Source organism: Bubalus kerabau, chromosome 13 (assembly GCF_029407905.1).
Source record: "Bubalus kerabau isolate K-KA32 ecotype Philippines breed swamp buffalo chromosome 13, PCC_UOA_SB_1v2, whole genome shotgun sequence".
NCBI lineage: Eukaryota > Metazoa > Chordata > Mammalia > Artiodactyla > Bovidae > Bubalus > Bubalus kerabau.
In genome coordinates this window covers 5,827,671-5,899,759 of record NC_073636.1, presented here as the reverse complement: position 1 = coordinate 5,899,759, position 72,089 = coordinate 5,827,671, and the positions used below count along the sequence as shown (strand labels likewise).

Below are 72,089 nucleotides of genomic sequence, written 5' to 3'. Positions count from 1 at the left end.
AAGACAGCACAGCTCCTTGTAAATGGCAGGCACATGGCAAAGCCTGAGAACTAGCTCCTTTTATTTTTTTAGGCTGCAAGAAGCCACATGTGCTGCCTCTCCTTGTCCACTGGCTGGTTGGAGATCAGGGGTCTGGCCGCAGTCGCCCAGGTTCCCACTTGCCCTCGTCATGGGACAGGGGGCCTGTGGCCTCTTCAGGGGGGTCTCTGCCCCTCCCTCTTCCCCAACTGTTGTGAAGTGCTCTTGTGTTGTGAGAGGCTAGGGTGGTTCTCACCCCACCACCTTTCCTGATGAATGTGGGCATGGGGTGGGGCAGGAATGGGATGGATTGCCTGAGCTCAAGGGTGAAAGCTGGAAGGCAGGGAGCAAGGGGGTGCTGCCATTGAGGAAAGACACAGAAAAGAGAGGGACATGCGCAAGCCAGAAGGGTCTCAGACTTCCCAGATGAGGCTGACTTCAGGAAACTCGACACCATCAGAGGCTCCAGGTATTCTGAGGCTACCCCGAGCCAGACTGGGTTCTTTCTTTCTTTTTAAATTTATTCTTATTGGAGTGTAGCTGCTTGACAGTGTTGTCTCCGTGTCCTCTGCACAACAAAGTGAATCCGCTCTACGTCTACGTATGTCTCCTCTTTTCTGGATCTCCTTTCCATTTAGGTCACTACAGAGCACCGAGCAGAGTTCCCTGTGCCTTACAGTAGGTTCTCATTAGCTATCTATTTTATGCATACTTTGTACAGACTCGGTTCTTTCTGGTGCAGGACACATCCTTTCAGCGCCTCCAGGGCCCGAGGGCAATGCTTGACAAAGATGAGTCAAGACAGGCCAGTTTCTTGTCTCCCCTCTCATCCTCAAATGGCTGCTGGGTCCGCCCTGCACTCTGGGCTCTGTTTGGAGGCCCCGAAGCTGAAGAGCCTCTGAGCAAAAGCCCTGGGGAGGCCATTCACGGAACTCTAATGGATGGCTTGGCAAGCCTCAAAGGCTCCTTGGGGAGCATGGGAGGCGGGCCAGGGAAGGTCCCAGAGCTTCCTGGCTTGTCATGATTCAGTAGCACTGCTTCCTTTCCTCCTCCTTCCAAAGACTTGGCCTCTAGAGGAAGCTCTACATCAGTCTCTCCCTCCCTCCCATTCCTTTCCTGACTAATCTTGCTGCACCTTCCTGTTTCTAGTCACTTTCCTGCTCATTTCTGAAGCCGTCAGGAGTTGGAGGCCAAGGTGACGTGTAGATGGAAGATCTGGTTTTCTCCATCTGATAACTGTCTGCCTGGAAAGGAGGGAGTTTCTCTGCCATTACAGGGAAGAGCTCCATTCATTTCCTTCCTGACTTCGGAACTTGGTCTGAATAAACACTGAAGAATGGCAATAAAACCCACCACAGACACCCGAAATCCACCCCAAGTTAAGAGTTCTCTGCACATTTGGTCAGTCTGGACACGGGAATCTTACCAGAAATGGCTGCAGTCCATTCATTGCTTTCTCGGGAGCTGTCTGTAGAGGGAAGCACATTGCTCCTGAGTGTGAGGAGGGGAGGAAAGGGGGATGGGAACCTTCCACCTTGCGTTGCTGGGCAGAAATTTGCCCAGGAGTGGCTCATGTTCAGCCAAGGCTTCTGATTGGTGGATGGCAGCCAATCTCTGGGAAGCCCCCAGGGCCTGAGGCACCCATTCACATTGGATGCTCCCTCCAAACCAAACTGGACTTACAGTCATGGGGCTTTTCCTAAGAGGAAGACTGATTTTTCTAGGGCATGAATTGCTTCTTTCTGAATTTTTGATAAACTCATGTGGCAAATAAATCTGACATTCGGGGAAGGCATGCAATTCTCCCCCAGATTTATAGCAACTCTTTTAGCAACTGAGGCTCTGGCTGGTAACTAACAGTAATCAAGCATAATTCCTCAGTGGGGAACACAGGATCTAGGATACTCCACCAGTGAAAACTTTCTGTACTGCAGGAGAGGAACAGAGAGAAAGCAGGAATGCTGGTGAGGGACGGCTTCCTCAGAGAGGAAAGGAATGGAAGCAGAATCAAGGGCATTGCCTTATTTCCCAAAAGACCAGAGAGGAAAGAGCAGACTGACAAATACACGTGTGAGGTGACAAAGCAGTGTTACAAAGGCCACACAGAACACTTGTTCACTAAGGCCACAAAAGACAGAGCAGATTAAGCAGGTTCTCGCCAAACAGACCTTAGGAAAGCAGGTGATACAGCCAGCCCATCAGCTGTTGAGCTCTTCCTAAACTTTTCCACCTGCTGAGATTCTCCTGGGTGGTCCCAGCTCAGGAAGTCTCTAGGAGACGTGGAAGTGAGCAGCTCCCAGGAGAGAAGTTACATGACATTTCCTGCTCACCGGAGAGAAGTTACATGACGTTTCCTGCTCACCTGAGACCCCATCCTTCCTCTCTGCTCTTGCCACCCCCCTATTTATATCCCCCCAGGACTGGCTGAGCTGTGATATCCCAGTCCAACTCCCTCTTTCCTTCCTGAGCCTCTGAGGGCCAACACTGCCCATCTTCGTTCCTGGGCAAAGCTCTTGGACCAGCACAGGTTTCCTGGGGTGTTGCTGTTAATGATGATGAAGACATTCGAAAGGGGACTTCCTTGGCGGTCCAGTGGTTAACTTCACCTTCCACTGCAGCGGGTGCAAGATTGAGCTAAGATCCCACATTCCTCGTGGCCAAAAAACCAAAACATAAAACAGAAGTAATATTGTAACCTTCAATAAAGATCTTTTTTATTTTATTTTATTTTTAAACAAAGATCTTAAACATGGTCCACCCACATCCATATTTTTAAAAAAACCTTAAAAAAAAACAACCACACAGAAGGGAAAGGATCCTTACCACCCACCTCCACAGCCCTTTCTTGTTTTCCCAAGGCCTGGCTTTTGAGTACAACTGCACAGCAATGTCAAGGGCAGGTATACAAGAGCAGAACGGATGCTGTAAGTGACAAGACAAATCTGACACTGAGGTGTCTACTAGCTCCAGGTGAAGATTCCAGGGTGAGGAGCTGGAGCTAGCAGGTAAGCAGTGGTCTGGGGAGAAGACACAGTTGTGCCTGGGGGACTGGGCACCTCTTGGTAGAACAACCAACTAGTTACCTGGGGAGGAGACCTGCTAAGGGAATGTTTTGGCAGTTTAAGGACACGAAAGGGATTCCTTCTCCTCTCCCCTATGAAATAATCATGTTCACTGGTGCCTTTTGCTCAAGTGGAGTCTCTGTGGACAACTTCAGCAGGAACTGAGTCTGGGGCCAAGTTAGAAGGAGCACTGTGTTTACGTGTGGGCCCCTCCCACATTCCAGGGAAATGTGCTCACCGCCTGATGGCATAAATGGTCCCATTAAATGAAATTGGGTCATTTGTAGAGACACGGATGGACACAGAGTGTCCTGTCCTACAGAGTGAAGAAAGTTAGAAAAACAAACATCCTACACTAATCCATATATGTGGGATCTAGAAAAATGATATAGAAGACCTTACTGACAAAGCAGAAATACAGACACGGATGATAAACGTATGGACACCGAGGGGGGAAGGTGGGGGGTGCAATTTGGGTTGATACACACATACACTATCGATGCTATGCCGTGCTGTGCCCAACTGTGACTCTTTGCAACCCCACGGACTGTAGCCCACCAGGCTCCCCGGTCCACGGGATTTCCCAGGTGAGAATACTGGAGTGGGTTGCCATTTCTTCCTCCAGGGAATCTTCCCCACAGGCATCAAACTCTCGTCTCCTGCACTGGCAGGCGGATTCTTTACTGCCGCACCACCTGGGAATCCAAAGCAACTACACTCCAGTAAAACTTAATTTTAAAAATTTACTAAAAAATTTTTTAAAAGGAAATGTGAACATAAATAAATGGTCTGATTAGCCACCCCTACTTACTCACAGCCTCTGCCACGCACCTTTGCTGCACTTCTCAGTAAAGAGATGGAGCCTAAATCCCCCTACCCCCTGTATCGGGGGGTCTTCTGACCTATTCTGGCTGATAGGACACAAGTGATGATATGCAAATTCTGAACCCAAGCCTCGAGAGGGCCCCGTTTCCTCCTGATGCAGGTGACTTTCCTGGCCTCAGTCATCACCACGGGACCAAACCCGGGCTAGCTTGCTGGAGGACAGACAGAGCAAAGCCACCCAGCCGAAGGCAGCCAGCCCTCACCCGTGAGGCCGTCAGTGTGCAGAGCTGCCCAGACTGTCCGCATAGCTCCAAAACTTGGGAGCACAGATGGATTTCTGTGGTATTGTAAGTATGCCATTCTCGGGGCTCGGGTCAGAGGCACGAAGAAATGAACAGAGAGCAACAGCTACAGGACAGGCCGGACAGGAGTTTCCACTAGGACCAGGGAGTGGATCTCCCAATCCACTGCGCCTGGAGTGGAGATCAGCCTGAGCCTGGAGGCTGGGAGAGGATATGTCAGCCCGAGTGGCCAGCACACTCCTGAAGGAGGTGGAATGTTCCAGAGAAAGGGCTGAGAACTGGAGTCCCAAACGAGGGCAGGCACTGACACCAGTTAATGGTGATCTGAACTTAAACAAGTGGCATGGTCCGTAAGCCAGACATTGATGAAAGAGCTGGGTCTCTAAAGTTTGGGGCACAGGTTAGAGGGCTGGGGTACAGGGAGATTGACACGAGTGAGCCCAACAGGCAGAGGTCAGGGTCAAGAGGTCACGGAATCAGAGACTGGGCCTTCTGAAAGCCCACATTTATTTCATCCACTAACGCCGCCGACAGTGGTTTGGTTGCATTTGGGGTTCATTGCAGCACCCACGGTTTCAGAACATAAGCATCAGACTGATTTCAGGGCGTGTGTGATGCTGGAATCCCCAGCAGGGAACAGAGTGCAGAAGCTAGATGTGCACGTGTGTAAAACTCTTAGCACAACTTGTCTACACCAGGGGTTCTCAACCTTTCATGGGCGTCAGTCACTCATTCATGCTGTCAGCTTTGCAAAGAAGTGACTGGCCCCTAAAAGAGAATCTCTGGGGGTGAGGCTCCTGAAGTAATATTTTGTAAAACAGAGAATACAGAAGAAAGGGATCAGAAATGAACTTCCGGGAAACCAGGGCCCAGCACTGATCCTGCAGATGGGTGCATCGTGGTGGGGGGGCGGTGGAGTGCCACCCTCGGGGGGACACGACTCAGCTGCCAGGACTCCTGACACACCTGTGTTTACCCGAGTAAAAACAATCAGCCATTGAAACAGTCCATGTAATAGTCACATCACTCATAATAAAGGTCAAACCTGCTCTCAACACACAGCAAATAATGTCAAAGCTAAAACCCATTTTAATTCCCAAATATTTGGAGAAGGGGTTATATCCAAAATTGTCTAAGACTCTTAGCCAAGAAAAGAGCTTACTTTGACTCTAGCAGAACTAGGAAAGGGGCTATTCTTTTACCTGCAAAACAGACTCCTCCTGGAAAATGTCTTCAAAAGGTCTTTCAAAAACTCACCAAGTACTCTCACACCCAGCTTTTCCAGGGTACTTTTCTGAAGAATCCTAGATAATTTCCTAGCACAGAAGCCATTGATACACTAGAATGCATCTATCTCATTTGCCTCTCATAACCATCACAGAATTTAAATAATTATTAAAAATTCAGTTAAAATATGAGAATTTCACAACAACACAGCTCCTTGTAACTTTATATACTCCCTATTCACTGGATATTTTAAAGGATAGCAACAAAATGACTTTAATTTTCAGCATTGACGACTTCTTAAAAGTGTGTGCAAACTGGTTTTCATACAAGTGTACGTAAGAGGAAAATGCATGGGTTTCATTTGTGGCCTTTTATATTTGGTTTCACATAATACTATAATGATGCTTCCTGTTTGCCAGGTACTGTCACAAGCTCTTTAGAAATATTAATTTATTTAATCATCAACATAACTTTGTGAGGAAGCAGTTATTACTGCCTTAAGAGAACTGAGGCTCAGAGAGGTTAAGTAACTTGCCTGAAGCCACATGCAATTAGAGCTTCAAATCCAGGTAGTCTTCCTGCAGCCTGTTATGGACCAGCACTCTAAGTGGACTCTCTTGTTGTTCTTCTTCCTAAAAAGTCCTGAGTGTTCACTGGAAGGACTGATGTTGAAGCTGAAACTCCAATACTTTGGCCACCTGATGTGAAGAGCTGACTCATTGGAAAAGACCCTGATGCTGGGAAAGACTGAAGGCAGGAGAAGGGGACGACAGAGGATGAGACAGTTGGATGGCATCACCAACTCGATGGAAATGAGTGGGAATAAATTCCAGGAGTTGGTGATGGACAGGGAGGCCTGGCATGCTGCAGTCCATGGGGTTGCAAAGAGTTGGACACGACTGAGCCACTGAACTGAACTGAAAAGAATCTTAGAATCAAGGATGGGTACCTATAAACCATCTATAGAGGATGATAGAATAAAAGCTGTTTTCTTTCCCTCTCCATAAAGGTAAATATAAGACAAGAGGCTTCACTCCAGTCTCACAAGCCCGCTTCTGCCTGGATGTTGCAGCCACTGGACCCTGACTGTCTCTCCTCTGTTCCTCTGGAATCCTCATCCTCCTCTCCATTCCCCAGCCTTCTTTGATCTTTGCGTGCATTACTCACAGGTCCACCCTCTCCTCCTGCCTCTAATCTGATCCAGGCTGGCCTTCCTTAAGTTCAAAAAAATGGTTTTAAAACAAGAAACTGCTGCCTTATCTATCTCAAATATCTTCAGTGTCACTGCTTTATTCTGCAGATAAAAGCCAGTAATTCAGCCAAATGTATAAGAGGTCCCCGTGCCTGCCCAGTTCATTATCCTGTACCACAGCTGGCACACAGGAGGCACTCTTGTTCTCCCATAGGTACCCTTTACGTAAGCTGTATTAAGCTGTTTCCAATACTATCCCTCTGCTCTCTCTTCTGGAATTCCCTTCATCCCTATCTGTGTGTGTGTGCTAAGTCACTTCAGTTGTGTCCCACTCTGTGACCCTATGGATGGTAGCCCACCAGACTCTTCTGTCCATGGAATTCTCCAGGAAAGAATATTGGGTTGCCATTTCCTCCTCCAGGGGAATCTTCCCAACCCAGGATCAAACTTGCATCTCTTATGTCTCTTGCATTAACAGGGTTCTTTACCATCAGTGCCACGTGGAAAGCCCCAATCCTTATTCCTTCCCTTCTAATTTGTGTAATGAGTCTTCACTAGATGATTCTAACACATCCTTCAAAGTCCAGCTCAGCATCACTTTTTCTTCTACCAGAGGTAGGTGGGAGCTACTCAAAGTGTGATCTGCAGACAAGGCTGTCAGTCAGCATCGTGTGCATGCTCCCAGGAGAGGCGGTTTCTGAGGCTCCACTCAATAGCCACCGTATCAGCAGTTCTGCGGGTGGAGGCCAGCCATGCACAAGGCTTGGCGCTAACAGGAGGGCAGCACTGCACTGGACCAGAAGCCACTGAAAGCACTTGTTTCCTAGCACCTTACTGCCTGGGATGAAGCCAAGGATCCATGAATGGTCAATGAATGAATGAACGTTGAGTTAACCCCCTGAATGATTCATTAAACCTATCTTTCCTGGGAAGCTGCTGCTGCTGCTGCTAAGTCACTTCAGTCGTGTCTGACCCTTTGCGACCCCATAGATGGCAGCCCACCAGGCTCCCCCGTCCCTGGGATTCTCCAGGCAAGAACACTGGAGTGGGTTGCCATTTCCTTCTCCAGTGCATGAAAGTGAAAAGTGAAAAGTGAAAGTGAAGTCACTCAGTCAAGTCCGACTCTTCACGAGACCGTGAACTGCAGCCTACCAGGTCCCTCTGTCCATGGAATTTTCCAGGCAAGAGTACTGGAATGGGGTGCCATCGCCTTCTCTGTCCTGGGAAGCTACAATACTAAAATTCCTTAGTCCACTAATGCCTCCAAATATTCTCAGAATTGAAATTTTTCTTGAGTTTTGAACTGGATAAGGCTCAGGTGTCCTGAGTGTTTCTGCACTATTGGACAAGGTGCAGAAAAAAATTTAAGTTTGGAGCTGGTTAAGGAAAGCACAAAAGTGAAAATTCTCTAAGATGTAAAGAATCTCAGAAGTGTAATTTTATGGATTCTACTATATAGCAGAAGGTGGTACTCTCCATTTCAAGCTTTGAAAGATTATTTGAAGCTTCCTTAAATAGTTATTATCTTCCTTTTGATTACTTTTTGAACATAATAGCTTAGGAAGGAAAATGCAAATTGTACAGACACAGTGAAGACTGCTACATATCAAAATATTATTTTGTACTTTTCTAGTTTCTCGCAAAACAGTCTTTATGCTACATACTGGTCATGAAGATTTATTGCAGCACTTCTTGTTAAAATGAACAAGGCCTTCAATGAGGTAACGCCTCAAATCAGTCAGAATGGCCAATATGCTGGAGAGGGTGTGAAGAAAAGGGAACCCTGCTACACTGCTGAGGGCAACGTAAATTGGTACAGCCACTATGGAAAACAGTGTGGAATTTTCCATAAAAAACTAAAAATAGGGTTGCCATATGATTTAGCAATCTCACCCCTGAGTAAGTATCTGGACAAAACTGTAATACTAAAATATAAAAAAAAGATAATTCAAAAATATACTATATTCATAGCAGCAGTATTGACAATAGCAAAGACAAGGAAGCAACCTAACTGTCCATCAACAGATGAGTGGATAGAGATGTGGTGTATACACAGTGAAATACTACTCAGTCATAAAAAAGAATGAAATAATGCCACTTGAAGCAACACAGATGGACCTAGAGATTATCATACTAAATCAAGTCTGAAAGAGAATACCATGTGATAAACCTTACATGTGGAATCTAAAATATAACATAAATGAACTTATCTCTGAAACAGAAATAGACTCACAGATAGAGCACAGACTTGTGGTTGCCAAGAGGAAGGGGGTGGGGGTAGGATGGATTGGGAACTTGAGATGATCAGATGCAAACTGCTATAGAGAACGAATAAATAACAAGGGCCTGCTGTATAGCACAGGGAATTGTATTCCCCAACACTCTATAATAAGCCATAATGAAAAAAGAATGTATATGTATGTGTTCAGCTCAGTCGCTCAGTTGTGTCCAACTCTTTGTGACCCCATGGACTGCAGCACGCCAGGCCTCCCCGTCCATCACCAACTCCCAGAGTTTAATCAAACTCATGTCCATTGAGTTGGTGATGCCATCCAACCATCTCATCCTCTGTCATCCCCTTCTCCTCCTGCCCTCAACCTTTCCCAACATCAGGGAACAGTAGCATCTGCTGGTACAACTGCTGTCCAATGGACATTTAAGCAAACAGGCAAATAGAAAACTACCATTATAAGGACATTTAAGATCTGCATAAAATATCAGGGTCTTTTCATATGAGTCAGCTTGTCACATCAGGTGGCCAAAGTATTGGAGTTTCAGCTTCAGCATCAGTCGTTCCAATGAATATTCAGGACTGATTTCCTTTAGGATGGACTGGTTGGATCTCCTTTCTGTCCAAGGGACTCTCAAGTCTTCTCCAACACCACAGTTCAAAAGCATCAATTCTTCAGTGCTCAGCTAGCTTTACAGTCCAACTGTCACATCCATACATGACTACTGGAAAAACCATCACTTTGACTAGACAGACCTTTATTGGCAAAGTAATGTCTTTGCTTTTTAATATGCTGTCTAGGTTGGTTCTAACTTTTCTTCCAAGGAGCATCTTTTAATTTCATGGCTGCAGTCACCATCTGCAGTGATTTTGGAGCCCCCCAAAATAAAGTCTGCCACTGTTTCCATTGTTTCCCCAACTATTTGCCATGAAGTGATGGGGCCAGATACCATGATCTTAAGTCTTCTGAATGTTGAGCTTTAAGCCAAATTTTCACTCTCTTCTTTCACTTTCATCAAGAGGCTTTTTAGTTTCTCTTCACTTTCTGCCATAAGGGTGGTGTCATCTGCATATCTGAGGTGATTGATATTTCTCCTGGCAATCTTGATTCCAGCTTGTGCTTCATCCAGTCCAGCATTTCTCATGATATACTCTGCATGTAAGTTAAATAAGCAGGGTGACAATATACAGCCTTGATGTACCCCTTTCCTGATTTGGAACCAGTCTATTGTTCCATGTCCAGTTCTAAATGTTGCTTCCTGACTTGCATACAGATTTCTCAGGAGGCAGGTCAGGTGGTCTGGTATTCCCATCTCTTTAAGTACTTTCCACTTTGTTGTGAACCACACAGTCAAAGGCTATGGCATAGTCAATAAAGGAGTAGATGTTTTTCTGGAATTCTGTTGCTTTATTGATGATTCAATGGATGTTGGCAATTTGATCTCTGGTTCCTCTGCCTTTTCTAAATCCAGCTTGAACATCTGGAAATTCATGGTTCACATACTGTTGAAGCCTGGCTTGGAGAATTTTGAGCAATACTTTGCTAGCATGTGAAATGAGTGCAATCATGCAGTAGTTTGAGCATTCTTTGGCATTTGTATATTTACATATATAGGCGATGGCACCCCACTCCAGTACTCTTGCCTGGAAAATCCCATGGACAGAGGAGCCTGGTGGGCTGCAGTCAGTGGGGTCGCTAAGAGTTGGACATGACTGAGCGACTTCACTTTTACTTTTCACTTTCATGCATTGGAGAAGGAAATGGCAACCCACTCCAGTGTTCTTGCCTGGAGAATCCCAGGGACAGGGAGCCTGGTGGGCTGCCGTCTATGGGGTTGCACAGAGTCGGACACGACTGAAGCGACTTAGCAGCAGCAGCAGCATATGTATATATATACACACACACATATGTGTGTGTGACTGTAGCTGTACAGCAAAAACTAATAACACTGTAGATCAACTATAACTATACTTCAATAAGATAAAAAGTACAAAATTAAATTAACAAGCCCACTAGTATGACTTTAAAAAATTTTCCAGGTATAGTTTCATTCTTCTAAAAATAAACTGATGTAAAAAAGATGGTCTATTGAATATAAACTGTTCATCAAAGTCATAAAAACAAAAAAAATACACCTCCATTTTGAAACAATTTCTGTACTGCTGCTGCATGAAGTGAAAAAATCATCCCTGCCATCTAAAGCACAGCCCCTCGTCTTACCACTCAGCTTGGTTACTACTGGAGTTAGTGGGAACAAACCAACGATTCAGGGGTAGCAGTTTAACAGGAAACGTTAACTATGTCCTATACACAAAGTATGGATTTGACAAAGTAAATGGTGGGTTTTCTGTTTAACTATCTCTCTTGATATTTGGCTTTTCAGATGGCCAAGTATAAAACAGTAGCATCTGCTGGTACAACTGCTGTCCAATGGACATTTAAGTAAACAGGCAAATAGAAAACTACCATTATAAGGACATTTAAGATCTGCATAAATAGGAATGGTACCTTCCCCACCGCTCCTACTCAAAAAGGCTGAGACGAAACAACAGAGGGGGTGCCCAAGTTAGGCAAACGCACCCAGACTCGTCAATGACTCACCTACAGATGCTACCGTCATATACTGCGTGGTGTGTGTGTGTGACCAAGGCAACCATTGTCTTCCTCACAAGTAATTTCTTTACACTTACCGAACTGTATCTTGGTTGAGAAACTTTTCTCATCAGTCCTTAGGGTAGTTATAGAAATAAACAAAGTGATTCTATTGTGGAAATTTCCCCCTGGTTTTAGTTTTGTCAGATGATCTTTTCTTAAAAAAAATGGAGGATAACGTGAAGTTTTGAGCAAAGAAAGTAGCTAACCAATAAATGTAAATGGCTTAGAAAATATGCTGAAACGTATTGATTAGAAATCAAAAAATACAGTCATCTTCTACTGCATCACCTCAAAGGCACACAAAGCCCTCTCTAATCAAGATATTGCAGGCTCTCAGAGTCACTTGCTTGTTTTGGCCTCTAAGTTTCATGCTACTTACTTCCTCAGGAGTAATTTTTCTCCTTCCTGTTCTGTTTTTTTGTTTTTTCCTCCTCAACGTTAAGTCTACGGCTTTTGTAGGGAAGTCAGAGTCATTGGGAAGAAAGTGTAATTTCAGTGAAGTGTTGATCCTGAGTGCCAAAAATAAAGGAAGATCATTTCGAATTGTCTTGGGATATTGAAAACAAACCCATGTGGGTTAAGCTTAAAGAGCGCCAGAGAGGACATAAAGGCTAAGACTCTGCTGGATTAAAGACCTTTGCAATTCACGTTGTCATTAAGCTGATGAGAATGGGTATTTCCAGTTCTCTTATTCTATGGAATAATTCCAAAATTCCTTTGAGCAGGTATATTATAGAAACTGAACTAAGGGTAGATGAAGTAGTTAAGCAAATACAAAGGGCTTTACAATAAACTCTAGTATATAAGTAACAAAGTTATACTGAAAAAAAATGCATGTATATAGTTATGTGTGTATATAAATGTACTTGATATAGGGAAATATAATGGAAACCCAGTTGAAGACATAAAATTATATTCATCACTGTCATGTCACACTGATCTTTATTCCTAGATGTAAGCTATTACAACAGCAGGATACACAGCAGTGGCCACGCTAACGCTAGATGTGATCTGCCATCAACAGCAGTGAGCTCAGGGAGCTCTACAGGCATGTGAGCAACTAAGCCATCAGAATACCAGCCAACTACAAAATTCCACAACTGGAACATAAACGCATCCACTCACTCTCTCGCATCGACTTAACACTCAGGTTTTCAACAATGCAACTGATTAACATATTCATTATTCTATTATTCTTTACCAGATTTTTACTTCTTTAGGGATCAATGATATGTGAGTAACTTAGCAAACAAATGTTCCTGAAAAAACCATCTCTGTAAACGGTTAAGTGGCACCAAAATGCCAGAATGCGTTTTTTTTACTACTTTAAGGAACCTACAAAAATGTTAAGGAAGACAAATATATGAACCGGTTTTATTTTATTTGCATTTAACATGATTATACACATTCATGTGTCTAACAAGATCTGCACTGTTACATTAAAAATACAGTACAATAACATTCAACATGAGGTACTTCATATTTATATATTTTTCCTTCATAAATAATGCGGTAAGCTCCTGAATTCAAGCACTCTGATGCACAACTGGCTAGTGTCTTGAATTAGCAAGCTTATTTAGACACCTTAAAAAAAAAAGACAGTTCAGTGCAATATTATGTAGAAATTAGACCATTTACTTAAATACTATATTAAGATATGCTTAAAGAATGTTACATTAGAACTGCTAGCCTAGTTCCCCTTATCCCCAGGATATAAACGACAACAAAGACTGCCAGATACGTGGGGAAAAGCATCTACAGGGCAGTGTTTAATAAAATCATGTTTATGCATTACAGTTGCCTGCCTTGTCAGAACAATGGTTTCTAGTTTTGAAAGCTACAAAATTTGAGATTACCAAAGAAAATAAAGCAAGCATATTAGCCTTAATTCCATGTCATTGAAAATGCAGAAGGGAGAATAGGATTTAAAAGATAACATTTTCTTATTTTAAATACAATCTTCAAATTTATACCACAGCTCTTGGCACCAGCCAATCAGATGATGGATTTTTTTTTTCTTCAAGTGACAGCAATTATCATAAAATTAAGTTCTTCCATAAGGTCTTCCATATATAGGATCTCATGGGGCTCTCACCCAACAGGTTCCCAGCCTCTGGAGGGTAGCTACTAATAGGAGCACTGATCATGGGTGTTACTGAATGAACAAGGTTATCACATTCCCCTCCGAAACAATCTAGTATGATGAAATTAGTGCTAAAAAGTTTCTTCTCCTCTGGCTTATAAATAAGTGCCTTCCAATCAGGTAAATCTATAGTCTACCAATTGCAAGGTAGCTATGAGTTACCAAAATGTTTAACCATAATTTATAAACAAAACCCTTTGTAGAAATATTTTTAATTGAAAACCTACCTCCGTTTCATAGACGGTTTGCCACAACTACTACCTGTCATCTTGCTAATAAGAAATAACTGTTAGATAATTTTGGAAGCTTGTCCTGGGAGCACTCATCTGTTAATCACTGGTAACAGCTTCTGACCCTCCATGCTAACAGACATAGGTAAGGGCAAAGACGATTAAAGCATTTCTGTAATCCAGTGTTTTTCTCCATCGGGGAAGCCGGCCGAAGCAGCAGCCCACGTCTACGGGAGAGAAGCGGCCCAGAAGCACAGGCAGTCCCCCTCTGCGGGCCGCGTGGGCCCGGCAGGGGGCCCCTTCTGTCCCAGCCCCGCTGGCCGGGCAGCAGGAGACAGCTCCTGAGCCGGCGCGCACCGCATGCGCACGGGCACCCACGCACACACCCACCCCGGGACTAGCCCCCGCTCCAGAGCCAGCTTCGGGCTCAGAACAGGAGAAGGAGGTGGCCAGGGACCACACTCTGGGTGGCGGGGAAGCCATCTCAGGATCACACTGGGCAGAAAAGTTACCCAGAAACACGTGGATACTTCAGCTGGGAGCGACCGCAGTGTACACCACTAGGGTCACGGGCACTAAGCCAGCACAAGCCTTTGCTGAAGGAGAATGTTTTGACGAGCTTTTCCCTCTTTGTTTACACTATCCATGGGAAAAAAAACAAAAAAGAGAGAACTGGATGTGATGTTGAGGCAGTGAACATTAAGGTATCATCGAGTTTATTACTCCAGACTACTTTTTAAAAACCCTGCAGGCATATATTGGCTCGTTCAGATGGTCACAGGCCAGATTCTAGCAGTCCAGGAATGGGACAGAATCATAATTAACGAAGAAGAGACAGTGTGGTCAAAGCAGATTAAGTAAAATATATTTCAGATTAAAAATAAAAAATCAATGCATAAAGTATCTTATTACATTAACATGTGGCACTACAAAACTAACCGTTATTCTATTCATCTGAGGAAATCGTTTGGTCCTCTCTTCATGGGAATGGGGGAATAGGAATTCTATACAGTACAACTTTTGAAAACCAGCAAGTGGCAGGGATCAGAAGCTAAGCAGGGAGAAAAGAGCTTGACTTTTTCAAACTCTGGATTATAATGTGCCATCAATTAAACTATTTGTCATGTGGGACTTTTTCAGGCTTCCTTTTAAGACTATTTTAGTGTCAGTAAACAGACCTGCAATTTTTCTCTAGTTGACAATAAAGTTTTGCAATTTTGTTACTTCTAAAGGAAGCCTCTGTACTGGAATTGCCTGTCTTCTAAACTGAAAGAACACAAATCTGCTTGTTTCTTACTTGTTTTACCTTCCGTTGACAGCTGCAGTTTAAAAATTTAACAAACTTATGAATTTAGGATTTAAGAAAAAGCAATGTCCAAAGCAAATGCCCAAAATATTTAAAAGGAAATAAAGGTAAAGATGACTACTGTCTACTTTCTAAATTATTACTTATTATCAAGCAAAATGTCTTTCAAAATTGTACACTGAGGTTTATCTGTTTGGGGAGAGGGAGGATTTCCGTTTAAAAATAATTGCTACTGTTACTTTAGAGTATTTCTTTCTCTTTGTCAAAATAAAGCCCAAAAGGAAATCTGAGGTGATCCAAAAATCTTCTTAAACTGAGAGGTCAGTGGGGCAGTCGGAAAAGAATGCAAAATCTCCCCGGGTAGGATAGGTGCAACTCTTAAGAACCACAAGCCTTGCTAAGAATTTGGCTTTCCGACATACAGTTAAAAGCTGAGTGCTGCATTTTTGCCTGTACATAACGAAAAAGGTTGAAAGAAATCAGAACCGGCGCATAGCTCTGTTCCTTACGAACAGCCCGCGCAGATGGCTGGCTGCAGCCGAGCTGAGCGTGAAGTGGGGAGCCGGTGCGCTCAGGCATAGAAGATGAGCTCGGGGATCTGGCCGCCCTGCACGCCCGTGCCGTTGGTGCTGTCCGACGAGCACTGGAACTGCACGGTGACCTTGCCGCACTGCACCTCCGTCATGCCCTCCTGCCCGAAGTAGCTGAGCTCGTTGCCGTCCAGGATGACGCTAGCCGTGTAGAAGGTGTCCGGCTCGATCTGCACCGGGTACTCGAACCACACAGGGAACGTGCTGCTCGAGCCGTCCGAGAAGTACTTGCTGAGGTTCTGCCCCAGGACCACGCCCTGCCGCTTGAGCTCGATCTTGGCGCTGTACTCGGCCGAGCCGCAGCTGGAGCCGTACAGCCCGAAGCCCGCGATGAAGACCCTCTTGTCCACGGCGAACTGGATGCTGTCGCAGCGGCCCCGGTAGCGCCACTGGTTGCTCCGGTAGGCGCAGGACTGGAAGCGGTGGCAGCGCTGTGGCACCAGCCCCTTGCGGGCCTTGCTCACGAACTGCAGCTCGGGCTTCTTGGCCGCCGTGTACCAAAGGAAGATGTCGTTGGTCTCGTTCAGAGTCAAGACGCCAGACTGTGCAGCACCGTTGGCGAAATCGTCCAGGGCCATGGTCGGGATGCGGATCAAGTACAGCGCCTTGCCCAGCACCTTGCGCTTGTTCTCAATGCTCAAAGCCAGATCCTGTCGCTGGCATTCCACCTCAGCCCAGTTGAGCGCGGCCTCGAAGACCACAATTTCTTTGGCATTCAGAGTTTCCCTGCGGAGGATGCTTTCCAGGGTCTGGAAGTCGATGTCGCAGAACCCCTCGGACTTGAGCGCCAGCTCGGCCTGGGCGTCGATCACCTCCCAGCAGCGCTGGGTGAGGTCCGGCTCCTCGAACAAACAGCTCTGGGACAGGAGCACACAGGCGTTCTTGGCGCTCAGGCTGGTCTCCAGGAAATTGACGCAGGCCCTGGCGAGGTGAGGGACGATGTACTTTTTGGCAGCATAAAGAGTGGCCAAGACCGTGTCAGCAGCCAAGTCAATTTCATCACAATAGATGTATCTGCAAGAAAGAGTCCGGCGTGTAAATGGAATTTTCACCAAATGACCGTGTCCAGCAAGAAAAGATGCAGCTACTTTCAAGTTAGTTCCAAGAAAATCATCTTAAGTGACAGTTATTACAAAAATGATTAGACATTACAGCAACATCTGAAATACATTCATAAATCATCAACACTTCAATTTAGTAGAAAGTGTGTATAATTAAAGACATTAACGTCATGCAACCATTCTAGCCTCTATTTTACAGCTATGTTCCCTGTCCTCTCAAAGGGGGGAGAAAAAATTGAGGATTTGAGAACTGTTTGAGAAAGGACTTAGATCAAGGACAGTTAATATTAGGGAAAAAATAGCAAAATTATATATTTTATATATATATACTGTATTATATTAGAAATAATCCCCATGTTTTAGGAGAAATATATGTATATAGTTTTACTTAAAAGTGTTTCTGTGCATTCAGATGGAAACAAATATCTTTAATACTATAATGTTAGCAATGATTGCATCTTGATGCTTTTAATTAAGAATGACTTGGATTTTCCTGAAGCACAAAATAAAATCTGATCTTAAAATGGTATTTTTCAAGTAGTCCCAAGTTCAATGGATTTTTTAAGTATGGGCTTCGATGCTTGATGCTATCTCACAGTTAACTTTATGTAGAATCCAATGCAGGCTTTGTATCTGCTTTTTTTTTAAACTCTAAATTCTTTCCTCTCCTCCACACATTCCTTCCACTTTCAGAATTAAAGAATACATTATTTCTAGATATATTTAATTAAAAGACAAATAAAAATGTCTAAATATGCACTATTTGTGTGCTTCTCTGAAGTGTCTGTATTTCAGGAGACACTTCTTACTGTTTTGGGGGACAGTGGCAATCTCCCAGGATGGTATGTCAAGGTAGAAATCATCTGCTTCTTTCATATTCTATTGTTGATCAAGAGATAAGTCAGTGAGAACTGCACACAGGTGAAAAATATATACTAATAAACATAATTTTTAAAAAATTTCTAGCTAAGGTGTTTAGCAACTTGCTATTAAGTTTTCCTTAGTGAAACAAGAAATTAGAGGGCTTCTGGAAGAAAATACAAAAAATATAAGGATGGCAATGAGAAAAAGGACCGCAATCACAAATGGAAGCTGCATTTTTGCGCCGAGGAAGCCCTTCCTTGTCTCTGAGACTAAGACAGCTACTGGCAAGATGGCAAGACTGCTGGACAAAATACCCGCAGCAGTGATGCTCTGACCGGAGCATGGGGACCGTAGGAGGACTCTGCAGCAGGGTCAGCACTTTGCAGCTCTCACCCTGGAACGGGCAAGTGAGCAGTCTTCTCCTCCTTCCTGACAATGCCCTTTCCAGGAGTACTGGTGCTTCACCCACAAGGCAGGGGTGAAGCAAGCCTGGCCTCCGCTCGCCCAGGTGATCATGCAGTGCTGATCCAGCATGGCACGGCAGTAAACGGCACCTGCTATCCTTCTGATTCTCGCCGCTTTATGTGGACTGCACGTATAATTTTAAAAGCTGTGTCAAGATATATTCTAGGCAACACATTTATAAGAAAAGATGCTTGTCAAATGATGAATCAAACGGCTTTGGTGAAATGGAACTTTGTGACTAATACTCGGGCTTTCTAATTATGTACATATTTCTGCAGCAACAGAACACTCTACTTGACTACAGTGACGCCGAAACACCGGACTAGTGTCAGCATTCTCCTCTGCACAGAAACAATGTCAAATATACACAGCTAACGTCACGGGGAAAACAGCACACAAAAATTCCTACAGGTAAGACAGGTTTCTGCAAGTAGGTCTTTAAGACATTACAAAAGTCATAAAGTCTCTGTTGGCTGAAAGTGGTAGATTAGTTTATGTTTTGGTACTTTACATGCTCATTTGCCTCTAATTTTCCAACCTCTCCCACTGTGAAAGTTAAGAGTAGCAGATGGATTTCAAAACTAGACTATAAATAAAGAATTACAACACTTTAAAGTTCAGGAATTAACTATAATACTTATTTTTCAGTAGGCAGAAAACAATATATATTAACATTTTAACTGTTTGTGGCATTACTGTCCAACTTGACCCAATGAATAATTTTTTTTCAACATACATTGTAATGCACTCCAATGACTCAACATCCCCACAACAGCATATAACCTTGAACTCTGATACACTTTGGTCTGCTAGAATAAGGCTCAACAAAAATCACCTAAACATCACTTAGAATAATCACTGGACTCTAATCACACACTGTAGACTATAACACTCTCCAGCATCAACCCATGTCACAGAAGAAGATTCTATTTATCTGGTTAACATGTACTGGATTTTGAAAAAGACTCATGAGATAGAAAACTATTTTTAAAAAAAATGTATATCTTATAACTGTATTTCTGAATGACCAATTAAAGTTTTTCTGAACAAATCCGTATAAAACTATAGAAAATTAATCAAATCTTTCAAAAATTTCTCCTTTACTACAAAATGCAAATGCTTCTTACTTCTTACCCTTGAGAAATGGTATGTGACTTTATGTGAGAGCATGTGTATGTACGTGTGCATCAAGATCAGATAATTAATTTTATATTTGCTGATAGGAGACAATAACTCCTATAAAACTCAAAAACCTCCTAACTGGTAGGATTTAAATAATGCATACAATTTCTGGAACTGTGACACCAAAATATAATTTATGTGTTCTTAAAGACTTCACACACAGAGAGAACATACTCTATTAGATAATCCCTAACCAGAAAGTTATTTTTAATTATAAGTCATTAAAGATGAAATCACTGTATGCCTCTTGCTCCCAGATCCCACGCCAAGGTGTGCTTAGAAACGCCTGCTTCATTCCACATGCTTTCCATGGAAAGATGCACAGGAGTTTTCTTTGAAAACATTTATTAGGTAAAGCAGCACCCTCTTTCTTTATCGGCCTCTCTTTTGTATTACCTGGAAGTTACACTTAACTGTGAAGCCAGCAGAGCACAAACACAACAGAAACAAACTCTTTGAAAACATACGCGTGATGCTTACTTCAGCATGGCGAGAAAAGCAGCAGGGTCGACATCTGGTATTCGGATCTCATCTTTGTCCTCGGCAAGTTCTCCGTAAAACATTGCATGGAACACAGAGCTCCCAACAGCTAAAACGTACTGTGAAGAAGGGGAAATCTTATTTCATGCACCAAATTGAAAACATTTTCAGCAAATCATTCCAGAAAAACAACTCTAAAGTGATCAGAGTACCTAACACCTGCTCTACAGACAAAGCCAAGGTCCAGAGGATCTGGCTGTGAAAGCAAAAGACAGAAGTTCATGCAAACCAGTCTCTGTGCTGCTAATTATCAAGGCTTTCACAGATTAATACACAAGGTCCCTCATTATAAAATAAATAAAAGCATATCTAACTGATTTCTAGGAGAAGGGTCAGCATATGACTTTCCAAACCTATCACAACAACTTCCCATGACTGGGGAGTGAAGAGGGCATGTTTTTGTGGGGGATATAAAGCAGGGTAGAAGGAAACAAAGAAAAAAAAAAAAATTAAGCGTGGCCAAGGGCCCTCTGGAGAGGTTGTGCCTGCTCTGTGATGGGGGGAAACCAAGCACTGCCTGCGAGCTGCCCAGCCCCGTTCCGGGATCAGGGAGAGGGTCCCTCTGTGGAGAGCTCAGGGCGAAACCGGTAATGCAGCTGTTGCTTACTTTGTGTCCTGGCAACCGCTGAGTCCCACCTGGTGGCCCAACCACAAAATGTACATCTGCCATCAGATCATTATTGAACATCACCGCATTTCTATAAACAGAGGCAATTCATTAATTCACAGCATTGTAACACCCCCTCCCTAACATAAAAAACCCAGGAAAGAGTAACTTCGGGGTAAAACTACAAATAAAGGTTCCAACTATACAACTGCATTTGTAATCACTGCAAACACATGGAAGTAACTAAAGTTTAAAAAAAAAAAGTTATCCAAACTTTTTTTTAGACTTAAGGACAAATAAGAGGTTTCTATCTCCTATAACCCAAAGACACAACCCTGTCACTTAAATGTTACAGCTTACAAAAACATTTTTATCTAAGAGGAAAACAGCTGTACTGCTCTGGAAAAGATACAAGGCAGTTTTCCATTACCAATAAAGCTGCTGGGAAAAGAGGAAACACAGATTTATGTTAAAATACATTACAGGTTGTGTAAAAGCAGAGACTTCAACACAGGAAAACTTTTCAAGTAAATATGCTGGCCCGGCACTTACCTCTCCCTAATGGTGGGATAGAGCCCCTGCCAATTGGGGGCAGGAATAAGGTTGTTGTTACTGAGATTCTGCTGGTGGTACTGCTGGACAGTGCTGCTGCTGGAGCTGGCTGGTTTTTTGCGGGGGAATATATCAGCAGCCATCTTCTTCTTCTTTTTAGTCTTCAAGGTAATTATTTCATAACAAACTGGAGGCAACTTGCTGCTGCTGTTGCTGCTGCTGCTGCTGCTGCTGGGATTTGTTTTCTTCGAGCTTTTCTTGGACCTGTTCTTTACCGTCTCTGGAAGCATCAAGAAGAAGGTGAGACATTTCATGTTCCTTTCCTTGTCATCTACCATGAGTACAGTAGGTCTCTCTTTATAGCCAGATATCCCAAGTCGGTGCGAGCATCAGGGAAAAGAGGCTAGCACGAGCTGAGATGAAAACAGAAACCAACAAGCTGATATTTTGCTTCTTTTCTCAGGCAGGCAAGGTGACCTTTTTACTATGTTGAATGAGACACTGGTTTTAAGTTTTATCCAGTACTGGGTCTGTTAAATACATCCCCATCATGATTCCTGTTTCTCTTATTTGCTCATAAAAATAACCCAGTTTCCTAGATCACCTGAAAATGCTACACTGAGAGGAGACGACAGGCAGAGAGAGCCGTAGTGCTTGTTTTCTGAATTAGGTTAGCAAGATGTGCTGGAGCTGCGGGAGTCTGTTCAGCCGGCTGAAGTTGTGTGGTGAATGGACCGGAGGAGAGTAGGTATTACAGCCCTGCAGATGGAGTCAGACAGCCAGTGCTCAGAGCCAATAGCTGAAGTCACCAACCATGATTGGACCAAGCCAAACAGTGACACCTATTGTAGCGTGCATGGTTCTGACGTTAAAGGAACAGCAGTTACATTCTCTTGGCTACTATATGTCTGTACGTTTAAATAAGATAAACACCTACGAAACATATTTGAAAACAGGAAGAGTTTATGTCCACAGACTTCTCTTCAGCAGACGTGCATTTTTATTTCCCTGGTTAAACAAGCAGGATCAATTAACAAAGCTTAGGGACTGATATCTACTCTATGTTTCTAGTAAAATCCTTCTCCTGGCAGCATTTAGTTTCTAGTACTTCAAACAAAGCCCTCCATTTTACCAGCTAAGAGGGATTACACATAGAGAAGTCATATTAAACACATTTATTAACGCTTAATGTAATAAAAGAATGAAAATTTTCTTTCTCCATTTTTAGTCTCTTTTAATGCAAGTTAGAGTCTAGTGCAAAACAGGAGATGAGGTCATGTGTTCATTTTACCTCCCAGGGTTTTCTAGTTCTTACGATGAACTTTGTTTGATAGGAGTCCCAGATCACAAAATACTGTTAATTAGACTAAAATGATACCAGCAGGTTTAGCTGCACTGAAACATAAAACTCATTCTAGGTGTAAAAATAAGATTCAAATGAGACCAATCTGGTAATCAGCATTTAAAGGTTACAACTCACTAAAAATATGTGAAATGGGGTCCTGTTCAGAACTTCGAAAAATCCAAACTAAATGGTATGGTTACATTTAGCTTCATCACAATTTTAAAGAGTATAATCCTCAAATTCTAACACACATTAACAAGGCTATCCAAAATGATGTATGTTCTGATGCTGTGTAGTTGAGATGCAAACAGGTTCCCTCTGCTTTGAATCAGAATAATACCAACTCCTGTGTGGTTTCCACAGACGTGAACCCTCCAACAGTTTCTAGCTTTGCTGAGTAAGGACAGGCCCCACACACGCACAGGTACCTTCAGGGGCTGATGAGCCAAGCTCTGCACTCTGGCTGCTCCCAGGGGCGGCCCCATCTGCCGCCCCTGCAGGACCACAGCCCAGCACTGCACCGCTGCCGTCCGAACAGCCAGTGCCTGACAGCCGGGGTCCACTGAACGGGCCCTTCGGTCGCGGTTATAACCAACCATCTACTACACAGAGCACACTGGAAACCACACTTAAATCCCTGGGACTCTGAATCACTAAAGTCAATCGAGGAATGCCCTCTTTACTGTCATCCTTTTATTCTCAGACCTGTTTACAAAGCCTCTGCAGGACAGACTGTGAGCAGAGAACCATGGTCTTTAGCGCAGGTTCTTCACCCCTGGTTCGTCCAGACCCTGAAGCGCCGCTTTTGTGCTACGTGTACCGCCTTCTCAGTCACAGGGTGAACACACACGTAAACGTGCACGCACGCACACACACTTCCAATTGCCTGCAAACACACTTCACCACAGAGTGTGTGTGTGAGCGAGAACGACAGAGAGGGAGGGAGCAAACCCCATGGAGAAGGGCACGGAGAAGGAGCGAGCGCGTTCCTTCAGAGCTGCCTTCTCAGAATACAACTATAGCCAGAGGGTCTCGCGCAGGCTCCGCGCTACTGAGCTTCCTGACCACCACCCTCCCAGGACAGGCTCCACGCCAGGCAGCTCCTTTTGACTGGGCATAATTCCCTGCGTATTTCTAACAAATCTAGTAGCTGGCTTTTTAGGTCAGAAGTAATCAATTAGAATGGAAGGGAAATGAAGGCTTTTGAGACAGACTTACCAGCAGCTGGAAAGACAAAATAGAAAAAGTATAATAGGCAGACACAAGCATGTAGTTTTGTGGGTTTTATTCATTTTTTGCATATAGTTCAACAGCCTTCACCTGTGCCTACAAAAAAACACTGCTCTTATGTGGCTAGAATAAAGGAGAATGTGCACGTAATAATTTAAGAAAGAAAATTATACAATATTTTAGAAAATGCTCTTTATTTAGAAAGTTAGGTTTTGCGGAGAAGCTTGGAAAAGTGTGTTAAACTGGAATCACCTAGAGTAGTGCTGCCAAGAGGGGCCCTGCCCTTCCTCTCGGCTGTGGGGACTGAGGAGCGTGGCTGTTTTAAAGACGTGTCTTTCACTACAAAAACTAATCCAGTTTTTAAAAAACAAGAAAGACATTTTAATTTTTGTAGCCAATTTGGAAAGGCATGAAAATGCTAATAAAACCATGACAAAAGCTTGCCGAGAGCTCCCTCTTACCATTAATGAGGCAGTCAGTACATGGCACTTGCGCCTGCACATGTGGGCCAGGGCGCAGCAGCAGCATCTCCTGGGGCTGCTGCTAGAAACCACGGGCTCGGCCAGCTTCTGCATCAGAATCTGCGTTTTCAACAAAACCCTCCAAGTCATTTCTATGACATTCAAGTCTGAGAAAACCTCATACAGATGAGGTTTGTATAAGGGAATAAGGGAATGTTGTAAGGTCTTCTCAAGGATAGGTATCAACATCTGGGTCCACATATCACATTCAGTTCTCAAATGAATGGACAAATAATTCAAAATAACTTCATTTTGAACCTTCATGTCTTGTTCTGAAATTCTGATTAGCCCCTAAGAGTCAGATTCTATGATTCAGATGTGCAGACTAAGAGGACCAATGGGGAGTCCCCCAAATACTTTTCAATACTCAGGAAAAGAAGCTCAAGCCCAAAGTATTTTAAAGGGTGATGAAAGAGACAATTAGTGGGAAAAATGAAGGATTAAAAAAAATGCCAAGTGTGGAACAGATGAATAACTTAATTTTTAAAATAATCTACCTCACAGTTATATTTCAAAAAATTAGCACTGTGGTACAGCACAATTAGCAATCAAATAGTCTGGTTCAGTCCTGGTTAGCCACTACAAATTAGAGCTCTGTGTGTGTTTATGTGTGCATGCGTGCTGGCAGAGACAGTGTCTGAACAAATCATTTAGCCTTTAAAGCGCCTACACAGTGAAGAGGTTCATCCAGAATTGATGAGTGTTTCTCAAACTTTATCCTCAATCCACAATAAGAAATCTATTTTTGTCTTCAGACCTAGTACTGACACACATAAACACACAGATCTATACACAAATGAAAACACAGGTTACAAAACTAAACTTATGCTTGGCATGTTATGAAATACTATGATATTTTCTGTTTTATTCTTTTCTTTTAAATATTGGTTTTGATACAGTCACTTGACTTAAAGACCACAGCTGAAGTAACACTGGTCTAGATTATTTCTAAGGACTTCTAAGGCTTAACGTCCAGGGTTTTTTCCTACCGGGAATTTGGATTAAGAGCCACCAGATAAGGAAAAAGACAAGGCTGCATCAACCTAATGGAGCCCATGAAACCCCTCAAACTGCACGCAAAATTGGGAGTTTGCATTTATTTTTTTGAAAAGAGAAGCCATATCTGTCTTTTAGAATAATTTATGATGCAGAACACCATAAAATGTTATGGAAATCTCAGGTTAATTTGAATAGTCAAAATATTCATCATATCACTTTTATTTTCTGCTTTTATTTCTATAGTTTATTTATTAAACACAAATAATGGCTTCTTTCCTTCCCTTGAAATTAACTTCAAATAGTTAAAACCCCCTGTATTCAATCTGTAACCCAGAAACACTGGGTTACAAGAATAAAGAATATTGAATACCCACTGGGTTGAAGAATAAAGAATACCAGCCCAGTATCTACCATCAAATTTCACCTCTAAAATTTCTTTCTGTCTAGCATATCACTTGTTCCTACATGTCCTGAATTTTCAAAGCTGTTATGAGACATGGTTAATTTGCCCTAATAAAGTAAATAAACAGGTCAAGTCAAGAAGCCCATCAATTTTTTATGAAAGTATTCTCAAAATACAACATGCTGATCATGCAGTATATTAGGTGTCGGGCATGCAAGGGTGACCAAGATTAGAAGCCAAGCTTAAAAGGTTAGCTAACAGCAGTGGATTTCAGATAATTTTGTAACTGCCAGAAAGTTCAATCACTTTTATCTCTTTCCATCCAATTCCCAGTAATAATAAAACTATGAACAGGATTTAAACTCACTTAGTTCATCTTCCTTACCACTGGAAGGTTTGCCAGACACCCTACCTTCATATCCCTTGGACTGAAAGGAGTCCCTTGGACTGCAAGGAGCTCAAACCAGTCAATCCTAAAGGAAATCAGTTCTGAATATTCACTGGAAGGCCTGATGCTGAAGCTGAAACTTTAAAACTTGGGTCACCTGACGCAAAGAACTCACTCACTGGAAAAGATCCTGATGCTGGGAAAGACTGAAGGCAGGAGGAGACGGGGACAACAGAGGATGAGATGGCTGGATGGCATCACTGACTTGATGGACATGAGTTTGAGCAAGCTCCAGGAACTGGTGATGGACAGGGAGGCCTCGTGCACTGCAGTCCATGGGGTCGCAAGGAGTCGGAGGCAACTGAGCGACTAAACTGAACTACCTTTATATAGGAGAATCTAGTTTATTCAGTTGGGGGACTTGAGAAAGGTTTGGAACTAAAAATATGAGAGCAATGATTTAATGCAAGGGGTCCAGAAGATGAAGGGATTTGAGAAAACTCCACAGTTAGGTTGTGGGCAATGTCTGGACTAAGGTGCAGATTCCCTGACTGCTTTTTCAACTGTGTCTGTTCTAGTCACTCTAATTTTCGCCCACAGTAATCACCCCACATCCTTATGTAATGCTTTATCTTTGTATTTCCAATCTATTTTAAAAGAAAACTATAGATCCAAATTTACAGCTATGAAAACCATGAACATACACATACTGTCTGCCCTGCAGGAAGAAACTGCTAGACAAATGTGAAGCCCCTTTCTGGAAAGAAATGCAGAGGACCTGTAACAGGAAGGAACCCAGGAGCACAGCAGTCATGAGGAAGCAGTAACAGAACAGGCTCTCCAACAAAATGAAAATTAGAAAACCAGCCATTCACGGTTAGCACCAACAAATCCTATGTCAACAACTAACAGCACTAGCAACTCTTGTTTAACTTGCTCTAACCCTGCACTCCTGCCTGGACTTGTATTTGGTTTATAGCTACAGCAGGGAAGGTGACTGAAGTTTAAAGAAGGTAGGCTGGACATTTCCAGAACCTAACAGAGAAGACTAATGATACATTTACGATGGAACAGTGTTTTGGTTTTGCTTATTTTTCTCTTCAATACTGAGCAAAAGTTATGCCTGTGATTTTGGAGGGGAAAAAGTACATATATAAGTGACAAAATGTTGACAGTTCCTAAAGATAGCAGCAGCTGCTGGAAAACAAGACTATATGTGTGCTAAATTTGGAAATAAATATTGAGTCAAGCATTGGCAACGTAGTATAGTGAAAAAAGTAAGTGCCAATAATACATGACCTTAGGGTTAGTTACTCAGAATCTGTGAGCCTCCTTCTCCTAGTCTGTGAAATGGGGTGATTCCACTCAGCTCACTCCTTTCAGGATGATCCTGAAAGGCAAGATTACAGGTCTGTGAAAGCACTTTGATAAAAGCTGAAAACACTCTGCAAAGGTAAATTTCCACTATTAGCAACAAGGGTACCCAAAGCAGGGAACATTTGTGATACAATCTTTCAAAACACAAACACCCAAAGATTAATCTGGCTCCCTGCCCTCCTCATCTTCCTGCTTTACAGCATGGACATTTCATCCATCCGCAGGCTCGTTTGGCTCCACCACGCTGGCCCTGGGCTGCTGCACCTCTCCTTCCGAAGCTGCAGGTGAGGCTCAATCAGGAGGTCTGGGGTGCACTGTGACCAGGTCCCACCCAACGCTCAACTGTGGCCCTGGAAGACACACTCCAGGCTGAGTGTCCCTGGACTTCAAGACCACCTACTGGCAGATGCCCAGCTGTGCCCTCCTCCTGAGAGAGCCCAAAGCAGCAGGCAGTCCAGAGCCACTAGCAATGTCCACAGCAGCAACTCAGTTTGGCCTCTCAACAATGACCCGATGTGAATTCTAGCATGAAGTATGATGAAGCTAAGACAAACCCTCGGGCAAGGCATGCCTTCATGTGGCTGGAGGGAGAAAGCTCATGGGCTGTTTTCGCTGCATTTCCTTTGTGTCATTTCCTCCTCACCAAGTCCCATTCAACCTTAAACTGTACGTTACATTTGGGTAAACTGTCCAAAGGCAGAATGTGACAATTCTGTGAAGGCAAGAACAATGATTCTTTTAAAATTTCAACACGATATTTGATGATTATAGCTGTGTCTGGGTGTACTTTGTTTGCACTATTAACTCATCTAAATGCCAAATCATTCTCTATCATATGTTAAATGAGGTGATCCTGAAAAAGACCATGTAAAATATATCATACAAGATACTCTAATGATAGATATTTAAAAGACTACTACTATGATCTCTTTTGTAAAGTTTAAGATACTTTAGTACACCAGGTAATCAATTGCTAATTTACATGTACTCTGGATGATCTCATATTAAGTCTCCTCATGTGTAAACTTGCTGACTACATAATCTCTTATCTAGATTTCTAGAATTAAAGAATCTGTATAATGTTTGGCAGAAATAATGATTTGTTTGATATAGTCTTCATTATATTTTAACATTATGATTATGATCAAAACCCACCTAAAACTCTATGTATTATATAGACATGTATTACAATTTACTAATTGTAAGATTCCTTTTTCTCTCACCGCCCCCCCCAACATTTTAACATCCCTGAAATTGGGTTGAATCTTATAATTGATGGCATTCTATAACTTTAAGCTCCTCCACGTTCTTGTTGGTACATAAAGGCATACCTTACAACTGATGGCTCCTTACAGTCAGTGAAATAAAGTAAAAGATACATAATTCAAAAGGAAAAAAAAAGGGCTCTCTTCTTTAGCTTGGCTAATTATCCTGCTAACCAGGTAAGATGACGACAGCTCAGTATTCTGGCTGAACTACATCAGAATAATCGCGCTTTCATCACGTAGTCATTTGATAAAGTATTCATATATAACCGAAATTCTTATCTGACATTACTACTGTTGACAACGGATGACACGGTAAAGCTTATTTTGGATAAACTAAAGCCAGGCCTCAGGAGATCTCTTCTGAGAAGGCCCAAGGCGGGGGCTGCTCTGACCCCAAAGGGGACGTTAATCCCATCGGAGACGCCAAAGGGAAGGCCCTGCCCACCACGGCTGCAGCTTTCTCCAGGTTTGCTGTTGGCTTGAGTTGACAGAAGAGGAAAACAATGTTTTAGTCAAAAGAAAAACAATTTTTCCTAAGTTTTTTTTTTTTTTTAACTTTAGCTAGTATATATGTATTTTCTTCTGATATTTGGAAGATAATAACCAAAAATATCTCCATAATCAGATCATTAAAATTCAAAGGCCTCTTCACTTATGCACTTAACTAAGGAATGTGTGGCTTTATCAGATGAAGTCACCCTTTCCCGAAGGGCACATGGAACAGGAAGAAGAAATCCCAACAGCCTTCAAACCAGGTGTTCTGTATCAGTTCTGGTTGTTAGCAGGGTGAGTGCATGCATGCTCAGTCATGCTCTTTGTGACCCTATGGATTGTAGCCCGCCAGGGTCCTCTGGCCATGGGATCTCCCAGGCAAGAATACTGGTGTGAGTTGACATTTCCTTCTCCAGAGGGTCTTCCCGAGCCAGGGATCACCCCTGAATCTCTTACCTCTCCTGCGTTGGCAGGCGGGTTCTTTATTACTGGTGCCACCTGGGAAGGCCTAGCAACAGGGTAGGTGTTGCAAACCAACTTCCCCAACCTCCACAAGGTAGTGAAAATGCTCTTCAAGATAAAATAAGATTCCCAAATACTAGTCACATCACTATGTGTGTTTGCCCTAAGTCACTCAATGACACTTAGAAATAAGCACTGCTCTGGTGGCTGAGACGGCAAAGCACCTGCCTGCAATGCGGGAGACCCAGATTCAACCCCTGGGTGGGGAAGATCTCCTGCAGAAGGAAATGGCAACCCACTCCAGTATTCTTGCCTGGAGAATCCCACAGACAGAGGAGCCTGGTGGGCTACAGTCCATGGGGTCACAAAGAGTCAGACACGACGGAGCGACTTCACTTCACTTCTCCTCTCCCCCAGAGCTTCCCTGGTGGCTCAGCGGTAAAGAATCCGCCTGCCAATGCAGGAGATGTGGGTTCAATCCTTGGGTCAGGAAGATCCCCTGGGGAAGGAAAGAGCAACTCGGACCAGTATTCCTGCCTGGGAAATCCCGTGGCCAGAGGAGCCTGCAGAGCTCCAGTTCATGGGGTCGCAAAAGAGCTGGGCACGACTTAGCGACTAAGCAGCAGCAGCAGCAGCAGCAACACAGCTCTGCTCCCTCAACGCACTACACCACCCATGGTACCTGAAGGAAGGGTTATGTGTTACCCTAAATACTTTTACCACTGTAAAAGCAGGAGGAGACTCAAAGGCAAGGCCAGAGTAAAAGAAAAAATTTCATTTCCTATTGTAGCAAAGCCACACAGAAAAGACGAGTTATCAGTTTTGTGTTTTGACCATCACCACACATGTCCACAAGGGCCTCAATTAATTACTATTTAATGAAATGCCTTCCTTCATTTTATACTGTATGTGACGAGAATGAAATAGTTATTTTAGGCAAACAATACAAGATCTAAAAATAAGAGATGTGCTACACAGAGAGAAACCGTGCTACAGGAAAACACAAACACATCTGAAATCACCAGGGACCTTCAGGCCAACTTTTACCCTATCTTTCTGGAGTGGAGACCACCAAATGAAAATGAAAAACGCACATGCATTTCTATACTAAGCCACAAAAATATCTTCTAACAAATAATCCAAATAGAATTAAAAGCCTGTGACAGAGGGTTATTATAGAAACCAGCTTCTGGCAAAAACTCAAAGTAAAATCTGTTTCTGCTTTAAGTCCAAATAAAAAAAGTATGTTTTATGCTACTTTTAATTAGCTTTAAAGTCTACAATTCCCCCATGATGCTTTGAAGGACACAATACAAAGGCACACTGACTGTAAATGTTGGCATAACCTTAACTGTATCAACACCAAGTAACATTCAGAGACCGCCACCATTTGCTGCAGGAGTAATTATTTGGCACCACTGAAGAACCCCTTGTTGCTTCCATCTCTCACGCTGTTCTAATCAGAATTAAAGTTGAGGGGTTTCTATACTTAGTTTCGGAGAAGGCAATGGCACCCCACTCCAGCACTCTTGCCTGGAAAGTCCCATGAATGGAGGAGCCTGGTGGGCTGCAGTCCATGGGGTCGCAAACAGTCAGACATGACTGAGCGACGTCCCTTTCACTCTTCACTTTCATGCAACAGAGTCGGACACGACTGAAGCGACTTAGCAGAATACTTAGTTTCATTGCCTGTGTCAGAACTAAGAAAGTAAGGTGTTTCAAACAAAAATTCCATTCTAATAATATATTCACCAAGTTTTTTTTTTAATTAAAAGCTACTCTTTAAGTAGGTCAATACTTGAACTGCCCAGAGATATAGAATAAAACAACTGCTTGTAAAACAATGCTCAAGTAAGCCTCACTTAGAAAATCAAGACTATTCAGGAAAACATGTACTCAAATTCGGGTCTCCCCAAACTCCACACCACATACAAATAGGCAAAGTGTTTACATGTGCATCTTAACTACAATGAGCAAATTAAAAGCATTCAAGTCAAAATACATCTTCAAAAAGTAGCAACTTAACTGTTAGTACCTCAAATTTTTGGTTTGGGATTTTTGTTTTAGTTAACACTCGGAGAGGCAACCATTTCATCACAGTCAAGAACTGCATGGACTCATACAAGAGCTACTGTTATGATGATGACTGGAACCAAACCACGGCAGAGCTGACAGTCTCTGAAAAGGATGATCAAATTTACAAGAGCCAGGCCTCCGCATAAGCACTCCACTAGCCAGCTGTAGGGACGCCGCGATCCACTGAGCATTCAGTACAGGAGACCTGGCCGAGGTCAGTATTTCTTTAATGCAGCACTGTTCCAAAGAATTTAAAATATGGCATAAAAAGGAAATGAAAAGTGATATCTAAGTGGCATGTGGCCAGGTCTTAACCAACTGCTCTGTGCTGCTCTACCTAAAGAGGTCATCACGGGAAGAAGGGAGGCCCGTCCTCGCATCAGCATGCTAGAAGTCCGCACCAAGCACCTATCCACAAAAAAAATAAATAAAAGAAATCTTGCCTCACCTTTCTCGGTGAGGGGAAGCCACAGTTTGCAGTGCATTCTGGATCTCCACGACCTGCCTCCAAGGCCTGTGACCTGTCCTCTTCATTGACTCCCTTTACAAACAAGACTGTTCTCGAACTGAAATGAGCCTGCTGCTTCCTGCTATCCTCACTGTTAGAAGCCGACCGTCCTTCACAATGCAGTCCTGAGACAACTTGACAGGGAGGGTCTCCGGGCCTCCACAAGACACATTGCCTCACGTTTCAACTGCCTTAGGTGGTCTGATGAGGTGAGTTCTCCGAGGGCCTCCCAGCAAGACCCAACAGCACCACTCCCACAGCTGCCTTCCAGCTGCTCTACAGCAGGAAAGAGCGAGTGCAGCACTTCTCAATCCACCTGGAGCCCTAGACTGCCTCAGGGAGTGCAACTGGCCCTGGGCTGAAGCGGAGGGCGGTGAAGCCACAAGAGACATCAGTCAAGAACTGAGACATCTGGGCAACAGTGTCCTGAGGCTCCCTGAACATGTCTGAGCACAAACACAGCTTTATAACCCTGCATCCACCGAGCATCTAGTTCAACTGAAAATATTAAAGCTCGACTTAAAGCAAGTCCCCACATGCACTCAGACCAAGGCTTCGCTTCATTACCATCTAAAACTTACTGGAAGACAGATCTTCACACACTTAGCGAGAAGTGTGGGCTAATGAGGATCAAGACTCCGTTACCAGGACAAAGCTGCCTTTATCAACTGGTCTCAGCTCATGGTCTAGCATATTTATTCATAGCACCAGTAGAGAATTTTAGTGATTTAATGTACTAGGAAGGATAATAAATTCTCAGCAACTCACATGAAAGAAGGAAAGCAGTCATATGAATAATCTTAAAAAATGGGTAATTAAAAAGACGTTTACATGTGGCTTTGAAATGTGTTTCGTTTGTACGTAATATTGAATGGGTGAATTTCCACTACATTAGACACACCCAATCTTCCAACAAAGTAATAAAACAGGCTTGTGTGTTTAGGGCTGAGTATATGAATAGTCTGGAAACTCACCCCCATCCTGCAAACAAGCCACACAGCTAGGGACAGGCAATGTCACACTTCAGATTACTGCACAGCATAGGCACAAACAGAAAAACTCACTTCTTAACATGTGCGTGCCTCCATGAAAACACTCTACTGTAAAGAACTGGAGTGTTAAGTAATCACGTGTTTGTTTTTTTCCCCCAAAAATAAAGAATTCTCAACTTCAGTTTACATACTATCTGACATTACTGGAGTAAGCATTAACGGAAATGATTCCATCAACAGTGGAGGAGCTGAACAGCCTAGCCATGGCTGCAGTCTCTTGCTGGTGTGTTTATTCCAGTCTTACCACCGGCAGCGATTTTTAAAAGCATTAGTAGGATTAAACTGCTAAGAAGTAATGGCTTGAATTGTGTACTGGCAAAAAACATAGCTTGAATTTCTAAATAACAAGTTCAACTGGCTGGAGGAACACATTTTTTTTGAAGGTGGGATGAAGTAAACACATTGTTTTGCATCTGTTGGTTCAAGTGTGTGTGTGTTAACATACTAAGTATTTTAAGCAGGTCTGAACTGCACTGGTTCAGAAGGTAACTGACACAGGTACTGAAGCCCTCTGAAACCGCCCTGTGATACTGGCATGGTGACGCATCCCCAGAAGCCCTGCCTTCTGCCCCAAACGGAAAAGGGGGCTTCAAACACATAAGCCCGGGTCTACCACCAGGCTCGGGGGCTCTTCTTCCCTTTCAAGCTGAAGTTGCTGGTTCCTAAACCTGGATGGTCACTCCAGTGGACCCTCAGCAGCCAGAGTGAACATCACCGAAAGGCATGTCAAGTGGTCTTGACTTCCCATGCCTCCCCAACTCATACTTGGGGGACTTAGGAACTGTGATGAAACAGCTTGTGTGAAGGCAGATTAGCCACTGTGTGTTCTTTTGCCATAATCAATGGACCATCTCACGGGGAATCTCTGGGAGATGCAGCAGTAAAAACTTTTGATTTTATTAAATCTCAATCCTTGAGTATACATTTTCTTAACATTTTATGTGATGAAGTGGAAAGTATGCTTAAAGCACTTCTGGTGAAACTGAAACAGAATGGTTGGCATGGGAAAAAAAAAAAATTGTGTGAGAACTGAACCAGCCACTTAGTTCATGGAACACCAATGCACTTGAGAAAATATGCAAAATATGCTTATTCACACTCAGGTATTTAGAAGACATTTCTTAAAAATGAATGCAATGAGCTGACTATTTATTGCAAACGAAAAAATGCAAACCTTCGAGCAAAAGTTGGAATTTTGGAATTCTTGATTGTGCCACTATGTAGAGCTTGATAGCCTCCCAAGACTGTCACCAACTTCTTAAAGACCGTTTCTGATTAACGGTTGGTGACATTAGTTTTTTAACACTGTATAAAGAAACATGTCAACATTTTAAAGATTCGTATAACTCAGTGAACCAATATTTTCTAATAGTACTGCAATTACATTAAAGAATCATGCATGTTGGTAAAAGGTTCATTCAAAGTATACAGCAAACCAGTGGATTTTAGTATAAGAGTAATACAGAAAGTTCACTGATGGTTTCATCAGTTGATTTCCACACAGCAATCAACTTTTAAGAAATTGTCATTCAAGTTTCAATGAGGTATCACAGAATATCCACAATTATCTCAAAAGACTATTAAAATGCTCAGCTGCTATCTGTGTGAGGCCATATTTTCTTCATAAGCTTCAATCAAAACATTTCTTTTTAAACAAATATTTAAATTTTTTCTTTGTTTTCATTTCTATTTCAGTAAATATTACATAAACAAAAGCTCTCTGGGTTTCTTGAAATATTCAAAAGTATAAGAATCCTGAAGTCAAAAAGTATAAGAACCATTGATGCCCACTTGACATAAGGAGTTTGGATTTCTAAGTGTAATTGTGGTAAGCTATTAGCAGTTTTAGTGAAGATTCCTAAAAAAAAGAAAAAAAAAAACTTTAAGTGATCAGGGCCAGGGTTTTACACATACCTGTTTTTTGGTTCTACTCTTCCAGAAAATAATAATTCCCAGAGCATAATTCTCAACTATTAGGTAGACAGAATGGAAGACAGAATGGAAGACATGAGAAAATGACAATCTCTGTCACAAAAAATTAACAGCAGTCAAGGAGCTAAAATTCCATGTTTTATTACATTGGTTGGCACCTTAACTTTGTCCCGTCCTCAGAAAATTCAAATGCAAGCTGCAAGATATAGACATCTTCTTCAAAGATCTTAAGAAAAAAATTTAAATGAGCTTTGAGTAGACTATTATCTCCAGTAGCATCACATAAACGAGCAAGAAAGAAGCAAGTTTCTGATAGTTTGCTCTCTGTTACGGGAAAATGAGAAGTAGTAACATGGTTGCCAACATTTAGGAGAATTTGTTCACATTTGCCTTCATTTAAAGATACATTAGACAGAAACTGCCTCCACTTCCAACACACCATTTTAATTGTGGTTTATGTAGTATCAAAATATTCCTCTATATTAAATAATTGAAAACAGTGCGATGGAAATAAAGTTTAGGTTAGGACTCTGCAGAAGTCCAAACAAAGGGAATATATCTACCAGCTGTGACTTTTCATTTAAAATCTGCCTTTCCTTAAAGAGCTGGTGTTCACTTTCTCAAAAGATTTTAGAGGTTGTGTCAGTAGGTTTGTGATTCTCCTACCTACCTTACATTCAGTAATTAATTATTATTAAAGAAAGACTAGAAAATCAAAATACAGATTGATCTGATCTCGAGAATCTGATTTTCCTATAGCCCAATCCAAACACCATTAGGTTTTGACATCTCTAATCGACACCCTCCTGGTCGAGTACATGGCGATCTAGTGAGGATTTTGAGATGTGTCGGGAGCTGTGTGCTGTCCCGGAGTCCAGGCCCAACTCTGGCATTTTGAGGCATCCTTCCTGGCACGGACAGGGGAAAGCAGCTAACAACATAGCTCAGAGTCTCACGTACACATGGGCTGATCCCATAGTTCCAAAGAAAGACTTGTTCAATAGTGTTACATTAACTAGAAAATCTACTCATTCCCATAAAGGCATTCTCCAGCGTTTACTAGTATGTGCTGAAATCCTCCAGAGGAGGGAGGGGTGGGGAGTCGGCCGCCAGAGACCCACTCCTGCAGCCAGGCCAGCTTCTAGCTCTTCAGCTTATCTCCTGAGGCTGCAGGAGGAGTGAGGGAAGAGACCAGGGGAGAGGGGGGCGGGGAACCTGGGGTGCACAAAGTGGGTGTATTACACGGGGCTGGAGATGGGCAAGGGCTGTGCCAGAGAGGAAGCAACAGCCAGAACAGCTATTGGGTATCTGAACCTGCAAGGGGAGCAGCTTCTCACACTTTCAATGTGGACGTTAACATTATTTTAAGAAGAGAGGCTTACTGTAACCCTAGTCAAGAATTTTATTATTTTCTCAACTTTCTAGGAATATAGGTCATTTCCCAGGAACATATCTAGATGGAGTTTGACTACTACACTTGACTTGCCACTACACATCCCATGAACACAGGTATGAAAGTAGGCGATGGTCTAGGTGTAAGCCCTTGTCTTTGCAGAGGCTCACAGTATAACGGCTGATGGCCAAAACCAGCCCCTTGCTACAGAGTAGGTGTGTTTGCTGGTGCCGGACAGGCAAAATCACCACTTCTAAAAAACTGGCGGATACAAGAAAAGGTGGCAATTAAAAAGAAAATCTTCACAAAGAAAACAAACATTGTACTTGCCCAGGTCCTCAGCCCAGGTGTGTAACTGTAAAAAGCAAGGTGTGCTTTCCAAGTGGGCTATCCATTAACAGCCTAAACTAAGGGGTATTTTGTAATTCAACAGCAGAAAAGCAGTGCTTTCCATTCAACCTTGGCCCACAGCACTGACTGTTTTAAGAGTTCAAAATAAAATAAACTGTAACAATGATAACTCTTAAAGAATGAATCTTTGTTCTAACGAAACACAATGATCGGAACTTCAAAGACAACACAAATTCATCAAGTGATGCATTCAGAACAGTGGTGCTTATGACATTTTATTTCTAATATGTATGGTAATCATGGCTAAAATGTTTACACCTTCTAAATATGGGGACCTACCCTGCTCACATTACTATTACTGAAAAATTAAGATTAAAAAAAAAATAAGGAACTAGATATGTTTTGTAGGAAACAATTTAGAAATTGAAGCAAATGTTCATATTTGTGTTTACCTCACTGGTACTGGGTTTATGCATTTCTAGAGATGACACACATCATGGTTTTGGTTTATTGTCTGTTCTTTGGCTGCCGACATGATCCCTAAAATCATCTTCTTCTGGTACATGACACCACTTAATTGCACAGCAATTCCAACAGTATAAAACACACGAACATTTCGTGCCCTATAGAAAGAGAGAGAGTCTGACGTTTCTGAGATGCACTGATATTTGAAGCACAGCAAAGAGACTAAGAGACTGTACGCAGAACTGTAAATGACTGCTCTGCTGCAGGGATGGCCACAACGCACGCTCGTCGGGGAAACTGAGGGCCAAGGCCTGACTGCCTTTGATTTTGTGGATTTAATACCATGTTCAACTACGTGCTTCTCTGTGGCTCTGAAGGACTTCAAAACCATCTTATATAAGGACTTATTTCAGCTAGAACATTGGAGGAAAAAGGACTTAAAGATGGGGAGAGAGATGGGCTTAGAGATGGGGAGATGTCTGAACAGCAAGAAAACACAGAAAAGAGAAAACAAGTGGCTGCATCCCATTCTGAGATGGGTTAGAGAGTAAACAAACCGTAGATCGCTGATACTCACCAGGGATAGCAGGCCCCTTTATTCTGAAATGTTCCTCACCCCATTGGTTAAAAACTGAAAGCCAAAGACAGCAGATTCTAGAATTTAATTCACATCATTCAGATGTGAATTAATGCAATTGGCTAAGGCTTTCTGACAGTTAAGTGGCCTGTTCCTACACTCTGGCAGGGTTCAGCACTTTACAGACAGTACCCTATTTAATCCTCATAACCACTCTCTGTATTATTATCTTCATTATGAATTATACATGTTCTGCAACTTCTGTTTTGCTGGGGGGATGCTAAATCACCAGTGTTGGATCCAAAGATGCTATACAACTACCCTGCTTTATAAGAAAGACACTGGAAAAAAATAAAGTAGACTATATTCATTTATTCAGAAAAATTTTACTGACTACATTCTGTGTATCAGACACTTGAGACACATTAATGAACAGACATAAAAATACTTGGCCACATGGAACTTATTGCCTAGCAAGGACAGGGAGATTCACCAAAAATAATAAATAAGTCATATAGTAATTTAGATGCTACAAAAAAAAGGAAACATAATGCATTCCACGAAGGACACAAGGCGTAGTTTGCAGCTGTAAACAGCAGGGACATCACTGCTGAGACTGTAGTTTAGTGAAGACCTGAAAGTGCAGAGGGACACAGGCAGAGTGAACACCCTGCACAAAGATCTCAAGGGGGAATGTGCCTGCAGGGTTCCAGGGTCAGTCAGGAGGGAAGGCTGGCTGGATGGAGAGCATTCCATTCCAGGGAAAGGACTGGAGGGGAGGTCACAGTGGGGGAAAGAGAATGCACTGGGCTTTGTGAACCATCATGAGACTCTGACTTTTACTCTGAGGGACATGGAAACCAGGTGAAGAATCTGAAGCATATCAGACCTATGTATTAAAAAGATCACTCCAGCTGTTAGGCTGATAACATACTAAAGGGAAGTCAGGACAGTGAAAGGAGAGGCCACTGAAACCACCCAGGCAGGAGGTGCTAGAGACCTGCAGGAAGGCGCTTGCAGTACAGGTGGGAAAATGGGCTGAGCTCCTGGGTTTATTCTGAGGACAGGATTGTGGAAACATCTGGAAGATAAACCAGCAGGATCTGCTAACAGCCTGGATGTAGAGTGGGAGAGAAAGAGAAGAGTCAGGATGATTTCAAGGTTTCTGACTTAAATAACCTGAAAAATGGAACTACCCCAACACAGAAACTGGGACAGGCTACAGGAAGGACAGGTTTGCAGAGGAAGATCAGAAATTCTGCTTTAGTCTTTAAAAGTGAAGTATCTTTTACATATTCAAGTCAAGAAAGTAGATGGATAACACACGTCAGGAGTTTAAGAGTGCCACCCCAGCTGGAAGTATACACTGAGAGTCTTAAGAAGCTGCATGGTATTTTATTAAAATCTTACAATTGTTTGTGATAGAATTCCTACAAAAACTGAGCCCTAAGCACTCCAAATTAACAGGCTCTGTGGGGGGGAAAAAAAGCACACATTAAAATTTAAAAATGACTGAAAAGTCAGTGCTACAAAAGGAAAAGCAGGAGACGGTGGTGTCCTCAAAATCAAATGAAGAACGTCAAATGAAAACGGGAATGACCAATTATATCAAATGCTGCCAAGAGATAAAGATGAGAGATGACTGTTGCAATTTGCAATATTTTCTTTTGAAAAATCCCTGGAAAAATCCCACTCAGCCCCCATCCTAGAAGACATGAGTATTGTATTAAATACGTTATCTTTTTTAAAGATTTTTAAAATAATGTATTATTTTATAATAATTACATAATTATAATTATGTATTTGTTTTTACTTTGGTCTCTGCTGCTGCACGGGCTTTCTCCAGCTGCAGCGAACGAAGGATCCTCCCGCGCGGCCGCGCACGGGCTTCTCTGGTTGAGGAGCACAGGGTTCAGGGCGCGCGGGCTTCAGGAGTTGCGACACAAAGGCTTAGCGGCTCAGCAGCATTTGGAAACCTTCCGGGACCAGGAATCGAACCCGCCCCTCTCCTGCGCTGGCAGCCGGATTCTTTACCACCAAGACACCGCGAAGCCCCGAATATGACGTTACGTTTTAGTTTCGTCACGAACAGAATTTATTTTTCTAAAGAACTATTCAAAAGGGAAGGATTTACTCCAGTTTAATATTTGGGACTCAAGTCAGTAGATTTGTTAAGAAATACTAGAGATAACTGTAGCTGCTAACAGTAATCTGCTAATATTCCATTCCTCAGTTCAGTTCAGTCGCTCAGTCCTATCCAACTATCCGTGACCCCATGGACTGCAGCACGCCAGGCCTCCCTGTCCATCACCAACTCCCGGAGTTTACTGAGACTCATGCCCACTGAGTCGGTGATGCCATCCAACCATCTCATCCTCGTCCCCTTCTCCTCCTGAGCTCAATCTTTCCCAGCATCAGGGTCTTTTCAAATGAGTCCTATCTCTTTAAAAAAAACAAAAACAAAAACAAAAAAAAAACCTCTAGGTAAATTGGAAATAAAAGGATAGATTTTCTCTGTCCTGATGAGAAATTATGATAAACAAAAGCCAATACTGTACTACTTTTTTTCCTATTAAAGAACAAAAGTTTGCACATTATTGCCATTACTATTTGATAATGTTCCAGAAGTATTTTATAATATTACAGAAGGCTAACACTAGAGCAGTCTGCCATAAAACCAAAATAAAAGGTATAATTATTAGAAAGAAGTAGATACAAGTGTCACTATATACAACTGATTATATAACTAGGAACCCCCAAAAAATAAACTGGAAAGCTCTTAGAATAAGAGCCAGGTATAATACAAAGAACAAAATCAACAACCATCTTATACCAACAATAGCCAACTTGATGAACCTTTCACAACAGCAACAAAAACATAAATACCTAAGAGAACCCTAACAAGAAACGTTAGGACTTAATAAAGATTAAGCAAGCAAACAAAACACCTCCGCTAACAGACAAGTCTGTGTAACTTTTCACATCCCTTCAGGAAAACAGACTACTCTATGTATACAAGATGGTCCTTGTCAAAGAACCAAAATCACTGGATACTTCTCAGTTCTAAGGATTCATCTGCAGGGGCTTCCAGGTTAAGATGGCATGTTTAACAAAACACCAAGCATTCAAACATCCTCTTTCTACATGCCACATAGATGTCAGTAAAGAGATCTTTCCAGAAGACACGCATCAAGCATATAAAGATGTGTAGTGAAAATGACAACAAAATCACGAAAGTGGAAAGCAGACAGACAAACAGCAACTCAGCAGACCTGCGAGTGAGATGCCCCACTGCCCGTGAGGAGAGCTGAGCAGCACTCCAGTTGGCTCCAAGACTGGAGGAGAAAGGGTCAAGGTGGGGTAAACTAAGCCCGACTTCCTGGACGCCCTTCCCACCTTCGCACTGTGGAGTTCTGGCCCACAGTCCCAGACCCTAACAGACTGGACCTGATTAAGTCTTCAGACTGCGAGAGCACCAGAACCTTTCCCAAAGTGAAGAGGATGCTAAGACTCCAGCCAGAGGACTCAGGATCACTGGCAGCTGGACCCTCTCCCCAGCACAGGGTGTCACCGGAGGACCAGCTTCTGACTAGCCCAAGAGGAAGAGATCGTACTTGTGGCCCCAGTGAAAAACTCAAAAAACCCATCAAGAGCCTAAAGGCTGCCACTGAGGAGCCTGAGGGGATGGAGAGATGGCCACTTATTTTAAGTATTTCAGTACTCTTAGATTTAATTACATGCATGTACTACTATCAAGATAATAAGATCATCTTTATCTGAAAGGACAGATGTCTGTAAGTAGGATTTTTAAAAGAATAATGTGACTTCCTCTAGCAGATATTTCCATATACTCTAAATGTACAATTAAAAAGATTTAGCATTGATTAAGATTAGAGATCAATCACTGATGAGTAAGACCTAAAACAGAATCAGACGCAAAAGTTAGTCAAGATCTTAAAATATAAAATGGAAGACCACAACCCAGTGAAGAAAGGGTGGACTGTCTAACAGATCTGCTGGTAGACAGGGCTGACTCAGGAGGAGAGAGTGCTGGAAGACAGTTCACACCCATGTGCTAACAGAAAATTAAATGTGCAAACCTGTACTCTGCTAAGTCACTTAGCCGTGTCCGACTGTGATCCCATGGACTGTAGCCTGCCAGATTCCTCTGTCCATGGGGATTCTCCAGGTAAGAATACTAGAATGGGTTGCCATGCGCTCCTCAAAGGGATCTTCCCAACCCAGGGAAGATCTCCCTCGTTGCAGGCAGATTCTTTACCAACTGAGACACCAGGGAAGCCATTGTACAAATCTAATATATATTAAACAGACGTTTTAAAATCATTTTTTAAATGATTTTATTAAATGATTTTAATCAATTAAGAATAAAATGGGCAAAGTACCTGAACAGACAACTCTCAAAAGGCAAATGAACGAATAAAAAGCAAATTACTAATTTCACTAGCTACCAAAATAATATGAATTAAAATAAGGCCACGTTTTTCCTGCAAATTAGGAAAGATTAAACACTGGAGTGCTGACACTACAGGAAGGCCATCCGGCATGTAAGGGAATCAATGTGTCCTGGTATAAGCAATTTGGCAACAGGCCTCAAGAGTTATAAAGGAGTCACCTTTGCCCCAGGAGTTCTGCTATAAATCTAGCCTGAGGCGTCACAGACTTGAGGCTTTCAGACAAGTGCCTTTACCCCAGCTCGACCTGTGTGTCTATTACTTTCTACCTACCTCCTCTCCCAGACTCTGCTGAAGACCTTGCTCTATTTGGTTCATTCCATTGCTCCAAAACTCTATGTTGCAGGCACAATTATTACCCCCATTCTATGCATAAAGGAAGCACAATCAAATAATTAGGTATTTAAGGTCACTTAATTGGAAAAGGCCAAGATTTGCAACTAGAGTTTAATATCATATTCCCAAACACTAAAAATGGAATATGTCAAACAAGAGAAACCTAGTTAAACAAACTTTGACATATCCATCATTTAAAATTTTACTTTTGAGGACGATTTAAGGGCACAAGAAATGTCTGTGATATATTAGCAAAGGGGCAATATTTAAAACTACAAATGAAATTAAACTACCAATTTTGCTTAAAAGTGTATCTATGCAGACAAATAAAATGGGACAAATGGAAGCATATCATGCCATGTACAGCTGTTTATTTCTGGATGATATTGCTGTGATTTTTATGTCCTTAAGATTAGGTGAAGAAAGCTGAGCGCCGAAGAATTGATGCTTTTGAACTGTGGTGCTGGAGAAGATTCTTGAGAGTCCCTTGGACTGCAAGGAGATCCAACCAGTCCACCCTAAAGGAGATCAGTCTTGGGTGTTCACTGGAAGGACTGATGCTGAAGCTGAAACTCCAATTCTTTGGCCACCTCATGCAAAGAGTTGACTCATTGGAAAAGACCCTGATTCTGGGAAAGACTGAAGGCAGGAGGAGAAAGATGGATGGGGAGACAGAGGATGAGATGGCTGGATGGCATCACCAATTCGATGGACATGAGTTTGAGTGAACTCCGGGAGTTGGTGATGGACAGGGAGGCCTGGCATGCTGTGATTCATGGGGTCGCAAAGAGTCGGACATGACTGAGCGACAGAACTGAACTGAACATTAGGTGAGAAGTTACCGCCTTAGCTGCACAGCATTACTGCTGAACTACAAGGTCTATCAAATCAAAGCGTTTTCCACTATTTTTCTTTGCTGAGAGTAAAATGGGGAAAATCAGTCTTACAGAATTTGCTTGATAGTCCAAAAGTTAACTAGCACATAACACCAGAGTAGAGAAAACTTCTTCAATCCCTAATACATGCTGGAAATCTCTGTACTACCATAAGTATTTTGGATTGACTGATCAAATTCTGATCATCTACACAGCAAAATTTAAAGATTTCAAAACACAAACAAGCCTGAAGACACGTCTAAACTATTTTACATGAACAATTTTAAGAGTTCCTTGCAAAATAAACTGGAATGAGTTGGGGAGGGAATAACTGTTTTGTGCATAAAAGAACGAACATTAAAAAAAAAACAAACAAACCTGTCTTTGGATATGTGTGTGTTGGGGAAGGGAAGGAGTGGGTGAATCTGTAGAACTGTGCCTTTCCTTCGTTATTTTAAAGTATAACATTACAAGTGGTCTAACTTTTTGCAAAGAATCATGGCAAAGAACTTTCTAGGAATTAAACAATTTACAAGCTGACAATGCTATCTGGTCACAAACTAGCAAAGGTTTTGGCAAGGATGTAGGGTTATATTTCACTTTTAAAACTTCTTAAGTATGTCTTCAGACTTTAGAAAAATGACGCTTACCCTTCGAAGATGCGTGTGCCCCAAAGGAAAATCAAGGTGGTTTTTTTTTTTTTTTTAAAGGTGCTTTTCATCTCTTTTACAACTTTGTTACACAAGTTCTTAGTGCAGAGATTGGTGAAGAGAATCTCTTCAGGGGAGAACAGCAGAGCTGCTCGTATTGTCACTCCCTACAACAGCATTGATAAATAATTCTGTAATCACTTAAAAAGAAAAACTGGGACTGTGTGAACACACCTTTACCTGAGCCAAGGCCAAGAAAACGGAAATTCAAACTCTTTAGAAAAGGAAGCGTCCTATTCAGCAAAGCAAAGGTAGACCCGCCCACTTCCCCTGGAAGACCCGTTGCTATGGTAACCCGCATCTCACCCCCCCCCCCCCAGAGAGTCAGAACTTATTGGGGGAGGGGATCCTCCCAGAGGTTGTGAGATGGATGGCTAAAAAGGGGGAGCTGGGGAAGGGTGGGGAGGGAGGCTGAGAGCGAGTTGGAAGCAGCCAAGGCAGCGGTCAGAGAGGGTGGCCTTACTACTAAGAAATTCAACGCAGTAGTTAGAACAATGCCTGGACGCCGGAGTCGTGTTTAGCCAAAGTTTGAACCTTTAGAGACGCTTCCCTCCGTCCCCTGGCGGGGAACAAGCTACTCTTTGTGAGTTCCTGCATATGGAGAACGAAGCTAGCGTTTCATCTCAGCGGAATATCAAAACTAAAACTTCTTTCTTATATTAAACCGGTGTTTCCCAAACTCTGCTGCACTGCTGGAATCACTGAGGGAACTTTACATACTTCGTTTTAATTGGCTGCAGTTTTGAGCCCTAGAGTTTTAAAACTCCCCGGTGACGCTTTCGTCCCGGCCGAGTATTTAAATCAAAGGATGAAAGAGAGAGAGCGAAGGGGGGAAAGAAAGCACAATGTCTTTCACGTATAATAGAAATTAACTGCTTTCTTCAAGCGCACACAGGACAATAGGTTTCTTGATAAATAGGTCCCCCGGCATGCCAACAATACTTTCTTTGAGATAACAAGACCAGGCAATATAAGTCTCTTTTTCCCAAGCACCCCTTCTAAAACACATCTATCTCAAGAGCGAATGGGCCGTGAACACCGCTCAGAACTTGGAGGACGAGCTGCAGGACCACAAGGAAACCGAACTCGAAGAAGCCCAGCAGCGTACGCCTGGGCCCCGCAGCCCCCGGGGAGGCCGAAGGCGGGTGTCGGCCCCCTGGACCCCCGGCGCCCGGGGACAGTCACTCCGGGGAAGTTTGCTCGCGCTCAGCCCTCGACTCCCAGGCTGGGGGCGCGGCCACCACCTGCCCGACGGCCCGGCGGCCCCTCCCGGACCGCGGCCGCCTCCCGGGGTCGCGCTCGCGAAGGGCGCCCGAGCGCCCGGCAGGACCCTGGGGGGCTCGCCTCGGCCTTCCCCGGGATCCCGGGCTGCAGCGGGCCCTGCCCCGGGCCGGACGCCGGGACCAGCAAGGGACAGGCGCCGTCCCGGGGAGCCCGTCCGGAAGCCGCCTCCGCGGCCCGCGCCCCAAGAGCCGGTGCCCCCCACAACGCCAGCCGCAGCCCCCACGCCCCGCCCGCAGCCCGGCCCCGACCCACCGCGCTCGGCCCCTGCGGCCCGCGGTCGGGCGCGCGCCCCAGCTCGGCGGCCCGGCGCTGCGCACGCGCGGAGGCGCCCGCCCGCCCGCGGCGCCCTCACTCACCGCGCGCCGGTCCCGTCTCCGCAGGCGGCGCCGCCGTGCGCACCGCACTCCGCTCGCCGCCCGGGCCCGGGGCCGCTGCTCAGGCCCCGACCAGGGCTCTCGGGGATGCGGCGCCCGGCGGGCTCGGCGGGGACCCGCACGCAGGGTACGCTCCGCGGGACCGCGCGCGCGCCCGAGCGCGGGGGGCGGGACCGAGGAGTGCGCGCGCCCGAGCTCCGGGGGCGGGGCCGAGCGGTCTGCGCGCTCCGAGGCGCCCCTGGACACCGGGCATGCGCACTGCCCTGCCTGCCCCTGCCCTGGTGGCGGCGGGCGCTGACCCAGGACCAGTGAAACCTAGGCCGGTGGACGAACGCCGAAAGGCACCCTTCACGGAGAGGCAAGCTCGCCCTTATCCCACAGGCTGCAGACTTTTACTCGGTGTCATTTGTCAATTAAGGTGTTAAATATTTATTGAGCACCTACATTGGTAGAGCCTTCGTGCAGAACGTGGGACATACTCAGGTCATGGGGAGCCTATTGCATTTGGCTTTGGGATTCCTTTTCGGATACTGGTTCCAGCCCTCTCTTTGACCAGATGAGAAAAGCGCATAAATAGAGATTAAGTTCAGTTCACTCACTCAGTCGTGTCCAACTCTTTGCGACCCCATGAACCGCAGCACGCCAGGCCTCCCTGTCCATCACCAACTCCGGAGTCCACCCAAACTCATGTCCATTGAGTCAGTGATGCCATCCAACCATCTCATCCTCTGTCGTCCCCTTCTCCTCCTGCCCTCAGTCTTTCCCAGCATCAGGGTCTTTTCAAATGAGTCAGTTCTTCGCCTCAGGTGGCCAGAGTATTACCCAGTACCTGAACCTGCAAACCTTAACGACACTTAAGCAATTTGGGGAATGAGAATTGCCACTGGCTGGGGTCTTGAGAAAACTTTGAGAAGCCTAGAGGGGAAAGAGATGGAGTCAGAAGATAAGATTACCTGGGTCAATGCAAAGGCAGAAATCACACACACACATACACACAAAATCAAATAATACATGAACTTTTCTTGGGGCCAAAATTGAACCTGAATGTCTTGTTCATAGTGAAGGGCAAAAACGGTGGCTAGAAAGGCAATTAATGCTCCTTTGGAAAAGACTGTTGATGCTTCACTTCAAATTTTCAGCTTTTTTCTGTAGACAATTGATAACTACTAGAGATGTCGGGGAGAAGGGTCCGGTAGTGTGGGGGTCTGATTAATGCCGAATTTTGGAACATAAACTGAAAACCAGACATGAAATGCTATTGAAATAGTAGGGTCCTGAATGCAAGTGTTGGCCTCAGGGAATGCATGGACAAGTTTTCAGAGATTGTGAAAGAGAGAATTCCCTAGTTTTTGTCACTGCTTGTTCTGTCACTGCCTAGTTTTTGTCACTGCTTGTTTGAGAAATAGCTCTCTATTTCTCATGACAATACCTACTTCATTAGACTTGATCATCAACCTTGGTAGATATTTATTAGTGGATAAATTAGACCTCTAAAATATACAGCTGCTGCTGCTGCTAAGTCGCTTCAGTCGTGTCCGACTCTGTGCGACCCCATAGACGGCAGCCCACCAGGCTACCCTGTCCCTGGGATTCTCCAGACAAGAACACTGGAGTGCGTTGCCATTTCCTTCTCCAATGCATGAAAGTGAAAAGTGAAAGGGAAGTCACACAGTCGTGTCTGACTCTTAGCAACCCCATGGACTGCAGCCCACCAGACTCCTCTGTCCATGGGATTTTCCAGGCAAGAGTACTGGAGTAGGGTGCCATTGCCTTCTCCAAACTATACAGCTACAAACCCTAAATATTGGGTTGGCCAAAAAGTTCATTTGGGTTTTTCGTAAGATGTGATAAAAAATCCCGAACAAAATTTTTGGCCAACCCGATACTTCTTTTAAAATGTATTTGGCCCTGGGAGAATATACTTCTTAATTGAAAAACAACAACATTAATTTGGGAGATAGTATACAAAATGAAAAACTTCTTTTAAAATGTATTTGGCCCTGGGAGAATATACTTCTTAATTGAAAAACAACAACATTAATTTGGGAGATAGTATACAAAATGAAAAATAAATGGATTTTGGAAAACAAAAAGTTCTTTTATAAACTCCAGATCCTCAATAGCACACTGTTGGATGTTATGCAATTGTTCAGTGCTTACTGTATTCGTTTGTAATGTCAGAGAGGAAGAAATTTCACTCTACCCTTCTTCTGGCTGGTCTAAAAATTAGGTTGAGACAGAGTAACAGGAGAAAATCAAAACAAAAGTTTAATAATGTATTCATGGGAGAAAGCCAAAAAAACTGAGTAACTCACCAAAATGCTTCAAACCCCACCTTAAATATCTTCAGTGTAAAGACAAAAGGTGTTACCAATTGTGACTGGGACTTCAGAGGGGAAGAAGATAATTCTTATGAAGGTGCAAAAGCAAATGATTGGTAAATAAATGTTTTCTAGGCCCCGCAGAGACAAGAAGACACTGAGTAGACTCTGATCTGTAAGCTCTATTCCCCTACCACCCTTGGCACATTTTTTTTTTTTTTTTTTTTTTTTTTTGGCTGGTGTCTCTGGTAATAGCGCTATTCCTGGAATATGCCTTTTATCTGAAATAATTAAAAAAAAAATTTTTTTTGACTGCGTTGCCCATCATGTGGGACCTTAGTTCCCCAACCAGGTATCTAATCCAAACCCCTTGCATTGGAAATGTGGAGTCCTAACCACTGGATCACCAGGAAAGTGCCTAACTAAAATTTGTTGCAGTTATGGGGAAGGTCAAAGTTTCTTCCTGAGTCTTTTGGGTTTGGTTGTTTTCAGTTTGAAAAAAATCTGCATACCAAAGAGACATTTGGGATGGCAAATTTTGTTCCCCTGCAGTAGCATGGCATCATAATATTTACCTTGTATGATGGTTAATTTTATGTGTCTCTTTGGCTAGGCCACCACCATACGCAGATATTTGGTCAAACATTGTCTGCATTTTTTTGTGAAGTTGTTTTTTTCAGGTGAGATTGACATTTAAGTCAGTGAACTTTGAGTCAAGCAGATTGCATTCCATAATGTGGGTGGGCCTTATACAACAGAAAAAGACTGAACTCCCTTAAAAAAAAAAAAAAAGAATTCTGGACTTGAACTGCAACTCTTCCCTGGGCCTCCAGCATGCCCGCTCACCCTGAAGATTTTGGACTTGTCAGCCTCCACAATCACATGAGTCAATTCCTTATAAGTCTCTCTCTTTTTCTCTCTCTCTAGTTGGTTCTGTTCCTCTAAAGAACCCTAACTAATATACCTTGTGTGGTTATGAATATAATGTAAGTTAATTATCATCTGAATCTAAAAAGTGGATATTATAATCTTTAATTTATACTGTTGTGAAAAGTTAAATAAAAATGAGTAAAGAACCCAGCAGATGTTAGGGTCTGAATAAATGGCAACTACTATTACTTTTGAATGAATACCAAAGGTAAAAACCAAAAGAGGAGAGAAGGTGGCTATTGAGCCTGTGAGATTTTTCTCAGTTCCCTGGGTAATATTATTAAATTTTAAAAATTGATTTAAGAGATAACAAAATTTTGGTCTCCCTAGCTGTGATATACCAAAAAAGGTGATACACCTAAAAGGTGATAACATATGAAGATTTTAATTATTTGCAAGTAAATGCCTAATGAGTCATTAGCTAAAGATCACTGTACCAGACATGCAAAGCAAAGACATGAATTCACATCTGAGCATTTTATTTCAATTCAAGTGCCAGTTCAATTAACTCTACTGGCTACTAGGAAGGAGAAACCTTAAAAGTGTTTACACTGGAAATACTTCCCAATCTCAGAGTAGGTACGTGATATAGCACTCAATCAGTGTGTTTATTGAATCCCTTTTGGGACAAGCCTATAGCTACTAGGAGCATGCAAAAATGGATAAGATATACCATTTAATCTACAAATATTGCCATTTATTACATACTAGGCAACATTCCTGACCTCGGGGAACTGATCAAATAGCCTGTGAGTAACCATAGCTGTAATTTAAGGCAGAATGTGGCAAGAGCCTCAGGAGGAACATAGATGATTGAGCTATTTGTCACCTCGTTCAGGAGGCTGATGCTGGGGGCTCCCTTTCTTCATCCTGCCTCCATTGTGAGCCCCAGTTTTGCACAATTTGGTTTGATGCAAACCAGTGGAACAGAGGAGTATCTTTTAAAAACGTTTTGAGCAAAGTGATGAATATTAAATAAAATAACCTTCTCATTCCCCTGACTCACTCACTCCGGAGCTTACAGGGTATAATAAGAAAGGGTGCGGCAGGCCTCTTCAAGCCATTCAGAGGTGAAAGCTCCTCTTTTCCTCATTGTCTTTCTTTTCATGTCAAAGCTGTTGTTTTGTTTAAAGGGGAATTTAATTTAGAGTTAAAAACAGAAAACAAAAACAAACCTAAGGTAAATTCCCCTGACCTCCTGAAGATTTATGAGGAAAATACATAAAAAACGAACATGACAATAGCAAATGGTGGGGATTGGTGTTCCTAAAAGGACAGGGAATAATTGAGTTGGAAACTATGAACCAGGTGGCCAGACATGGCCATCGTGTTTACCTGTAGCTGCTGCCATGATGTGACCTCCTTTTTCCTTTTGGCTGAGAATAAAAGATTCCACCATGGATGAGAATAAGCCAACTGTAGGACTGACAAAAGCAAGTGATTTTGGGGAAAATACACAGCAATTTTAGTCATTTTTAAATAATCAGGATGTTAAATTTTATCATAAGAATTTGTGAATATATTCATTTCAGGGGCTTTACCACAGTGAATGGGAAATAAATTAATCTGGGATTAAAGGAAACTCTATACTAGAAGAGGAAGAGTTTTAATAAAATCACAAGGAATGGCCTCCAGCCATGGATGTTAATTATCATCTGATGAATAATAATGATAATAATAGGAGATGTGAAATAAGTTAAAAAATACATGCTGAGTCAAATTTTTTAATTTTTAAAAAAAATTACCAACCCTGGAATGGTGCATTGCAAATTTAAGCAATGTGCTGGCATTAAATGGTTTAAAATTAGCTGAAAACACAATTAGCTCTACACTACAGTTTCATACACAGCGTCTTTTTTCTGTGATTTTTAAAAATTATTATTTTAAAAATATTCAACTTGATTAATATCCTGAGTGTTGCCTACTCAATAAAGAGAATTGCAGCATACTTATTTCTTGTTGTCGATGTTGTTTAGTCACTAACAGTCATGTCCAATTCTTTTGCGACCCCATGGATTGTACCCCACCAGGCTTCTCTGTCCATGGGATTTCCCAGGCAAGAATACTAGAGTGAATTGCCATTTCCTTCTCCAGGGGATCTTCCCAACCCAAGGATGGAACCCAAGTCTGCTGCATTGGTAGGCAGCTTCTTTGCCACTGAGCCACCTGTGACCTTATTTCTTACTATAAGAGTATTTGATTATCAAAAATCAAAATTTATTAGAATGCCCAGCAGGCACATTTGCTGTTATTTTTTCAGATCCTACCTTCCTCTTCCCTTTTAATATTTTATCCCACTGACAAATGTCATTGATTGACACATAGCTTCTCAATATGATGAGTTTGCACATTTTAATTATACTTGTAATTTTAAATCCTAAGTAAACTTTCCATCAGGGCTCCTGTGATGGCTCAGTAGCAAAGAATCTGCCTGCCAGTGCAGAAGACGCAGGAGATGCAGGTTCAATACTTGGGTCAGGAAGATCCCTTAGAGAAGGAAATGGCAACTCACTCAGTATTCTTGCCTAGGAAGTCCCTTGGACAGAGGAGTCTGGTGGGCTATGGCCAATGGGGTAACAAAGAGTTGGACATGACTTAGCAGCTGCTGCTGCTGCTGCTGCTGCTGCTAGGTCGCTTCAGTCGTGTCCGACTCTGTGCGACCCCATAGACGGCAGCTCACCAGGCTCCCCGGTCCCTGGGATTCTCCATGCAAGAACACTGGAGTGGGTTGCCATTTCCTTCTCCAGACTTAGCAACTAAACAACAACAAATTATTTTGTATAAGCAATGATAAAAACCGTGTGGCAAACCCAGGACTGGGTTACAGAGGGTTATTTCTTTAAAAATGAACTGCCTACAGAATATTATATCTAGTTTGCAATGTAAACACATACTTCATTAAGCAACAGTTTGTAAAGTCACATGAATATTAAAATTATTTATGTTCTAGTTTAGTGGGAGAGTCGAGGTGAGCGCTGTCTAATGGAAAGACGTGGTAGCCACATATTCGAGCTACAAATGAAAATTAAAATTTTCCAGTAGCATTTTAAAGAGTAAGACTAGGTGAATTAACTTTAATAATGTCTTTTATTTAATCCAGATATTCAAAATATTATCATTTAATCATGTAATAAATGTAGAAAATTTATTAATGGCCTATTTTACATTTGTTTTCATACTGCATCTTCAAAATCTGGTTCATATTTTCCTCTTATAGCTCATCCTAATACAGACAACAGTTTCAAATAGTCCTTGATAGTAGCTGCCTGTGACTAGGTGCCATAGAACTGGACAGCAAAGATCTAGGACTTGGTCATTGGTTCTGAAACGTGGCTGCACAGTGGAATCACCTGAGAAAAGATGAAAAGATGTTGATACGTGTGTCATGGTCCCATGATTCTAGTGTGTTTGCTCTGGGGTGTCAGCTGGGCATTGGGAATTCAAAAACAAATTCAGGTGATTCTAACATGCAACAAAGGCAATGGCACCCCACTCCAGTACTTTTGCCTAGAAAATCCCATGGACGGAGAAACCTGGTAGGCTGCAGTCCATGGGGTTGCTAGAGTCGGACACAACTGAGCGACTTCACTTTCACTTTTCACTTTCATGCATTGGAGAAGGAAATGGCAACCCACTCCAGTGTTCTTGCCTGGAGAATCCCAGGGACGGGGGAGCCTGGTGGGCTGCCGTCTATGGGGTCGCACAGAGTCGGACAGGACTGAAGCAACTTAGCAGCAGCAGCAGAAGTTTTATTTAAGGCATTATCAAAACTTTAATGTTATGAAAGCAGTGTCAATTGTCCTTGAAACCAATAGGATTTAAATATCATGCTGAAACATACTAGTGATATGCCATATATGGCACATGTACACCACTAGTATTTTTTTAAATTTTATTTATTTTTGGCTGCACTGGATCTTTGTTGCTTCTTTCAGGCTTTCTCTGCTTTCGGACAGCAGAGAAAGGGTCTGCTCTCTGGTTGCTGTGTGGGCTTCTCTTTGTGATGGCTTCTCTTGTTGCAGAGCATGGGCTCCAGGGCGTGCAGGCTTCAGTAGTTGCAATGCCTGGGTTTAGCTGCTCTGTGGCACATGGGATCTTCCCCGATTAGAGATCAATCTCATGTCCCCTGCATCGGCAGATGGATTCTTATCCACTGTACCAGCAGGGAAGTCCACTGCTGCTGCTGCTGCTAAGTCGCTTCAGTCCTGTCTGACTCTGTGCGACCCCATAGACGGCAGCCCACCAGGCTCCCCCGTCCCTGGGATTCTCCAGGCAAGAACCCTGGAGTTGGTTGCCATTTCCTTCTCCAATGCATGAAAATGGAAAGTGAAGTCGCTCAGTCGTGTCTGACTCTTAGCGACCCCATGGATTGCAGCCTACCAGGCTCCTCCGTCCATGGGATTTTCCAGGCAAGAGTACTGGAGTGGGGTGCCATTGCCTTCTCTGAGGGAAGTCCACTAGTATTTCTTAATAAAATTAATGGTTGCTAATAAGATTTCAAGTTTTGGTTATCTGGACATGAACTCAGCTGTAACATGGACAATTCCAGTCAAGATTTAACTTCAGTTCTTAATGAGAACTGTGAAGTATGACATTTCTATATTTGTTCCCTGGAATTTTTAACTTTATGTTTGTTTAGCAAATCTCTTAATAGAGAAATCACCTCTGACAATGGAATCACAAAATTTTTCTATGATATCTGCATTTATTTAATATGTTTAACTCTTGTGTCCAACTTCCTACTGAAAATATAAGAGCTAACCAACATTCATGACAAATATTTCCCCTCCTGGTTTCTACTCCGTGATTGTTGATTATCTGTACTTCATATATCAGATATATTCTAATACTGCTTAGTAACAAACCACTTTAAGAGTTAGTGAATTTAAAACAACAACCTTTATTATCAATACTTCCATCAAGCCTCTGAGTCTGCTCTGCAATTCTGCTCTGGGCCAGGCTTGCCTAATCTTGCCTGAACAATCTCAAGCATCCTGATTTAGCTGGTAGGGTGGGTGTCTGGAGGCTAGTTGGTCTAGATTGGACAATTGGAATAACCCAGCACTGTTCCTCGTGGTCTCTGATCTTCCAGCAGGCTAGCCCAGTGTGTTCTCAGAGCAGTGGTGGCCTTCCAAAAACTAAAAGTATGAAGGCACATTTTAAAGCATCTGACTGCATGAAGTTGACACTGTTTCATTGGTCAAAGTAGGCCACTGGCAAGCCCAGAGGGGATACAGGCAGATTCATTCAATCTGCCATGCCTTGGTCCTATTTGATTAGTCTTATCACACTTGATTCTGTGTATTTCCAGTTGCTCTTACTCTGCAGGGTATGTTGTTGTTGTTTGTTTTTTATAAATCTGCTCTGGGTATTGCAATGTTGAATAGCTCTTCCTATTGTAGATAGGATTTCTCTTTCTCTGAGTGTTGCTAGTATCCTTCTGTCTTATAGAACTTTTCTTTGAGGTTCAGTCATGTTTATACTTTTAAAACCTCTTTTTAAAATTGATTCTATAGATGAATAGCAAAAACAAATACAATCTTTGATCAGCCCAACAATCAGTAAACTGATATAATATGTTCAAAAGACTGTGCATTGTATTGAGTTCCAAAAATATTTCAAATGCTTTATATTTCATCAATATTCTTAACCTGATTTCAAAATCATTAAGTGAACCAATGCTTATGTACATACAGTGTTGATAAATACTCCCTACTTGTCTGTTATCCATTTAACATTTGTAATTCACATGTGTGTTTTCCAATGTATTTATTTGTACTTAATGGCTCAATTCATCATATGAAATCATTTCTGATTGAATTTTCAGGAAAACATGCTAAAGAGTAATATAGAGAGATTTTCTTAAAACCAGACTTTAAAGTAAAAGGCATTGGATTTTATCACTTGGTTATATGACTGAGCTGTGTTTTTAAGAAATATAAGCAAGTACATTTCCTTCTCTGGGTTTACTTACTTGGCTTCTTTGGAGGTTCAGAGTCCTATAGAAAACTTTATCCTTTTTCTCTTTAAACAGGCATTGTAAGTTGTTTGTTACTAGACTATAACCTTACAAGAGTAAATTACAGTTCATGGAGCTGTGAATTACCATGCAACATTCTAAGCCTACATGAGTAATGACAAAAAATAGATGAAGAAAACACCACCTACTTATATTGCTCTGTTTGCCATTCTCAAAAGGGTTATTACTGAGCAGCTCCCCATAAAGCTGGAAAAGGTATTATTGCTGATCAAATAACTTGGAATAGAAGAAGCCCTGAGGAGTCTAATTCTTCCAAGGTTAGCTTTGTAAGTTGGGAATATTCTGGAATGTGATAGCAAGAAGTTGTATCCTACTGGACAGTCTTGGATTGATTTTCCTCAGAAACCAAGCCCTCCAAACAGAATTTAAGTGCAAGTAGTGTCGTTGGAGGTGGTCCAAGGAAACACTGATGGTGACGTGAAACACTGAACGGGAGCTCGGTGCTGTGGGTGGGGGAACTGGAATCATTATGCACTGATTCTCCTCTAGACCATAAAGAATGAGGTTCTGCTCTCAGTTCAATTCAGTTCAGTCATTCAGTCGTGTCTGACTCTTTGCAATCCCATGAATTGCAGACCACCAGACTTCCCTGTCCATCATCAACTCCCGGAGCTTGCTCAAACTCATGTCCATCGAGTCAGTGATGCCATCCAGCCATCTCATCCTCTGTCATCCTCTTCTCCTCCTGCCCCCAGTCCCTCCCAGCATCAGGGTCTGTGCATGAGGTGGCCAAAGTATTGGAGTTTCAGATTCAGCATCAGTCCTTCCAATGAAAATCCAGCACTGATTTCCTTTGAGATTGACTGGTTGATCTCCTTGCAATCCAAGGAACTCTGAAGAGTCTTCTCCAACACCACAGTTCAAAAGCATCAATTCTGGAAAAACTGGCTTTGACTAGACAGCCCTTTGTTGGCAAAGTACTGTCTCTACTTTTTAATATGCTGTCTAGGTTTTTCACAGCTTTCCTTCCAAGGAGCAAGCATCTTTTAATTTCATGGCTGCAGTCACCATCTGCAGTGATTTTGGAGCCCAAGAAAATAAAATCTGACACTGTTTCTGTTATTTCCCCATCTATTTGCCATGAAGTGATGGGACTGGGTGTCATAATCTTCATTTTTTGAGTGTGGAGTTTTAAGCCAGCTTTTTCCCTCTTCTCCTTCACTTTCATCAAGAGGTTCTTCAGTTCCTCTTTGCTTTCTGCCGTAAAAGTGGTGTCATCTACTTGTCTGAGGTTATTGATATCTCTCCCAGCAATCTTGACTCCAGCTTGTGCTTCATCCAGCCCAACATTTCTCATGATGTACTCTGCATATAAGTTAAATAAGCAGGGTGACAATATACAGCCTTAATGTACTCCTTTTCCTATTTGGAACCAGTCTGTTGTTCCATGTCCAGTTCTGTTGCTTCCTGATCTGCATACAGGTTTCTCAAGAGGCAGGTCAGGTGGCCATTGCTGAGTTTTCCAAATTTGCTGGCATATTGAATGAAGCACTTTCACAGCATCATCTTTTAGGACTTGAAATAGCTCAACTGGAATTCCATCACCTCTGCTAGCTTTATTTGTCATGATGCTTCCTAAGGCCCACTTGACTTCATATTCCAGGATGTGTGGCTCTAGGTGAGTGATCACACCATCATGGTTATCTGGATCATGAAGATCTTTTTTTTTGTTTTAATACTTCTTCTGTGTATTTTTGCCTCCTCTTAATATCTTCTGCTTATTGGGTCCATACTGTTTCTGTCCTTTATTGGGCCCATCTTTGCATGAAATGTTCCCTTGGTTTCTCTAATTTTCTTGAAGAGATCTCTAGTCTTTACCATTCTGTTGTTTTCCTGTATTTTTTGCATTGATCACTGAGGAAGGCTTTCTTATCACTCCTTCCTGTTCTTTGAAACTCTGCATTCAGATGGGTATATCTTTCCTTTTATCCTTTGCCTTTAGCTTCTCTTCTTTACTTGGCTATTTGTAAGGCCTCCCCAAGCAAGCATTTTGCTTTTTTGCATTTCTTTTTCTTGTGGATGGTCTTGATCATCACCTCCTGTACAATGTCACGAACCTCTGTCCCTAGTTCTTCAGGCACTCTGTCAGATCTAATCCCTTGAATCTATTTGTCACTTCCACTGTATAATCATAAGGGATTTGATTTAGGTCATATCTGAATGGGCTAGTGGTTTTCCCTATTTTCTTCAATATCAGTCTGAATTTGGCAATGAGGAGTTCATGATCTGAGCTCCCAGGAAAACTGATTTCTCTGCACTTCCATTCAACTCTTGTTCATGAGTTAAAGGTGGTTTAGATCAGATCAGATCAGATCAGTCGCTCTGTCGTGTCTGACTCTTTGCGACCCCATGAATCGCAGCACGCCAGGTCTCCCTGTCCATCACCAACTCCCGCAGTTCACCCAGACTCACGTCCATCGAGTCAGTGATACCATCCAGCCATCTCATCCTCTGTCGTCCCCTTCTCCTCCTGCCCCCAATCTCTCCCAGCATCAGAGTCTTTTCCAGTGAGTCAACTCTTCGCATGAGGTGGCCAAAGTACTGGAGTTTCAGCTTTAGCATCATTCCTTCCAAAGAAATCCCAGGGCTGATCTCCTTCAGAATGGACTGGTTGGATCTCCTTGCAGTCCAAGGGACCCTCAAGAGTCTTCTCCAACACCACAGTTCAAAAGCATCAATTCTTTGGCGCTCAGCCTTCTTCACAGTCCAACTCTCACATCCATACATGACCACAGGAAAAACCATAGCCTTGACTAGATGAACCTTTGTTGGCAAAGTAATGTCTTTGCTTTTCAATATGCTATCTAGGTTGGTCATAACTTTACTTTCAAGGAGTAAGCGTCTTTTAATTTCATGGCTGCAGTCAACATCTGCAGTGATTTTGGAGCCCAAAAAAATAAAGTCTGACACTGTTTCCACTGTTTCCCCATCTATTTCCCATGAAGTGATGGGACTGGATGCCATGATCTTCGTTTTCTGAATGTTGAGCTTTAAGCCAACTTTTTCACTCTCCACTTTCACTTTCATCAAGAGGCTTTTTAGTTCCTCTTCACTTTCTGCCATAAGGGTGGTGTCATCTGCATATCTGAGGTTATTGATATTTCTCCCGGCAATCTTGATTCCAGCTTGTGTTTCTTCCAGCCCAGAATTTCTCATGATGTACTCTGCATAGAAGTTAAATAAACAGGGTGACAATATACAGGCTTGATGTACTCCTTTTCCTATTTGGAACCAGTCTGTTGTTCCATGTCCAGTTCTAACTGTTGCTTCCTGACCTGCATACAAATTTCTCAAGAGGCAGGTCAGGTGGTCTGGTATTCCCATCTCTTTCAGAATTGTCCACAGTTTATTGTGATCCACACAGTCAAAGGCTTTGGCATAGTCAATAAAGCAGAAATAGATGTTTTTCTGGAACTCTCTTGCTTTTTCCATGATCCAGCGGATGTTGGCAATTTGATCTCTGGTTTTTCTGCCTTTTCTAAAACCAGCTTGAACATCAGGAACTTCATGGTTCACGTATTGCTGAAGCCTGGCTTGGAGAATTATGGAATGAGGTTCATGACATTGTACATGAGACAGGGATCAAGACCATCCCCATGGAAAAGAAATGCAGAAAAGCAAAATGGCTGTCTGGGGAGGCCTTACAAATAGCTGTGAAAAGAAGAGAAGCGAAAAGCAAAGGAGAAAAGAAAGATATAAACATCTGAATGCAGAGTTCCAAAGAATAGCAAGAAGAGATAAGAAAGCCTTCTTCAGCGATCAATGCAAAGAAATAGAGGAAAACAACAGAATGGGAAAGACTAGAGATCTCTTCAAGAAAATCAGAGATACCAAGGGAACATTTCATGCAAAGATGGGTACAATAAAGGACAGAAATGGTATGGACCTAACAGAAGCAGAAGACATTAAGAAGAGATGGCAAGAATACACAGAAGAACTGTACAGAAAAGATCTTCACGACCCAGATAATCATGGTGGTGTGATCACTGACCTAGAGCCAGACATCCTGGAATGTGAAGTCAAGTGGGCCTTAGGAAGCATCACTACGAACACAGCTAGTGGAGGTGATAGAATTCCAGTTGAGCTATTCCAAATCCTGAAAGATGATGCTCTGAAAGTGCTGCACTCAATATGCCAGCAAATTTGGAAAACTCAGCAGTGGCCACAGGACTGGAAAAGGTCAGTTTTCATTCCAATCCCAAAGAAAGGCAATGCCAAAGAAAAGGTGGTTCAGTGACCAGAAAAAAAGGCAAAGAATCTCAATTGCTGGCAATTGGAGGCCAGGTATCTTGCACCAGTAAGTGTGAGGGGATGTGAGCAGGGTAGCTCCATGTGCGTCAGGTATACATGGACACAGAGGGGCATCATCAGGCTGGTCCCAGGGGCCTGGGAGGCTAAATATTGTTTTAATTTCCCTCAATGATAGTCTCTTGTCCCTTGAGTTCTTCTCTGATCCTCTCTGATCTCCTCAACCTCTCAGTAGAGGTATGCCCTAAAGATATGCATAGCAGATAGTGTCCCCACTATTCCCTGGTTGCTCAAATGGTAAAGAATTGTCTGCAATGTGGGAGACCTGGGTTTGAACCCTGGGTGGGACCATCCCCTGGAGAAGAGAATGGCTACTCAGTCCAGTATTCTTGCCTGGAGAATTCTATAGACAGAGGAGCCTGGCAGGCTCACATGGGGTCACAAAGAGTCGAACATGATTGAGCGGCTGACACTTCATGCCCAGGACAACATGGGTTTGCCAAATGACCCAGTTACTTGCACACCTGAGCAGGGCACCTTATATCCAAATTGTTTCCAGAAAGTTTGGGAAAATTGTACCAAGGTATCAACAACTTGGAGATGATCTGAAGAAAGGGCATTAGGCAATTTCCATCCAGGGCAGTTGTTCTCACCTGGAGGAAATTTTAACCCTATCTTCCTTCCTGGAGATGTTTGGCACTGGCTGGAGACCTCTTTGCTTGTCTCATCATGGGGGGAGGATGGTTAGAAGTCAAGGCTGCTGCTGAACATCTTATAGTGCATGGGATAGCAGTTCCCATGCCACAAAGAATTAGCCACCTGAAACGTTCAGTTGTGGTAGCCTTCAGGGACTCTGATCTAGAGAAGAAACATCAGTGGGAAAGGAAGAAGCTACAGGTCATTCATTCCAATTTTGTCTCCTAATCTTTACTCCCAATTTTTGCTTTAACAAAGTTTCCATTGATTTCTAAAGGTGTTTCTAAGCATGTTGGGAGGCTCATTGTGTTTGTGAAACTTGAGTAAATGAATAAAGGAATAGCATTCTGACCTTTTAAAATGTTTTCAGATGCTGGGCACTGAATTGAAATGTTAAATCCAAAGAACCAACTAATGCCGATTAGTAGTGATATGGCAAAAAGGGCAGTTTTATTTTGACAAACCAAGTCACGAAGGACAGAAAGAGACTGACACTCAGTGATTAATTTCTGGAAATGTGGCTGAACGAATCAAATTATGGATCATTTGATGCCATTAAATTTGAGTTCCTGCATTATATGTGGACCTTTTGCTTTTCAGGCATTCTCAGTGTGTGAAATTGAATGTGCCATTTACAAGCTATCATGTAATTTTCTGTTTTCTGAAACAAAAGCAACAATCTGGGTACACTAAAGACCATTATATAATTGACAAACCTGCTTTTTAAAACTTGATCTAAAACACAATTACTGTCATATGCCAAAGAGAGTTATCCTTAACAGTGAAAAATCATTTAAAAATTAAAATTAAAACCCTCTTTGCTTTATTACAACAAGAATGTCTTCCTTGTGTATGCATTTTCACAGTTTACAGAGTTTCTTTTTTTCATACCTGTTAACTCACTTGATTTTCAAATTAACTCTGTGAATAGAGTAGATATCATTTTTCCCATTTTTAAAATTAGGAAGCTAAAATTCAGAGAACATAGTTTACTGAAATAAAAATTTGGTTGTCAGGAATTCACTGGCAGTCCAGAGGTTAGGACTCTACTTTCAGTGCCGAGTGTGCAGGTTCAATCCCTTACCTGGGAAATAAGATCCTATATCCTGCAAGTCGAGCAGCCACCAAAATGAAAAAAAAAAAAAAAAAATTGGTTGTCTTACAAATAGCAAACACTAAGTGCTTCCCTGCTGGCTCAGATGGTAAAGACTTCCCCTGCAATGCAGAAGATGTGGGTTTGATCCCTGGGTTGAGAAGATCCCCTGGTGAAGGGAATGACTACCCACTCCAATATTCTTGCCTGGAGAGTTCCATGGTTAGAGGAACCTGGTGGGCTACAGTCCATGGTGTCACAAGGAGTCAGACACAACTGAGCAACTAACACTTTCTCTTTTATCAAAACCATATGGTGTTGCTATTTGTAAGACAAGCGAATTTTTATCATATCATATCACATCATATTTCTTTGACTGTGTTTAATATCAAATTTTTAAAATGTTACCAAAGTATAACATACATGTGGAAAAGTATGCAGATCATAATTGTGCAAATCAATTAATTTTCTCAGCCTAGAAGCATCCATGTAACTAGCACTCAGACCAAGACGCAGAGCATGACCATCATCCCAAAAGCGCACCTCTTACCCATTTTGAACACCACTGCACAATTTCCCAGGGTAACACCTTACTTGTTTCTGACAGTATTGGTTTATTTTGCCTATTTTTAGATTTTCTATAAATGTAATCATACACTGTATATCTTTTCTGTCTTTCTTTGCTCAGTATTAAGTTTCTGAACTCCATTCAGATTTTGGGTTTGGTTGTAGGTCATTCAGATTATTCATCCCATGTGTGACTATTTCAAAATTTCATCATCCAGTGTGACCATTGATGACCATGGTGGCTGTTTTCCAGCCACAGTGGTGTACATGTACATGTCCTTGGTGAACACAGGGACATATTTCCATTGGACTTAAACCTAGAAGGGCAACCCACTCCAGTATTCTTGCTTGGAGAATCCCGTGGGGAGAGGATCCTGGCCAGCTACAGTCCATGGGTTTGCAAAGACTCGAACACAGCTGAGCAACTAACACATATATACCTAGAAAGAGGATTGCAGAGTCAGAGGATTTTTGTGTGTAAGACAGCTTACTAGACATCACTCAACGAATTTGTCATACAGATTTACAATTCCAACAGTCATTGTATGAGAGTTGTTTCTTATCCTTGCCAACGCTTCATCTTATCTGTTTTTCATCTTATTCCTTCTGTTAGGTGTGGTATCACATCATAAAGATACTGCATTTTGTTTTAATTTAGTCTAATTTTTTAAAAGCAGAATGTCTTTTATTTGAATACTCTGTTGGTACAGAGCGTGCAGAGGATAAAGACTTTTTAAGAAAAAAATACCACTGGCAGCAATACAATTAAAATGGAAAAAAAACATAATTTCAAATATAACACAAATGACAGATACATTAGCATTCTCTGAAGCCCACTTAGGGTGGGCCATCATCTGATAAGTTGTAGTTTAATTTAAACACACTTAAGACATGAATATTTGGAACTGTCAAAAAAAAAATACCACAATTATGAAAGATGACCCAGCAAATCAAAGAGTGTATCATGATTAATTAAATATCTTTATTGGAACCAGCATGTGAAAATTAGAAAACAGTGAAACCATTTGCCTAATAAAACACCTCAAACAAGGTTTCTTTTATGACATGAAGGTGAAGGTGAGTCGCTCAGTCGTGTCTGACTCTTTGCTATACATTCCATGGAATTCTCCAGGCGAGAATACTGGAGTGGGTAGCCTTTCCCCTCTCCAGGGTATCTTCCCAACCCAGGGATCAAACCCAGGTCTCCTGCATTGCAGGTAGATCCTTTACCAGCTAAGCCACAAGGGAAGCCCAAGAATTCCGGAGTGGGTAGCCTATCCCTTCTTCAGCAGATCTTCCCAAACTGGAATCAAACTGGGGTCTCCTGCATTGCAGGTGTATACTTTACCAACTGAGGTATCAGTTTGTACCATAAATAAGACTGTGTTGGACATTCCATGTTGAAATTTATCTTTCCAATACAAAGAATAGGCTCTGCCTATTATAGCAGGATGACACAAATTTAGTTTTCAGTTTCTCCAGATTCCCAGAGTGAAACAAGAGCAGCAATGAAACAAGTCTCAGGATCATCTGAGACTTCAGCCAGCAACCAGCACAGCTGGTGTGATTTTCTCAGATCTCCTTAAACGTCACGCCCATTACAGTGGCCAAGAACAAGGCTGTTAAAGTGATAGTTTACCGTCTCACTTTTCATTGGAGACACAGTAAGCTCCATTGTTATTGTTTGGTTCCTCTGTCATGTCCCACTCACTCTTTGTGACCCCATGGACTGCAGCACGCCAGGCTCCCCTGTCTTTCATCATCTCCTGGAGTTTGCTCAAACTCATGTGCATTGAGTCAGTGATGCCATCCAACCATCTCATCCTCTGTAGCCAACTTCTCCTCCTGTATTCAGTCTTTCCCAGCATCAGGGTTTTTTCTAATGAGTCGGCTCTTCACAACAGGTGGCCAGAGTATTGGAGCTTCAGCTTCAGCATCGGTCCTTCCAATGAATATTCATAGTTGTTTTCCTTTAGGATTAACTGGTTTGATCTCCTTACCGTCCAAAGGACTCTTGAGAGTCTTCTCCAGCATGACAGTTGGAAAACATCAATTCTTCAGCACTCAGCTTTCTTTATGGTCCAACTCTCACATCCATGCATGACTATTGGAAAAACCATGGCTTTGACTAGATGGACATTTGTCAGTAAAATAATGCCTCTGCTTTTTACTACAGTGTCTAAGTTGGTCATAGCTTTTCTTCCAAGGAGCAAGAGTCTTTTAATTTTCATGGTTGCAATCACCATCTGCAGTGATTTTGGAGCCACCCAAAATAAAGTCTGACACTGTTTCCACTGTTTCCCCATCTATTTGCCATGAAGTGATGGGACCAGATGCCATGATCTTAGTTTTCTGAATGTTGAGTTCTAAGCCAGCTTTTTCACTCTCCTCTTTCATTTTCATCAAGAGACTCTTTTGTTCCTCTTCACTTTCTGCCATAAGGGTGGTGTCATCTGTGGATCTGAGGTTATTGATATTTCTCCTGGCAATCTTGATTCCAGCTTGTGTTTCTTCAAGTCCAGCGTTTCTCATGATGTACTCTGCATAGAAGTTAAATAAGCAGGGTGACAATATGCAGCCTTGACGTACTCCTTTTCCTATTTGGAACCAGTCTGTTGTTCCATGTCCAGTTCTAACTGTTGCTTCCTGACCTGCATACAGATTTCTCAAGAGGCAGATCAGGTGGTCTGGTATTCCCATCTCTTTCAGAATTGTCCACAGTTTATTGTGATCCACACAGTCAAAGGCTTTGGCATAGTCAATAAAGCAGAAATAGATGTTTTTCTGGAACTCTCTTGCTTTTTCCATGATCCAGCGGATGTTGGTAATTTGATCTCTGGTTCCTCTGCCTTTTCTAAAACCAGCTTGAACATCAGGAAGTTTGCAATTCACATATTGCTGAAGCCTGGCTTGGAGAATTTTGAACATTACTTTGCTAGCATGTGAGATGAGTGCAATTGTGCGGTAGTTTGAGCATTCTTTGGCATTGCCTTTCTTTGGGATTGGAATGAAAACTGACGTTTTCCAGTCCTGTGGCCACTGCTGAGTTTTCCAAATTTGCCTATTGAGTGCAGCACTTTCACAGCATCATCTTTCAGGATTTGGAATTGCTCAACTGGAATGCCATCACTTCCACTAGCTTTGTTCATGGTGATACTTTCTAAGGCCCACATGACTTCACATTCCAGGATGTCTGGCTCTAGATGAGTCATTACACCATCATGATTATCTGGGTCGTGAAGATATTTTTTGTACAGTTCTTCTGTGTATTCTTGCCACCTCTTCTTAATATCTTCTGCTTCTGTTAGCAAGACATATAGTAATCAAAAATTATGAAAATTAAAGCCAAAGGTAAAATATTAAAAACAACAAGAGAATAATGACAAATAATGTACAAGGAAACTCTCATCAGGCTATCAGCTGATTTTTCGATAGAAACTCTACAAGCCAGAAGGGAATAGCATGACATATTCTAAGTGATGAAAGGGAAGAACCTACAAGCAAAAATACTCTACCCATCATGGCTCTCCTTCAAATTTGATAGAGAAATCAAAAGCTTTCCTGACATAGACTGGCTGGGTGGATAAGAAAATGTGCATGTATGCACTTCCACTTGGCAGATCACTCTACTTAACTCCCCAAATTATGTGTAATTATTTCATATTTTTAGGTTAATCATGTTTACAGTATGGCTTGCAATTATAATTATCTTTTGTTTTTTTGTCTGTCTATTGATTGTGAAAACTGATAAACATCTTTTAATTTGTGATTATGTAACTATTATTGGCTTAATACCATTGTATCATGATTGGTCAACAGAAAATAATAGAATTCTATGTCACTAAAACTAGTATTTAATAGAAAAACCTGCAATCACTTTTTAAAATCTAGATGCATACCAGATTTATCTTGGAATTTTTTGAAAAATACAAATGCCCAGGTATTGCTATTCTTCTACAAGGTCCAGTTGTGTTTCTAATGAGCAGCCATGTTTAAAAACAACTGGCTTTTATTTAAAAACAATGATCTTTTATTTTTATCTAGTTTGTTTCACTTTATCCTTTATCTATTTCATACTCAGTGTTCCCATTTCATTTAGGTTTATGTTTTCCAGTTTGTCCTTTTCTTTTTGTTGTTGTAATTTCTTAATCCTTTATCAAGCATAGTAGAAAAGCTTTTGTATACATATATATGGGACTTCCCTGGTGACCTAGCAGTAAAGAATCCATCTGAATCCATCCATCTAGGAAACGAAGGTTCAATCCCTGGGTTGGGACGATCCCCTGGAGAAGGAAATGGCATCCCACTCCTGTATTCTTTCCTGGAAAATCCCATGGATGGAGGAGCCTGGCGGGCTACAGTCCATAGGATCACAAAGAGTTGGACAAAACCTACCAACTAAACAACAATATACATACATACATATACATATGTATGTATAATATATATATTTTAGATTTTATGAATTTTTGCTAGTTTAAAACTAATAACCTTTTGATTCTACTTGTTTGGTTAGTATGAATAGAATACTTGATTTCTAATTTATATTCACTCAAAATTAAGATATAGTTTCATGTATTTTGGCATCTAATATTACTGCTAAAAGTCTACAAAGTTCATTATCTTAGTTATTAAAAAAATTTTGACTAAGACTTGAAACATCTAATCCAGTTCTGGAAACAATAGAAATACTATGTTGTAAGAAAAAAAAACAAACACACAGGAAGTTAACAAGTGATACAGTACTAAAATATAGATTTTGTTCCAATTTCACAAAATTTTATTCTAGTGACCACTATTTGTTTTCATAGGTTATTCAAGACTCCATATTGTATTTAATTGCATTGAAAGGGATAGGCTACCCACTCCAGTATTCTTTGGCTTCCCTGGTGGCTCAGTCAGTAAAGAATCCACCTGCAATGTGGGAGACCTAGGTTTGATCCCTGGATTGGGAACATTCCCTGGAGGAGGGCATGGCAACACACTTCAGTATTCTTGCCTGGAGAATCCCCATGAACAGAAGAGCCTGATGGGCCATAGTCCATAGGGTCACAAAGAGTCGGACATGACTGAGTGACTAAGCACAGCACAGTACAGCTTTAGCTGTGTGCAACAAATCCTGGTAAATTCTCTTTACATTTTTATTCTATTACAAATATGTCCAGATTTTCCATGTTATGGCTTCTTAGATATACCAACAGTGAAAAATGAACATTTAATTTCTAAATACATGGGATTTTGTTTGAAGTACCTTTAATATTAATTTCTCTTAGTTTAGTTCAGTTCCTCAGTTATGTCCGACTCTTTGCAACCCCATTAACCACAGCACGCCAGGCTTCCGTGTCCATCACCAACACTCAGAGCTTGCTCAAACTCATGCCCATCAAGTCAGTGATGCCATCCAACCATCTCATCCTCTGTTGTGTCCTTTTCCTCCTGCTTCCTATCTTTCGCAGCCTCAGGGTCTTTCCTAACGAGTCAGTTCTTTGCATCAGGTGGCCAAAGTATTGGAGCTTCAGCTTTAGTATCAGTCCTTCCAATGAATATTCAAGACTAATTTCCTTTAGGATTGAATGGCTTTATTTCCTTTCTGTCCAAGGGACTCTCAAGAGTCTTCTAAAACACCACAGTTCAAAAGCATCAGTTCTTCGGCACTCAGCTTTCTTTATGTTCCAACTCTCACATTCATACATGACTACTGGAAAAACCATGGCTTTCTGTATATGGACCTTTGTCGGTAAAATAATCTCTTTGCTTTTTCATAAGCTGTGTAGGTGTGTCATAGCTTTTCATCCAAAGAGCAAGGGTCTTTTAATTTCATGGCTGCAGTCATCATCTACAGTGATTTTGGAGCCCCCAAAAATAAAGTCTGTCACTGTTTCCATTGTTTGTCCATCTATTTGCCATGAAGTGATGGGACCAGATGCTATGATCTTCGTTTTCTGAATATTGAGTTTTAAGCCAACTTTTTCACTCTCTTCTTTCACTTTCAACGAGAGGCTTTTTAGTTTTTCTTCACTTTCTGCCATAAGGGTGGTGTCATCTGCATATCTGAGGTTATTGATATTTCTCCTGGCAACTTTGATTCCAGCTTGTGCTTCATCCAGCCCAAAGTTTCTCATAATGTATTCTGCATATAAGTTAAATAAGCAGGGTGACAACATACAGCCTTGACGTACTCCTTTCCCAATTTGGAACCAGTCCATTGTTCCGTGTCCGGTTCTAACTGTCGCTTCTTGACCTGCATATAGATATCTCAGGAGGCAGGTAAGGTGCTCTGGTATTCCCATCTCTTTAAGAATTTTCCACAGTTTATTGTGATCCACACAGTCAAAGTCTTTAGCATAGCCAATGAAACAGAAGTAAATGTTTTTCTGGAACTCTTTTGCTTTTTTGATGATCAAACAGATGTTGGCAATTTGATCTCTGGTTCCTCTGCCTTTTCTAAGTCTGCCTTGAACATCTGGAAGTTGTCGGCTCATGGACTGTTGAAGCCTAGCTTGGAGAATTTTGAGCATTACTCTACTAGCATGTGAGATGAGTGCAATTGTGTGGTAGTTTGAGCATTCTTTGGCATTGCCTTTCTTTAGGACTGGAATGAAAACTGACATTTTCCAGTTTTGTGGCCACTGCTGAGTTTTCCAAATTTGCTGGCATATTGAGTGCAACACTTTCACAGCATCATCTTTTGGGACTTGAAAGAGTTCAACTGGAATTCTGTCACCTCCACCAGCTTTGTAGTGATGCTTCCTAAGGACCACTTGACTTCATACTCCAGAATATCTGACTGTAGGTGAGTGATCACACCATTGTGATTATCCGGGTCATGAAGATCTTTTTGTACAGTTCTGTGTATTCTTGCCACCTCTCCTCAATATCTTCTGCTTCTGTTAGGTCCATACCATTTCTGTCCTTTATTGAGCCCATCTTTGCATGAAATGTTCCCTTGGTATCTCTGATTTTCTTGAAGAGATCTCTAGTCTTTCCCATTCTATTGTTTCCCTCTATTTCTTTGCACTGATCACTTAGGAAGGCTTTTTTATCTCTTCTTGCTGTTCTCTGGAACTCTGCATTCAGATGGATATATCTTTCTTTTTCTCCTTTGCCTTTCACTTCTCTTGTTTTTCTCAGCTGTTCATAAGGCCTCCTCAAACAACCATTTTGCCTTTTTGCATTTCTTTTTCTTGGGGATGGTTTTGCATCACTGCTTCCTGTACAGTGGTACAAACGTGTGTCCATAGATCTTCAAGCAGTAGGTCTATCAGATCTAATCCCTTAAATCTATTTGTCACTTCCACTGTATAATTATAAGGGATTTGATTTAGGTCATTTCTGAATTGTCTGTTTGACACTAATTTCTCATTTAAATGTTTTCTTTGCAATCACCCTTTATGTTTTTTACAGTCTAATTTATTGGAGGCTTTCCATGGCTAGGTCAAAGATCTCTCTTGGTAAATGTTGCATTGACTCAAAAATATGTGAGTTATTTTCACATATCTTTTGATATTGATTTCTAACGTAATTCCACAGTAATTAGAGAGCAGACTTTGTGTGATTTCGGTACCTTTAAATCATGAAATGTTTGTACCCTGCGTTTTGTCTTTGGATATGTTCTTGTTTATTCTAGTTTACAGTCTATGGGAACTTGAGTAGAATTTGTATCCTACTGTTGTGTTAAAACTGTATAATTCTTGATTATATTGAAATGGTTAACAGTGCTTTTTAGGTCAACTATATCCTTCTGCTTCTCTGTATATTTCTATTACTTTCTGAGAGTTTGATATTGAAACTCCAACTAAAAACCTCAATTTAAAAGAATGATTGTATTATATAGTGGAACTATATGTGACCTTTTTGTGTGTTTTCCAAGTCTCCTGTAAATGTGCTATCATGCTCTCATAATTTAAAAAAATTAAAAAAGAGTAGAAGAGCCTAACCCTTCTCAGAGGACACTGAAATAGATAGAAGTAACTCCACACAGATAGAAAATATTGAGGATGACTTCAGACAGACTATGCACTTTTCTGAGGGAAAAGTGGACTAGGACTGGTGGGGATAATACATGAAAAGACTAGGTTTCTCAGCTACAATGCAGATCACACTGGCATCCAGTGTCATAAGTGCTTCCACCTGGACCATGGAAAATTCGGTGGAAATCTATGTATTCCCTACATGGCGTGTTAACTCACAGTGTTTAGGCATTAGGTCCGGGGTTTAGGCAGCTAGTCATAAAGAACTTAATAGAACAATATTAAAGAAAAAAATCATTTCCCTGAAACAAAATGTGTAAAAGAGTGATAAATTTATCTGCTATCCCTTTCAAGTATAATTGATACAGTCTTCAGAGTCATTAATAAGTTTTCATTTCTTTCCCCTAGTAATGTAGATTTGTAAGGAAATTCAAGATTGATTTACTCTCTTGAGAAAAAGGTAGGCAGGGAATATAAATGAAAAGATAAAGTGAGCTAGAAACTATGGACCTTGCCCTTTGTAAAGGAAGCAGCTCTGTTTCCAGCCCCTATCTATAGTTGCAATGTGGTAATGAGAGGCCTCATGTTATCGGACCTTCTGAGGACTCAATAAAAAATGGAAATTTGAACACTTCTAATATAAAAATTTTGTCAATTATTTAAAAAAAAAACTACTACTCTGCTAGCCAAACCTCATAAATTGTAAGGACATGGTTTCACAACAGAATAAACTATGAAGTTATTGCTTAATTTTGAAGTTATTATATTGAGGTTTATAATTAACCTTTTGATATTGAGGTAAATTTGATTTATTGCTTAGTTTTAACTTACATCTACTTTTTTTCTCAGCCCTTTGCAGTCTCAGTGTTATGTTTACAGTCCTGATATAAAACCCTTCCCTTAACCAATATCTGTTAATCTCTGCTCTCTTTTCTGGGGGTTCCAATGTTAGAAGGATCTTTAGTGTACGTAATTGTCCATATGGACTGCTATGACCATCTAAACATCTGTAGTCAATAAGAAAGTGAAAAGAACAATAAACAGAATTTAAAACTTGCATTCTGTTCCTGTGTAACCTCTGTTTCCTTGCCCATGAAGACAGAGATATCATTGGTTGCTATATAACACTTAAAGTCTTTGGAGAATTACAAAAAGGCTTCTTTGAGTGTTTGCTGTTGTTCAGTTGCTAAGTCATGTCTGACTCTTTACAACCGCATGGACTGCAGCACGCCAGGCTCCTCTGTCCTCCGCTATCTCCCAGAGTTTGCTCAAATTCATGTCCATTGAGTCAGTTATGTTAACCATCTCATCCTCTGCTGCCCCCTTCTCCTCTTGCTTTCAATTTTTCTCAGCATCAGAGTCTTTTCCAGTGACTTGGCTCTTCACATCAGGCGGCCAAAGTATTGGACCTTCAGCTTTAGCAACAGCAATCTCTAAACTATGTGACCTAAACATTTATACTTCCTAATATAAAATAGAAATTTTTTGACGTCTCTTATTTTGCTTGAATACAAATATAGTTCAGTCTCACAATCTGAAAAAAATAAAAAGTAGTATTTTACTGCTTTGGATAGCAAATATTAGAAAAATTACTAATAATAACTTTTGATGTGGATTCCTTTTGATCTGAGTCTTGAGTTCTCTTTCACTTCAGGAAGAAGTGTAAATTGGCATAACTTTCAGAAACTCAGAAAAAATATGCACACTTACCCTTTGATTTAGCAATTCTACTTTTAGGAAGCACATTATAACACTGCTCATAATCATAAAGCAAAAGCAGTAATTCAAATGTTGTCTTAATAAGAAAAACATTGTATAAATGTTGACACAGTCAGTGGTATATTTTGCATTCACTGTTGATTTAAATTTGTTGACATGGAAATAGTATATATGAAGCAAAAAAAGTAGGATTCACAACACTTCTATTATGATACCATTTTTATTACAGTGGCATGTGCTGATCTGACATAGAGAAGAAAGAGAATGAGAGAGAACAAGCAGCCTTTGCTTTGCACAGTAGTATGGCCTATAGAATGGACTGTGAAAACTGTTCCTTGCCACCTGTTTTAATTGTATATAGAAATGAAAAAAAAATATAAAATTTATATCTGTCTGGGTGTGTGTTAGTCACTCAGTCATGTCTGACTCCTTGTGGTCCCATGGCCTGTAGCCTGCCAGGCCCCTTTGTCCGTGGAATCCTCCGGGCATGAATACTGGAGTGGGTGGCCATTTCTTCTGCCAAGTCTCTACCCAGGGACTGAACCCAGGTCTCCTGCATCATG

At 42.0% G+C, this 72,089-nt stretch overlaps 1 protein-coding gene and 1 long non-coding RNA gene across 7 annotated transcripts in view; both read right to left on the bottom strand.

The window, feature by feature from the left end:
• The window catches only part of LOC129626194 (uncharacterized), a 15,006-nt gene extending 13,443 nt beyond the window's left edge, over positions 1 to 1,563 (bottom strand). Inside the window, exon 1 of the long non-coding RNA XR_008701814.1 lies at positions 1,445 to 1,563. This is a non-coding gene — a long non-coding RNA (uncharacterized LOC129626194). The remainder of the gene's footprint in view (positions 1 to 1,444) is intronic.
• Positions 1,564 to 12,876: 11,313 nt separating this feature from the next.
• On the bottom strand, positions 12,877 to 46,652 carry BTBD3 (BTB domain containing 3). 6 transcript variants are annotated; one of them, XM_055543405.1, is made up of 5 exons: positions 46,542 to 46,652; positions 21,053 to 21,985; positions 20,501 to 20,591; positions 19,834 to 19,952; positions 12,877 to 16,795 (listed from the first exon to the last, which is right to left on the bottom strand). In XM_055543405.1, exons 2-5 carry the CDS (start codon positions 21,388 to 21,390, stop codon positions 15,763 to 15,765), a joined length of 1,581 nt encoding a protein of 526 aa, XP_055399380.1. In that variant the 5' UTR covers positions 21,391 to 21,985; positions 46,542 to 46,652; the 3' UTR covers positions 12,877 to 15,762. The 6 variants fall into 6 exon arrangements, with proteins under 6 accessions (XP_055399380.1, XP_055399379.1, XP_055399378.1 ...); XM_055543404.1 differs by lacking the exon at positions 46,542 to 46,652 and adding an exon at positions 45,925 to 46,115 and having other exon boundaries at positions 21,053 to 22,060; XM_055543403.1 differs by lacking the exon at positions 46,542 to 46,652 and adding an exon at positions 45,925 to 46,115.
• Positions 46,653 to 72,089: the final 25,437 nt, after the last annotated feature.

What these genes read in the sequence shown, in the direction of transcription:
- BTBD3 (XM_055543405.1), bottom strand. Translation starts at nt 21,390, where the DNA reads ATGGTAGATGACAAGGAAAGGAACATGAAATGTCTCACCTTCTTCTTG. An exon ending in AGCGGTTGCCAGGACACAAA is followed by an intron (nt 19,953 to 20,500) that starts GTAAGCAACAGC and finishes CCTTCTTCACAG; the next exon opens with TACGTTTTAGCTGTTGGGAG. An exon ending in GCTTTTCTCGCCATGCTGAA is followed by an intron (nt 16,796 to 19,833) that starts GTAAGCATCACG and finishes TCTTTCTTGCAG; the next exon opens with ATACATCTATTGTGATGAAA.